The sequence below is a fragment of the Canis lupus genome, chromosome 25 (genome assembly GCF_048164855.1).
Source record: "Canis lupus baileyi chromosome 25, mCanLup2.hap1, whole genome shotgun sequence".
Lineage (NCBI taxonomy): Eukaryota > Metazoa > Chordata > Mammalia > Carnivora > Canidae > Canis > Canis lupus.
In genome coordinates, this window is record NC_132862.1 from 35178488 (window position 1) to 35250576 (window position 72089).

The 72089-nt window shown below is 36.1% G+C and overlaps 5 protein-coding genes across 5 annotated transcripts; 4 read left to right on the forward strand and 1 right to left on the reverse strand.

Annotated features, from left to right (window-relative positions):
• The first annotated feature begins 13382 nt into the window (after positions 1-13382).
• Positions 13383-14354, forward strand: TAS2R10 (taste 2 receptor member 10). Its single transcript, XM_072797566.1, has one exon. The coding sequence runs from the start codon at positions 13383-13385 to the stop codon at positions 14352-14354; it is 972 nt and encodes a 323-aa protein (XP_072653667.1).
• A 13677-nt stretch (positions 14355-28031) lies between these two features.
• TAS2R9 (taste 2 receptor member 9) lies at positions 28032-28974 on the forward strand. Its single transcript, XM_072797567.1, is given in 2 exon segments — positions 28032-28622; positions 28624-28974. Coding segments are annotated over 2 exon segments (942 nt in total).
• Positions 28975-31058: 2084 nt separating this feature from the next.
• Positions 31059-31977, forward strand: TAS2R8 (taste 2 receptor member 8). The gene is given in 2 exon segments (XM_072797427.1): positions 31059-31403; positions 31405-31977. Coding segments are annotated over 2 exon segments (918 nt in total).
• Positions 31978-36260: 4283 nt separating this feature from the next.
• On the forward strand, positions 36261-37199 carry TAS2R7 (taste 2 receptor member 7). Its single transcript, XM_072797568.1, has one exon. It carries the CDS (start codon positions 36261-36263, stop codon positions 37197-37199), a length of 939 nt encoding a protein of 312 aa, XP_072653669.1.
• Positions 37200-46351: 9152 nt separating this feature from the next.
• Positions 46352-53140, reverse strand: PRH2 (proline rich protein HaeIII subfamily 2). The gene is made up of 4 exons (XM_072797569.1): positions 52344-53140; positions 49176-49211; positions 46807-47361; positions 46352-46453 (listed from the first exon to the last, which is right to left on the reverse strand). Exons 1-3 carry the CDS (start codon positions 52420-52422, stop codon positions 46952-46954), a joined length of 525 nt encoding a protein of 174 aa, XP_072653670.1. The 5' UTR covers positions 52423-53140; the 3' UTR covers positions 46352-46453; positions 46807-46951.
• Between the last annotated feature and the right edge of the window lie 18949 nt (positions 53141-72089).

Consider the following 72089-nt stretch of genomic DNA (forward strand, 5'->3'; position numbering starts at 1 on the left):
GTGAGGTAGGGAATTTAAATGGAATGGATGACCAACAAACTGTTTTAAGTAATGTACTTTTATGCAGAGGTAGCAAAGTCCAATGTTAACAGGGACCAGGAACGACTATGAATGTGTGAAGACATTGGTAGTAGAGCTAATTGTGATGAACTTGTGTATATGTTCCTCATAATTATGTTCAACTCTATTTTTTAAATAGTCACTGTCAGATCAGTCTGCCAGTTTGTGACGTCTTGTTCTTCTTTTTCAATTTCTTAGCTTTTCTGCATCTTTTACTCTTCTAGGGGATTTTCAGAATCAACTTCTCAAATCTCATAAAATACATTGTTGGGATTTTGACTGGACTCGCAGTGAACTTACAGAGTTCTCTAAAATATAATGTATTTCTTTCTAAGAATATAACCTACAAATTAGTTTACATAAGACTTCTCTAGGTTGTTCATAACATTTCATAGTTATTTTTTCCTTTCAGGTATTTGCTTTTTTCTACTGATTCTGTTCCTATGTCTGTTTTAGTTTCCTGGCTAATTTTAAATATTATTTTTGGTCTTATACCTGAGATGAGAAAAACAAAAGTTTGGTTTAGAGAGGTGTTGTTAAAAGGCCTGTGCGGCTTGATGAACTTGTACAGAAAATTAAAATAGTCTTTACCTGGTACTAAATTCCTGGTACTAATACCACTTATTGCAACAGCAGAAATTATGGGATAAAAGTTTGTAAGTAAAGAGATATTAAAGATTTTTTTGTCTGGACGGAGAAGAGTATAGTTGTTGATTAATATTTCATTTGGTACAAATTTTAAAATATAAATGAATAACTTCTACTTTAACTTCTAAAGTTAAAAACCAAATAACAACTGAAGTTGATTGATTCAAACAGAAAACAGGGAATGTGCTTATCGCTCCAATACAAGAAGAATTGGTGAAAGTACATAAGGAAACCACTAAAGTTCCTCAAATAAACAAGTTATGAATATGAACAGATATTTCATGATGGAAAATGCCATGTTCTACTTTTCAAATTAAACATTTTTTTATTAACTAATGGTAATACTTTGTATAGGCTGATAACAATTTGGATTGAAAAATATGCATCAGAAAGCCTAAAAATGTATAAACATTTAAATTCATAATCCCATATACTGAAGATACATCTAAATGGAGAAATATTTTCATGTACTTAGATAATTTTTGTCATATTGTATATAATAGAAAAAATAAAGTAGAAAAAGAAAGAGATAAAAGTACCCCCATAATAAGGGATTACTTGATGTAAAAATATTATATGCCTTTGATGTAATTTTATGAAGCTCTTAGATTCATTGTTGTGGTGAGTTTACAAAATTTACAAAAGGCCTTAGCTTCTAAAGGTAGTAATTAAAAATTAGACCTCAGTATTACAAAAATGATATGATTATAACTATGTGTAATAATAAATAACGAATAGCTAAATATTAAAATACTGGAAGAAAATCAGGATAAATATTAACACATTATTGGCATTTTAATCTTTATTTTTATATATTTCTAAAACTTTCTGTGATTGTGCTTTTTCCAATTCAGCAAATATTTATTAAGTGTTTACTATTTGTCAGGTTTTGCATTTACTAACAGGATTTTTACAGGGAAACATTAGAATTTTTTTTTCCTTCCAAAAAATTACAGCCCAGAATGCAGTCATAATAAAGGATTTAAAAATGCTGTAATTAGAGAGACACAGGATGACAAGAAAAAAAGGGCATCAAACCCAAGTTTAAATGATGAGGGACATTTTTCCAGAAGGAATTATACCTAAAATAATGTCTGCAAGAGTCAGAAAAGGGATAAGTGCCAGGAATAAAGCATGAAAACATTGATGCATTTATCCTTAAAATAATGACTGGATTTTCACTAAAGAAGAACCTCTACATACTTAATGGAAAGAATTGCTACAAGAGGATAAGATTGTACGTAGAATTAACAATATAAGGAGACAATTCTCTTAGTTCCCTCACAGATGATGAGGGTCTAAATTTGATGATGAGGGGATAGATTTGAAAGCTATTAAGATCATAAAATTAACTGGGCTTAGTAGGGAGTAAAAGTAAAATCAGGCTGACACAGATTTCTGGTTTCTATGAATAGATGACCTGCAAAGGATTTAGGGCTATAGTTGCAGAACTATAGTTGCTCAAACTGGATTTGTTTGAGAAATTAAGGACTAGCCTTTGTGAATTCTCCCTGGTCCATGGAATGACTAATTCAACACTCGACAATATAAATGAAAGATATTTATTTTGGGTACACCAGGAAGTAGAGGGAATGAAAGAAGTGTAATCAATTCCCTATTCTCTTATTTTATCTCTGGTCCTTAGGGCGTGAATCTGGGTAAGCTCTGTGTATCCCTCCTCTGAATGCATTTTGCTAGCAACAAACACAATGATAAGGCTCTCCTTGGATCACGTCTAGGTTGTTGGTGGGCCCTCATTTATGGTAGATTCGTTTGTTCTGAGAGGCTGAAGTGTCAATGTTCAATTATCCCCAAGCATCATCTAACTAGCAAACTAGCTAACTAACTAGCATTTTCTTTGCAGGACTACCTTTACATGTTCCTACCCCCAGAATGGGATCTTACAGGATCTCCTCCCTTAGGTTGGTTATGTCATTACTTGAATCTTTCTACTATTAATTTTCTTGAAGACCAAGTCAGAAAAGTAGGGTTGGAATGTCATCTAATTACTATTGATTCAACCGCATTTAAAACATTTAGAAATCAAACTATTTTTCTGGTTAATTTCAAATGATCAGAACAGATATCTTTCAGGTATTTTGTATTTTACACAGAAACATGAACAATAGCTAATCCTAAATATAGTTACACTAAAAAAATATTTTGTTTATTTATTTGAGAGAGAGAGAGAGAGAGAGAGGAGGGGCAGAACAAGAAAGAGAAAGAGTCTTAAGCAGACTGCACTCAGCATGGAGCCAAATCAGGGGCTCCATCTCACAACCTTGAGATCATGACCTGAGCTGAAACCAAGAGTTGGAAGTTTAACAGACTGTACCACCCAGGCACCCCCTAGTTATACCTTTTTAAGCAGTGTTTGCCAAGTTACAGTAATCTTAATATTCTGTGGAAAATTTCCATACTTTAGCTAACATTTCTTTTTTCCTTGCCCTTCTACTCTATCAAGAATTAAAAAATTAAAGATTCCTAGATACTCCCAAGAAGGATTTTAAAGAAACAAGAGAATTTCAGTTTTGGCATATATAGTTTGAGGTATTATGTTTCACTTAGTATTTTAAAAAAGAGTTTAAAATGCTACTGACAGGTGACCTGAAAAGCCTATGTCACTACAGAAAAACAAAATACAAAAAACCATTTCCTTGGAAATTATGATACTGAGGTTAGATTCACGTATTGCTTACCAAGTTTTCTGAAAATTTCAAACTCTGTATGTTACTCTGTAGTACAGTGACCTGTACTATGAGTATGTAGTTATCAGTGATGCAGAGGTTGCTAGTTTTACCTACATGTGGAAATATTTTAATGTTGTAAAAATCAGTGCGTGAAGTGTTAAAAAGAAAATCACAAGTTCAAAGTGGTGTCGCCTAGGTAAAGGCCCCAGTCAATAAACCAAGACTTAATCTGTAACCTAATTGAAGTTTTAACCCCCAGAAATGTAACCTTAAATCAATTAACATGGAAATTTTCTGGTCAGCATTAGGAAATTTATTGATAGGCCCCTTCCATTCCCTTTAGGAGGGTGACCTTACCTAAAACAATGGGTACTTTGTGAATAATTTCCTTTTTTAACTCCCTCTCTACCTTTAAAATTTGTTCCTTTTCTGTAGCCCTTTGGAACTCCTTTCTACTTGGTAGATGAAATATTGCTTGATTCATGAATTGATTAATAAAGCCAATGAGATCTTAAAATTTACTCAGTTAAATTTTTGTCATTTAACAAAGGTACTAATTTCAGAATTTAGATTTGCAAATGAAATGAAGCAGTTCCTTGAGAGAAGAGATGAGTTTTTATTCAAAAGAGTGAGAAGTAATCTGTGCCTTTATTTACATATTAGCAAATAAGAATCTGGTCTTTCAACGACCTCTTTACATAGGATATTACAGTTTCTAGCTAACACCTGGAGCAAGACTGGAAATCTTTAGCAGAGCTAGATGGAAATGTCCAATGGCTGTTAAAGAGAGTGATTCCACAATTATATTGCAGATTACTGGGCCTCATAGCTAAAAAGAAGAGACATAATAATAAAAAAAGTAGAATACTATTGCATAACTAAACAAAATCTATATCCTAATCTAGGAATCATCTAGAGATTAGTTAACAAACTGCAGATCAGAGTTTTCTCTTTGCAGCCATGTTGAATACACTGGAGAAAGTTCTCGTGGTTGTATTAAGTGGGAGATTTATAATAGATATTTTAAGGGATGGATTCATTGGATGCACAAATTGCATTGGCTGGATTAAATATCAGAAATTATGTTTGGTTGACTTTATCCTTATTAGTCTGGCCTTTGCCAGAATTAGTCAACTGTGGCTAACAATTGTCAATTTGTTTTCAATGCTGTTGTATCAGAAAATCCCTGTTACTATGGAAAGGAACCATATTCTAGTATCTAGATACTGGCCAACCACTTGAGAGCTTGATTAGGTACTTGTCTCACTGCCTTTTTATTCCCCCGAAGACTGCCGATTTCTCCTATTCACTTGCCCTTTGGATAAAATAGAGAATTAATGAGGTAGTTTTCATGCTTCTGCTGGTATCTGTGACTTCTCTGTTGATAATCTTTCCTTTGTCATATAGTTTTGATGCCTACTATATCATCTCCAAAAACAACAACAAAGAGAGAAAGAGTGTGAGAGAGAGGGAGGGAGGAGGGAGAGAAATATAACTGGGATATTCAAGGTGAATAAAAATAAAAACTTAAATTATACAATTATCTTTACTAGTGGGTCTGCTGGGAGGGAGAAATCTTCTATCCTCAAAGTCTTCTAGTTGGACTGAGAATTAGATTTATGTGGGACAGATTAATAGGAGAAAAAACCCAAACTTTCTTTACATGCTCATGGAAACCCAATAATGAACTTGAAACCGAAACAAATGACCAAGGCAGGCAGTTTTTAAAAATATTTTAGACAAAGAGACAATAAATTTGTGAAGAATTTACAGGACAGGAAAAACAGGTGGGAGTTTTAATTAGCAAGTAATTCTAAGCAGAATTTGGGCTGAAATAGTGAGTAAAAATAAAGTAAAAATGGTTGTTTCTACAGCTTTCTCAGTTTTAAAGTCCTTATCTCTGGTGATAGAGGATGTTTTTTTACTTTAGTGCAGAGGGGATATTTTTTATTTGAGAGAATAGTTTTCTGCTCTCAGGTGAATGGAGGAGTCAGTGTTTTTGCACTGGTTGTTGCTAAAGTGACCTTTATTTAAAATAGTCAGAATGTCAAAGTGGTGCTTCAGGGGGAGTCCTGGTTTTGACTTCTACAGGTTCCTCCCTCCTGTCTCTCCTTCTTTGATTTTCTTTTTTTTCTGTTGCTCCTTTCTTTGTGGAAACACATGAAGCCCATGGTTCCCTGATGAGCATCAGGGATTCCAGAGACCCCAAATATGGAGGCCCATTTCAGAGCGATAAAAACTAATTCTTTCTTTCTTGTGTTATTTGTGCTGCATTAAAAGGTCTTTTTCATGACATTTTGGGGGAGGGGGAGCATTTTTTGCTACAGAACAAGCTGGCTTGGTTTGGATGTTTGGTTGCATAGGAATTCTATATCCTTCAGGTCACACATATGTTGTGATTTTTTGGAAATAGCCAAATGAGGAGAATCTTCTTGGGGATTCTTTGACATTTGAAGCATGCTCTGAAAGGAAACTTTCAGCTACATAGGTAGGCCTATGAGAGAAGTCAACAAGAAGTCTATGCCTGGGTGTCTCAGTCAGTTAAATGTCTGCCTTTGACTCAGGTCAGGATCCCAGGGTCCTGGGATCGAGCCCCACATTAGGCTCCCTGCTCAGGGGGCAGATTTCTTCAGTTGCTCCTCCCTCTCATGCCATCTCTGTTGCTATTTCTGTCTCTCTCTCTGTCTCTCTCTCTCAAGTAAATAAAATCTTTTTTAAAAAGTCTATGTAATCTTCCTTGCTTCATTGGATTCTTCCTTTAGTATATGTACCATCTCTCTGAGTATCATTTAAATTCTTCCTAGACTTAGATAGACCTCTAATCCAGTAATCAGACAAAAAATATATAGAGAGAGAGGAACTATCACCTATCTGAGCTGTTAGAATTTCTGCCTATGTATGTATAAATTACATTCCACTCACACAGACCTATAGAAGAGAGATGCTGGTAAAAATTAAACAGGAGTAATCAAAAATTGAACAGGTGGGTATAAGATATGGCAGAGAAAAAAAGTTAAATAGGGAAAAAAAATTCAAAGACCAACTGAAAATCACTATCATTAACACTAAGTCATTCACAAAGGTCAGAAGAGGCCAGTATAAATCTGGATATAAACTGTCTCCCAGGGATATTAATATCACATTAATGTGCTTTTACTTAACACTATTTAATTCCTCTAGATAACCACCTAGTTTCTGGAATAATTACAGATTTAGCCATTTAATTCATGTTTCGATAATCTTTTGGAATAGACTGTATTTGAGAATATTTTTGCTACTGACATAACTGCAGAAATCAAATTGTCTAGAATTCACTGAAGTTGTTAAAATCCTTTCATATCAAGAGTTACTACTGCTGGAAATATTATTATAATAGCATAGTGTACAATCTGAGGGATGTGGAGCTATCATATCTGGAATGTGTATCAAAGTAATCCACAGGGAGAGGGACGGGTAAAGGTACATTGGTCGCACGTTGGTAACTGCTGAAAGTAGGTGATGTGTACATCAGACTTGTGCTCTCTGCCCTTGTATATGTTTGAAATTTCATGATAAAAAGTTAAATAGAAAATGAAAAAAAAATTCTTTGTTTAGATCTTAGTTTTTTGCTGGCATAAAATGTAGATATGAAAGAGTGAAAATATGATAAGAAGCCAATAAAGCAATTAATTTCTTGAAAATATTTGTTTTACAAGTTATGCCTGGGAAGCTTAAAGTCTGAAAAAGTGTTCAGATTGTTTTTACCATATTTATATATTCACAATCCAGAATAGCTGACCCAGAAAGAGGAGTCCTCCAGTAAAAATCAGAACAATGTTACTACTATAGATAAACCAGTATACTGTACACAAAAATGCAGACTTTGCCATTTTCTTATGTCATCCTCCCAAGAGAAATACATTATAGAAAAATGATAAGATTTCTGATTAATTTCAGATATGCTATAAATCTCAAGAGTCAAGAAGATGGCAGTTGATAGAAATCTTCATTTTTTGTTGAAGATTTTATTCCCCAGGAAGCACCTGCATGTCTCTTGAGAACTAAGAGCTTCTCATACAAAAGGAAACAAAGCACTGGCTTTTTATTATAGAGTTTTTAATAGTCTTTATTATAGATTTTGAGAGCAAAAAAGAGAGAGAGGGGAGGAAGAAGAGATTCTATTTCTTAAAATATACCAGGATCAAGTTGTTTAACAAGTAGTCTTCTAAATATACTGTTAATATACATAAGGGAAACATTATATTTGATGGTCTTCAGACACATACTCTTTAAAAAATTTTCAACTTACATTTTAATTTTTTAAACTAAGGTCTACACCCAACATGGGGCTTGAACTCATGACTCTGAGATCAAGGGTTGCATGCTCTCCACACTGAGCTGGCCAGGTACTCTGACATACACTCTTAATAAACAAGTAGAAGTAAACACTTATTTTGCCTGACAAAGAATACTTACTTGAAGTTACTCATTTATTTACTCATTTTTAAATTTATGTCAGCATCGACATGCAGATTCATATTCTATTCAATGGATTATTATCTATTACTATCATGATTTATTTTAATGCCTACAAGGGTCTAGATTTGTCAAGTAAGAATCACTTCAAGTTGATTCCTGTGTCCTTTTGACATGTCCCCACAATGCTTTTAGCATTTCCTACGTTGTTGCATAACAAAATATTTTAGGCTTGTTTTGTATTTTTTTCTAATCCTGCCCTGGATCCACTATTTCTCCAAGGAGCCCTGATTTTTTTATTGGGGAAGTGTATTTAAAAACCAAGAGTTGCTTATATACACATACACACTTAACTATTATTCTCTGTGTCTATCTTTCTATGTAGATGTATATACATATGATAAATCTACCCTGGTATCTGTAATTCCAATTAAAAACTACAGACTAGTCTTTCCATTTTATAAATCCTATCTTCTTTCCATGTTATAAATCTTATCTTTCACAGTGAAAAACATGGCTCCCATTAAAAAAAAAAAATATATATATATATATATATATACTCATTTGTTCAATCCTAAAATACACTGAAAATAGTTTCAGATTAGTAACACATACCACTTATATATAGAAAAATAGAGGAGGAAAGAAAAAAAAAGAAAGTACTAACTACACTTCAATACTTCTTATAGTTCATATGCGCCTATATGAGGACATATAATAATCAAAATACTGTTCAAAAGTTATTTTGGCTGGTTCTCCTTTTTTCCCTTCAGCATTGGTTATATTATTAATTTGAAAAAATAAGACTATGTTTTAATTGCATTTTGCTTTAGATTTTTTCTTCAGCCCTTCTTTTATTCATTAACATCAAGACTCAAAACTATACAAAAAGCATATGATAATAGTGTCATCTCCTTCCCATAATTTCCATCTCATTTTGAATTGCTCCCTATCGGTAATCAATTTCACTTATTTCTGGTTTCTTCCTCATTATTTGCATTTTTGAAAAAATAAACAAATATGGGGCACCTGGCTATCCCAGTTAGTAGAGCATGTGTCTCTTGATCTCAGGGCTGTGAGTTTAAGCCCTACATGTGGCATGGAGCTTACCTAAAATGAAATTTTTTTAAAAAAAGGAAAAGAAAAAAAAATAATGTACATATTACATTTTTCATAATTCTTATACAAGTGATAATTTAAACTTTCTTTTTTTATTTAATTATATATAAGAAATTGTTTCATCTATTTATAAAATTATTTCTTATAATTTTTCATAGCTTCATAGTACTCCATTGTATGAATGTGTCAGAATGGATTGAACAAAGTTATGTTTATATTTGTTTGGTTCCAATATTTTACAATTATAAACACTGCTGCTATGAATAATCTTGTGCATATGTATTGCTGATTCTAACACCCAATTCCTGTTTGTATGGTGTGGGGAGAGGTTTCCTATACCGCCAACTAATTCATTCGGTTCTGACACTCTCTACTCAGAGACAGCATCAGGTACCATGGATTAAGGGCTCAGTACCATAAGACTGCCAATCAGATGCCAATCTCAGGCCCAGGTTGTTACTTATTCTTTGACTGAATAGGTTATAAATCAGGGGTTCCCACAATCCCCTTTTTAGGGTCTATTAATCTGCTAGAATGGCTCACCAGAACTCAGGAAACCAGTTTACTCACTAGGTTACCAGTTTATTACAAAGGATATTAAAGGATAAAAATAAAAAGTCAGATCGAGAGATATACAGAATGAGTTCCTGAACACAGGAGCTTCCCTCCTTGTGGAATTTGGGACTTGGTACTGTGGCACAGGGAAGCATTCTGGTTCACTAGATGGAAGCTCTCCAAACTCCATCCCTTTGGTGTTTTATGGATGCTTCACTACATAGACATGATTGATTAAATGATTGATCATTGGTGATTGACTCCACCTCCATCTCCAGTCCCCCTTCCCTGGAAATCAGAAAATGGGACTGAAAGTCTGAACTCTCTAATTCTGGTTGATTCTCCTGAAATCAGCCCCTATCCTTCCTTACAGGCTTTCTAAATGTTGCCTCCTTAACATAAACTCAGTTGTGGTTGAAAGGGGCTTGTTATGAATAATAGGACATTCATTTCATCTTTATGGCTCTAAAAAATTTTAGGAACTGAGGACAAGAGACTATGTATTATAATGAAATATGCTTTCACTGTTCTATCACTTGGGAAATTCTGAGGGTTTGGGGAACTGAGAGCCTGGAAACATGGATAGAAGATAAAAATACATATTTATTTTAAATTACAATATTACAGTATTTTTATTTTTTTGGAAGTGCATCTTCAGTATAAATTCAAATAAACCCAAATTGAAATCAATCCAACTCCAGAAATAATTACTTTTGTTTTGCATATCTAGTGTTTCCTTATACAGACTTAAGCAACTATATTTTTATTTTCCAACCTTTTTATAATAAAACTGAATGAAATAATTGTCTTATATGCTCCTCTTCTGACATGCACTTAATAGAAAAAATATATAGTCATAGTAGTATACTACATTTCATATTTTATCAAAGAATTTGAGCATCTAACCAAAGCAAGTATGTCTGAATTCACTTGAATGTAGTAATGTTCTCAATTAGCAATTGAAAAAAAAACCAGTTTAATGTATTACCTAATAAATTTTACCTTTTCAAATAATGTAAGAAGCACTCCCATGTGTTAATCACTATTCTGTATCTGAAAAAGACAGGATTCAGTATTTGGTGCACACCTAAAGGTGTGGGGACAGTGGCACTCTTGGAGAGGTCCCAGAAGCTCTGCACCTTTTCCACATACTTGCCTGATGCCTACCTTCCATCTAGCTGTTTCTGAGTCAAAGCATTTTATAATAAATTGGTAGTATAGTAAATAAAATGTTTCTTTGAGTTCTGTGGGCTTCTCTAGTAAATTAATCATACCCAAGGAGGAGGTTGTGGAAATCTTTCTGACTTATAGTTAGCTCAGAGGCACAGGTAACAGCCGGGACTAGTGACTGGCATCTGAAGTGGGGGTGGAGGAGGGCAGTCATATAAGATTAAGCCCTTACTCTGTGGAATCTGACATCTCCCAGTAAATAGTGTGAGACTGAGTTGAATTGTAGAACTCTTGATGTCTGGAGAGTTTCTTGGTGGTGATATGGAAAACAAACCCTCTCCACACGTTAAAACTGCTCTCAGAATGAGTTTGCCCTGGCACTAAAAGCATCCCCATATAGCAGCTGATAATGTCAGAGCAGTTATAAATATTTGTCGATAGAATAATTGTTCTCATATCAAATGTGTCAAATGAAGATAAGCTGCCTTGGAGATTTTTCCTGGTAGCTCATATTTAATTAAAAAAATATATCTAGGGAATGCCTGGGTGGCTCAGCGGTTGGGCATCTGCCTTCAGGTCAGGGGATGATCCTGGAGTCCCGGGATTGAGTCCCACCTTGGGCTCCCTGCATGGAGCCTGCTTCTCCCTCTGCCTGTGTCTCTGCCTCTCTCTGTGTCTCTCATGAGTAAATAAATAAATCTTTATATTATTAATTAATTATATTATTTTATTATATTATTAATTATTATATATTAATATATATAACAGAATGTGTGTATGAGTTTGAATCTATATGTCTTAACTGCAGGTACTCATTCATATGAAAATCAAATCAGAACTTGTAGCAACGCTAACTAAAAACAAATTCTCTACTCTTCAGATTTGATTTTTATCAAAAATATGGGACTAGGGACGCCTAGGTGCCTCAGCAGTTGAGCGTCTGCCTTCCGCTCAGGGCGTGATCCCAGGGTCCTGGGATCCAGTCCTGCATGGAGCTTCCTGCAGGGAGCCTGCTTCTCCCTCTGCCCGTGTCTCTGCCTCTATCCCTCTCTGTGTCTCTTATGAATAAGTGAATAAAATCTTAAAAAAATATATGGGATTAGTAGTGATGTTCCCTTTCATTTCTGATTTTAGTAATTTGTGTCCTCTTTTTCTTCTTTGTTAACCTAAGAAGCTTATTACTTTTATTGACCTTTCAAAGAAGTAGCATTTCATCTTGATTTTGTCCATTGATTTCCTATTTTCAATTTCATTGTTTTCTGCTCAAATTCTTATTGTTTCCTTTCTTCTGCTTATTGGATTGAATTTGCTCTTCTTATTTCTAGTTTTCTAAGGTGGAGCCTTAGATAATTGATTTTAGATCTTTTTTCTTTTCTAGTACATGCATTCAATGCTATATATTTCCCTCTAAGCACTGCTTTCCCTGCACCCCCCAGATTTTGATAAGTTGTGTTTTCATTTTTCTGTAGTTCAAAGTTTTAAATTTCTCTTGAGATAGTTTCTTTGACCTGCATGTTATTTAGAAATGTGCTATTTGTTTTTTATTTTGTTAAAGATTTTACTTATTTATCTGAGAGAGAGAGGGAGCGCACACATGAGCGAAAGGGGCGGAAGGAGAGGGAGAAGCAGACTCTCCGTGGAGCAGGGAGCCCTACAAAGAGCTCAGTCCCAGGATCTGGGATCCTGACCTGAGCCAGAGGCAGACGCTTAACCGACTGAGCCACCCAGACACCGCTAGAAATGTGTTGTTTAATCTCCCTGTATTTGGGGATTTTCCAGTTTCTTTGTTATTGATTATTAATTTCATTCTGATCTGAAAGAAGATATTGTAGGATTTCTATTCTTTACATTTGTTAAGGTGTCCTCTGTGGCCCAGAAGGTGGTCTATGTTTATAAACGTTCCAGGTGAGCTTGAGAAAAATGTATAATCTGCTGTTATTGGATGAAGCAGTTCATATATGACAATTATATCCTGTTGACTGGTGTTGTTGAGTTCCAACTATGTCCTTACTGATTTTATGCCTACTAGATCAGTACATCTCTAACACAAAGTGGCAATTTTTCTCTGTTTCTATATAATTGAGTCATAATCTATTGTCCTCTTTATATTGAGACTTGAAATGTACTTTGCCCAAATTATCAGGAAAATGGTGAATATGTATTTTTATGCCTTTAATTATTTACAGTAAATGTCTACAATGGCTAAATTCATTTGTCACCTCTTAAACTATTTTTCCTTTATGTATATTTAAACTGTCATAAATACAACATAAATGATGATGTTATAGTTGACATTTAAAAAGATGAAGTCCAATTTTTGTTTCTGTTATGTTTTGTTTCCTTTGCACTCCTACTCCACAAGTCAGGTTAACAAATGCAAAATAGTCTCAGGAGGACAAGTGAAATCCATGAAACAGAAACCTTCATTTGCATCTTAACAAATTGCATGTAGGCATTCAGTCTGGACACACGTTCTCCAGACTAGCTAAGTTTGATAGATGTAACTGAGGTGGTCTCCATGAAGACATTTCAGATCCCATCACAAGGCATTATTAGGGCACTTTTAAGTTTTTATGTATGAAAGAGAAGAAAATAATTCTTCTACCAAGCAGCCAACCTTTGTCTCATTCTGCAGCAGGTAATCTAAAATAGATGTAACAGAACCAGTATTAGGAATTGGCAGATATGCTAAGCATACTGGAAGGCCTCCTCATTTTTATAGCTGTTAGTGAATCAATACTGGGAGTTTTAGGGAATGGATTTATTGGACTTGTCAATTGTATTGACTGTGTGAAGAACAAAAAGTTTTCTATGGTTGGCTTTATTCTCACTGGCTTAGCTACTTCCAGAATTTGTCTGATATTGATAATAATTACAGATGGATTTATAAAGATATTCTCTCCAGATATGTATTCCTCTGGTAACTTAATTGATTATATTAGTTACCTATGGGTAATTATCAATCAATCAAGTATCTGGTTTGCCACCAGCCTCAGCATCTTCTATTTCCTGAAGATAGCAAATTTTTCCCACCACATTTTTCTCTGGCTGAAGGGTAGAATCAATAGCGTTCTTCCCCTTCTGATGGGATCCTTGTTTATTTCATGGTTATTTACTTTTCCACAAATTGTGAAGATTATTAATGATAATAGAATGAAGAGTAGAAATACAACCTGGCAGCTCAACATGCAGAAAAGTGAATTCTTTACTAAGCAGATTTTACTCAACCTAGGAGTCATTCTTCTCTTTACTCTATGCCTGATTACATGTTTTTTGCTAATCGTTTCCCTTTGGAGACACAACAGGCACATGCAATTGAATGTCACTGGACTCCGAGACCCCAGTACAGAAGCACATGTGAAAGCAATGAAAATTTTGGTATCTTTTATCATCCTCTTTATCGTGTATTTTATAGGCATTGCCATAGAAATATCATGTTTCATTCTGCCAGAAAACAAACTGCTGTTTATTTTTGGTATGATGACCACAGCCATCTATCCCTGGGGTCATTCATTTATCCTAATTCTAGGAAACAGCAAGCTAAAGCAAGCTTCTTTGAAGACCCTGCAGCAACTCAAGTGCTGTGAGGCAAGGAGACTGCTCACAGCTGCACAGATCCATGTGGGGGGAAATGGATGTTCCAGGAGAATAATCTAGTGAAGAAGCCCCTGAAGACCTGTTTCACCTTCACCACATACACTTACATTGGTTGTAGCTTTGGTATTGAACATCACTAAAATCTTCCATAATTATCTTGACTACATTTTAGGAAATTTCTCTTTTCAACAAGACAACTCGGTGGCTCAATCAGCTTATCTATCCTGCAAATTCTTTTTCCCACACACCACCCACAGGAAAACAGCTTGGAGAATATTCACTGTAAAGGTTATGATGGTGACAATAAGTACCTAAAACAGAGTTTTCACCATGCTTCATCTGACTTCCCTGAAGCACTGTCAGCCTTTCACCAAGAAGACTCAGAAAAAGAAAGCAAGACAGAGGGAATTGTAATCAGTTTTGACATTTAGAACATGGATGTAAGAGACAGAGACAGAGGTGTGTCTTTGGAGTATGTAATTCTAATTCTTTAAAATTGTATTTTCACTGTTTAAATTAATTTTTTTTTTATTGGCATGGGTTTGATGGAGTAGCAGTAGTGATAGTAGTAGATTTTCTACAGGAAATAGCTCAGGGAGCAGAGTCTAGACTGGGGACAGGAGATCAGAGCACTGATGAAATGAGTCTTTATATTCTTTAAACCAACTGATTTGAGATGAAGTAGAATCATGAACTAACTAGATTTGAGCAAAGCTTCTGCTAGAAGTACAGATCCAAAAGATTCAACATGGTCACTGAGTTATGCCAAGGGAGGTAAGTCTGAACCCAGGGTAGAATTAGTATAAGCATGGAATGTTCTGCTCTAGGCTCTTACACATACTTATGTTCATACACACAAACTCACAGACATATTAGATGCTGATTTTTGAAGTGAATATTTATGTCCAACCCAGAATGTGAACCAAGTAACTTATTTTGGCAACTTGCAATAGTGCATTGATTGATACTATGGCCTGAGGCCTAGAAGATTTCTAAATATAAGGGCTTAATTTATTCAAATAGTTTTTGAACACCAACTCTGGATATAGTAGTGAAGAAGAGACGAATATAATGAATAAGATATTCTAGTAGAAAAACAAATGAATAGAAAATAATAAATGATTATATGTATGGAGTTGAGAGAGAAAAACTAAAGGGTGCTAAGCAAATGACCTGACGTAGTCCTGAGAGTAGAGAAGGTGCCACTGAGGTTGAAAAAAAAATTTTTTTTGAGATCTAAACAATACCTAAGAGTAAGGTGGGCAGAGCAGGAGAGATTTGGGGTGGGGGATATGAGCATATACATAGGTGTTGAAGCCAGAAGAAGTAGAGGGAATTATAGGAACTGAAAGTCCAGTATGACTAGTAGATAGTGTAGTATTTGAAATTATTTTTTCAGAAACATTCTAATATGGAAGAACTTGATATATTCCTTGCAGAATTGATGTTGCCTGCAGAAAGAGCAAACTAATATTTTGATAGTGAAAAAAGTAACCCATCCTATTTCAATCTCAAAATCATTCAAGATTATTACTTTTACAGTTGTTATTTGATCACAAAGCATCTTTTATATTTGCATATATTTGATTACTAATGAGGTTAAGCATTTGTACAGAATTATTAACCAGTGGGATACAATTTTTGGGAATTGTTCATTTGTTTTCTATTTCTTTTCTCATGCCTTATCATGTTTCTTACCAATTTTGACACTTTATATATTAACATTATGCTATATATGTATTACGGCATATATGTATATATATATATTTGCTATTTAGTAAATAACTTAGTTTGTTATTTGGGGAAATAAGTTTGTAATTTATATGAACTCAAATCCATTTGTTTCCCTTTATGATTTCTTCTACTGTCATTTTTACAAAAATTGGGTTTGGTTTCGTTTTATTGGTACATGTTCCTTTGATCAATGAATCCATTTTTTTTTTATTATAAAATAAAAGTTTCACTGCACCTAAAATTAAAAACACAGAGAGAGATGAGGAGAAATTAAGATCGTGCATATTTGTGACACTCAACTAACTGCTGCTTAGCATGTTTCTATGTAGATTTCAAGATAAATTTCAAAATACATATAGATTCATAGATATGTTGCTTAAAAATGTTTTGAGTAGGGCAGCCCGTGTGGCTCAGTGGTTTAGCGCCGCCTTCAGCCCAGGTGTGATACTGGAGACCCAGGATCGAGTCCCACGTCAGGCTCCCTGCATGGAGCCGGCTTCTCCCTCTCTACCTGTGTCTCTGCCTCTCTCTCTCTCTCTCTCTCTGTCTCTCAAGAATAAATAAATAAAATCTTTAAAAAAATAAAAATGTTTTGACTATATTTATATAGGGACTAGATGGATACAATCCTTTATCCATAAATAGTGAAAGTATAGATGATTTTTGTTTTCTTCTTTTAGCCCTCTATAAATTTCTAAATTTCCTATAATTTATGCAATAATTACTGTAATCATGGAAATATAATTAAATAAAAAACAAGATACATGAATAAAATCTGTTTGGTTAACTTTCCTTGAGAAATGATGAAAAGAGCTTTCCCCAGAGTTTTCATTAGCTAAATAAGTACTAACTCTAAATGTCTGCTGCCTTGGCAGTTCTGATAGTTTATCTTCTTCTCCTTTTTTTTTTACTTTCATTAATTCAAAAGTTGTAAAATTTTAAAATTAAAGTATAGTTTATATATAAAATTAGTTTTGGGTATACAACATAGTGATTCAACAATTATATACAACATAAAATGCTTACCACCAAAAGTGTGTTACAGTATTATGGACTGTATTCCCTATGGTATACTTTACATCCCAGTGATTTATTTATTTTATAACTGGGAGTTTGTACATTTCAATTCCCTTCACCCACATCACTCTCCCTTTTGGCAACCACCAGCTGGTTCTCTATATTTATGAGACTCTTTCTTTGTTGTGATTATGACTCTTGGTCGCTGTGTATTTTGGGATTCTATTTTGAACTTAGTTTTATTAGAACTTTATGTGTGGGAATTCTCTGAAGAACATAGTTAAGTGTCCTTATCGTGCACTCTGCCAGAAAGGTTTTACTTTGCTTGCAAGGCTGACTGGCAATACCACCTGCTTCGTACTTCTTTAAATTAAATTTTCAGTTCATAATTTTTTATGCTGCATAGATAGTACAGATTCTGGTCACCAATATACATGTGTGCAAGTCTACTTTTGGAAATTTTCAGAATAATGTATCTTTTACATTCTTCCTTCAATTCAGTATAGTTGAGAGGTAAATACCTCTAATTTTAACTTTTTGCTGGGCATATAGTATTTTTTCATTCATTCTTAAGGAATTGCTTTCCGGGGTCCTGGCTTTTTGATGGTATTCGATCTCATTTCTAACCTTGAAGAGGCCCAAGCTAGACACTTTATCCTACATGCACATGGTCCTTTAAAATGTATGCTTTAGTTTAAAGAAGGTTGAAAATGTGCCTCCCCCTCCCAACTCTACTTTCTGCTTCTTTTTGCTCTCAAAATTTCAATTTCCCACCATTCTGGGCGTCTGAGGGTATTCCTAAATTTTTTCCTGGCAGCTAAGCCATGTACTTAATGTAATTCTGAAGACTTGTTTTTCTCTATTTTTATGTGTTTAGACTGGAGGGATTTCTCTAGACATCTGGTTTGCCACAGTCTTGAAAGCAACAGTTGGTTGTTCTTTTTTTTTCTTTTTTTTTAGTTAAGAAAATTTTAATTTTAATTGTGTGTTTTTGGTTGTTCTTTTTTAGCTTCTTTTCAATTTTTTTTAGTAAGTGCATTCAAAGCTATATATTTCCCCCTAAATATTGATTTAAATACATTCTGCAATGTCAACACATAGTTCTTATATTTTCAATCAACTCAAAGAGTTTCAAAATATTCCTTGTAATTTCCTTTTAATTCAAGTGTTAACAGAATAACTTTCTAGCTATAAAATATTTGTAAAGGTTGCTTTCATATTGATATTTTATTTTATTGAAGTTGGGTCAGGCAATATATTTGTATGATGCTTGGCCTAGGATAAGATTGATTTGGCTTAATATATCATCTGTTTTGGTGAATGGACCATGTTTTCATGAAAGGAGTTTCATGGTGCTAAAGTCAAATTACATACATTAGGTGAACCATATTAATGATATTGCTTCTTTATACCTGTGTTTATTATGTGTTAATTTGAGATAGATAAAATATATTCATTCACAATTACTGATTGATTGATAATTATTTTATTTGTAGCTAGATTTCACTTAAAGTAATATCTTAATAATTGCATTTGTATTCATGATCATTACTTTTATTATTGTTTTGACTTATATTAAAAACTCTGGGGATGCTGGGCGGCTCAGTGGTTAAGCGTCTGCCTTTGGCTCAGGGCAGGATCCCGGAGTTCTGGGATCGAGTCCCATGTCAGGCTCCCTGCATGGAGCCTACTTTTCCTCCCTCTGCCCATGATTTTGCCTCTCTCTGTGTCTCTTGTGAGTAAATAAGTAAAATCTTAAACACACACACACACACACACACACACAACTCTGGCCCTCATGTAGTCTTTTACTCTAATTTTTCTTTTGTCCATGTAAAAAAATCACTAATTTTGTTATTTTGCTTCATGTCTGATTATTATGCTTTCTATCTGTATATTTTATGTGTTTTCTATTTGTATATTTTTAGCATTTCTACATTTTTATTTTATTATCTCTTGTGGGAAACGAGTATCTGATTTTTGATGCTTTTAATATAAGAATCTCAAAATTAGGATCATTAAGTGAACATTTTTACACTTACTATAATTGCAGTTATATTAATTTTTTATGTTCTCATTTCTTTTTTTTAAAATTTTCATGGTTTCTTCTAGTTTTCTTTCCTTCCTTTCCTATATTCTATTGATAATACAGTTTCATGTGCTGATTTTAAAATATCTTTATCTTTCGGTCACTGGGGTGGCTCAGTCTGTTAAGCGTCCAACTCCTGATTTCAGTTCAAGTCATGTTCTCACAGTTGTGAGATCAAACCCTGAGTGAGGATCCATGCTGAGCTTGGATCCCACTTAATAATTTCTCTCTCTGTCTCCCTCTGCTCCTCCCATCCATTCATGCACTCTGTCTCAAAAAAAAATTTTTTTTTAAATCTTCATCCCAAGTAAAATAGAAGTTTAGTTTGTCTTATCTATTTCTAGTCTTTCTTATGCTGATTATTTTTATGGCTTGCAGTTTCAAGTTTTAAAATTTATGTTTTCATTTAAAATGTCTTTTTATTATGGTAAATTACGACAAAAAATATATCATTTTAGTGGTTTTAAGTCTATATTCTGTGTATTTACCTACATTCACAGTGCTGTACAGTCTTAAAAAGACCCTTCTCCTAATGAGTTGTTTTAACATCTTTGTTGAAAATCATTTCACCATATGCATATAGGTTTACTTCAAGACCCTCAATTCTGTTCTAATGGTCCTTGTATCTATCCTTATGACAGTACCATAGAATCTTAACTACCGTAGCTTTGTAGTAAGTCTTAAGATCAGTAAGTGTGAGTCCTCCAACTTTGTTCTTCTTTTTTAAGATTGTTTTGATGTTCACTATCTTTGTAATTCCATATGAACTTGAGAATCAGTTTTTCTGTTTCTGAAAAAGAAAAAAAAAGCCTCTGGGAATATCTGATAGGGATTTCATTGAATCTATATATAACTTTGGGACATAGTGACTGTCATCTTACCAATATTAAGTCTTCTTATCCATGAACATGGAATATCTATTTGTGACTTCTCCTTTTTAAAATTTTTTAAGATCTTACTTATTTGAGAGGGAGAGAGAGAGTGAGTGAGTGCAAACATGAAGGGAAGGAAAGGCAGATAGAGGGGGAGAAGCAGATTTCTCACTGAGCTGGGAGCCCATCATGGGGCCCATCCCAGGACCTTGGGATCATGACTGCATCGAAGGCAGATGCTTATCTGACTACCCAGATGCCCCTATTTGTGTCTTCTTTAATTTCTTTCAGCAATGCTTTATAGTTTTTAGTGTTTAAGTCTTTTGCCTCCTTGGTTAAATTTATTTCTAGGCATTTTATTCTTTTGGATGCTACTGTAAATGGAACTGCTTTCTTTATTTACTTTTAAGATTGTTTATTGGTGGTATGCAGAAACAGACATTTTTTGTGTTGATCTTATATCCTCCAATTGGAGTTTTAAAGTTTTATTTTCATAGTATGTTGATGCTCACTACAACTTTATATAACTTGACATCATAAACTTTATAAAGTTCCTTACTAAACTTAATTCCATATAAGTCATATAGGTTTCTTCTTATTCTGTTCAGTTTTCGCTAATGGATCCTCCAAAAAACTTCTTTGAATAAAGGTCTATGTGTTGTAAACATTCTGAAACCTACATACCTTTAGGATATTTTTGTTTAACTTGCATATTTAAATGTGTCATCAAGGGGTGCCTAGGTAACTCAACTGGTTGGGTGTCTGCCTTTGGCTCAGGCCATCTTCTCAGAGCCCTGGGATTGAGCCCCACATTATGTTCCCTGCTCTGTGGAAAGTCTGCTTCTCCCCCTGCTTGTACTCTCTCTCTCTCTCAAATAAATAAATAAAATCTTAAAAACATGTCATCAAATAGAAATAAACATTCCATTGTATTTAAGTCAATGTACTATAAGAATCATTTTATTTATGCTGTTGTGAAGAGAAACAAAAGAGCTATCTGTTGTATCAATATCAGAAGATATAATTAGCATTAATATTGAATGATTACAAACAAAAAACTACATATGAATAAAACCTACTAACTCCATTGTTAGTTTATACATATTCAGTAAATAATAAAAAATACATTGTTGAACCATCACTATTATATTACCATAATTTATGATTTCATGTAACTATCATGAACCTTGGAATTTATACAAACATAGGCAATTGTAATTAAGATGCATCAAGAAAGGCTCTATAGCAAAACAATTTGATAAAAGTGTCATGATTTTTTTTTGAGCTAGATGCCAGGAAATTCAATAATAGTATCAAATGTGAGACTTCATTAATCACAACAATTCCATGTAATAGGTAGTATTTTTAGCAATGTTTTGCATATGAAAAAAGTTAAACACAAATGTCATCAAAATTTTGATATCAACTAATTGGTACTAGTTGAGCTACTATGCTCAAAAAGTTAGTCATAGAAACCATTTATTGGCACTAATAACTATCCTTTAACAAGTATGCAAAGGACAATAATTCACAATTTTTTTAATTTTAACTTTTATTTTAGTTCATAAACTCTTGGAAAACTTTGACTAGTCAATGCCTTTTATTTTTTTTCCCTTTTTAAAAAAAATTTTTATTGGAGTTCAATTTGCCAACATATAGCATAACACCCAGTGCTCATCCCGCCAAGTGCCCCCCTAAGTGCCCATCACCCAATCACCCCAGAGTCAATGCCTTTTACTGTGAAACAACCATAGATGATTTTCTGATACAACTATTTTGAATAAAAGTGAAACAAATGAGTCCCTTTTGATTTTTTCCCATTCTGTTCTGTTTATGGTCTATTCTTAGAACATACATTCAACTTTTCTATAGAAGAGTTTCTCAATAAATAAAAAGCTATAGTATTTAATTTTAGCTTTCCCCAAATTCTTGGGGTAAAATCTTTGGTAAAATCTACTCTCTGTTCAGCCACTGTATACAAATTTACAGTGTTTTCATAACATCTTATATTTCCTAAAATACTTCTGAAAGACTTTGACTGTTTTACCTGTATTTGATAACGTTTTTTGAGAATTAAAAAAATATATTTGTCTAAGCTTTTCTCCTCCAGATTCCAATTAATGCTATCAACAAAGCACCCTTTTTTCAGTATCTGTGTATGTACTGATCTGAAATAAAAATATTATTTAATAGCCTTCTGTCTTCTCATAGGTCATCAATGTTTCTATTAATAATATTATTTGAAATTTGAATTTCCTTTGCTTCTGTCATCCTAAACATAGTAATGACAACTTCCATGCACACTCATAAAATGAATGTTTCTTTCTTTTTTTTTTTTTTTAATGAATGTTTCTAAAATTATATGTGGCATTTTTCACTTTAGCTATTAATTGTGTAATTTTAAGTAGTGTTTTATAATCAAATTTATTCTTTTGTAGCAATGTTTGTATTTATTTTGTGCTTGCATATTAGTCAACATTTTCAAATATTCTCCACATATAAATATTACTTTTTGTTGCAAATAACTATAAAAAGCTGTCTTGATAAACTTTGTACTAACAGAAATTGCAACAATAACCAATCCAGAACAAAAACACTAGGGCCTCTTAGTTACAGGAAATTGAAAATAAAATCAATTTATATATTTTTTTATTATAGAAATATAGAATAATTAATAAAAGGATTTCGAGAATAACAATAGGATAAATTCTGTGGGAGAAGTAAAATGAAAATAAACATTTAAACAAACAGTAATTATGAAAAATTTCTGACATAAATGGCAGCTTCACATATTTTAACTGGGCAATTGTGTATATTAAATTGTTATTGTATTTTGGTACCTGTTTATAAGAGAGATGTGAGTGTTCTAGTTCTAAGACAATGATGGCTGCTTAGATGTAATCTCTTCATACTTCCTTTTAAGAGCCTCTTTTTAAGGGAAACTGGGTGGCTCAGTCAACTAAGATCTGACTCTTGGTTTCAGCATAGGTCATGATCTCAGGGTTCTGGGATAGAGTCCTACACTGGGCTCCTGCTCAGTGCAGAGTCCGCTTAAGACACACTCTCTCCATCTGCCCCTCCTCCTACTTGCTCTTTCTCTCTCTCTCTCTCTCAAATAAGTAAATAAATCTTAAAAAACAAAACAAAACAAAAACCACTGCTCCTTTTTTAAAAACGTGAAGAAGACCAGGAAAATAAAAATAATCATAACCTAAATCTTTAGCATAACCATGATACATAGAAGACCTACTCATTACAATTTCAATGTAAATGGATGGAGAGCACCTGAAGTGAATAGAGTGAGCAACAGAGCTCATACTGATGTCAGAATTCCAGCTGATTTGTTTCAGAGAAGTAGAGGATTTAGAAGGACTCTAGAAGTGGTAGTGGCCAGATGCCAACCATAAGGTCCACACATAAGAAAAAGATGAATTACACCGTGTGTGAACTGCACTTAGCTACAGAAGAGTAGCAATGAAGTAGCCTGCGAAATGCTTGGGGCAAGAGGTTATAGTTAGGAAGGCAGTGACTCGCAGGGAGAGAGGAGAAAACACAGAAGGCTGAAGCAGTAACTCCTTGAGAGACAAGCCAAGACCAAGAAAGACAGACAGATAAAACTGGAAAATAACATATCATAAAGAAAATGTCCAAACTGTATAATTCAAGAAGATCCCAGAGCTGAGAAATAAAATCACTGAGCTTCAACCTTAGCCTCTTGACTGTCAAAAAAATCATCACACACAACACAAAGGGAAAACCAACTTTTTCATATTCTCAGGATATAAATATACACTAGAAAAGTAACAACCATGAAGCAGAGAAAAATCGACACAACATGGTAAGATGAATTAAAGAGAATTAAACGAGTGAAAAAAATGAAACATAAACGAAACACTCAAACAAGATATGTTCAAAAAACGGAAAGACATGACACAAAAGCTGATAGAAATCAAGAAAAAAATTTAAAGAGATAAAAATCTCCTTAGAAATGAAGAGAAAAGGACCCGTGGGTGGCTCAGCGGTTAAACATCTGCCTTTGGCTCAGGGCATGATCCTGGAGTCTCAGGATTGAGTCCCATGTCAGGCTCCCTGCATGGAGCCTGCTTTTCCCTCTGTCTATGTCTCTGCCTCTCTCTTTCTCTCTGTGTGTCTCTCATGAATAATAATAATAAAAAAAAATCTTAAAGAAAAAGAAATGAAGAGAAATTTTAATGTGCATAAAAGCACTTAGATCAAACAAAGTTACTAGTAAAGGAGATGAAAGAAATGAGAAAGAAGAAAGTAACACAGAAATCACAGAAGACAATAATATTAAAGAGAAAAAGATGAATATAAAAAAGCAGGCCGTGATAAATAATTGGTCTCTGATGAGAAAAAGCAAAGTAAGGAAGTGAACTAATACTTAAAAAGAGGACTCAAGAAAGTTTTTTCAAAATAAATTACTTGAAAAAAAATATCCATTACTTGAAGTCGTATGCTGGAATGACAGCATACATGGGAAAACTGATCCAGAAAGGTCAGCTCAAAGACATATCCTACTAATTACATTAGACTTTAAATGTGAAGATAAATGTCTCTGAATTAAAAGGCAAATAGACAAGTCACTTGAAGAGAAAGTAAAAAGCTGATGTTAGACTTCTCAACAATATGAAAAAGAGCAAAATTAACACTAAGCTCAAGGAAAAAAGTGTGACCCAGTAATTTTTTATCTAGCCACACTGTATTTCAAGTACAAAGGTTGTTGGGGAAGGGAAGATGTTTTTAATATACGAGGACTCAGGAAATGCTGTATCTACTAGCCATTCATGAAAAATAGATTAGAGGTTGACTTCATCTAGTTAAGAGATGGTTGAGGGAACTTCAACAAAAAGAATGGTGGTGAAATTTAATATATTTTACCATACATAGAAGCTTGAAATAAAAGAAGAAAGGCTGGTGATTGATTGACTGCAACATTACATTTCAACAATATATAGACAGGTGACAGGAGATTTTACCGTTTGGGTGTCTTGAGAGGAAGTAGGGAGAATGAGCTGAAAATAACAAAGAAGGGAAACCACTCTGCCAGTTTCACTTCAATCCAGATGATGGAATATGAGAGAGAAAACGATTGCATCTTGAAAGGCTGTAGGGGAAGTAATGTCCATAGAGAAGAGGCAGGATTTAGTTTTGAGTTCATAAAATAAGGGGTCTATGGATAGAATTGAGGGCTTTATGAACTTGTAGGGCCACCAAATTATGTCTTTCTTCCTATTAACCTTTAACTCAACCCTAGCATTCCTTCTAGGTAGGTATAAAGGTAGGTAACAGTCAAGGAAACATCAGCAGTGCCTGTAACTTTTCATTTCTGGAAATCACAAATCACTATTGTTACAGATACCTCAAATTATCATTTACCTTTCTCACTGCTCTTTCTGCCAGATATTATTATTGTGTGAAAAGAGAAGCACAGGGATTGCCAAATCTCATCTAAAATATGCTTTAATTATGGGGCCTACCTAGCTGGCTCAGTTGGAAGAGCATGTGACTTGATCTCAGGATTGTGGATTCAAGCCCCATGTTGAGTGTACAGATTACTTACATAAGTTTTTATAGATATTAAATATATACATATATATCCATGTATGTATACTTTATCTGGATTCCTCTAAGATTCCATGTATTTTAATTATATTCACTTTAAAAAAACATTCTTCTGAGGATGTCCTAGTCTTCACCAGTCTGCCACAGTAGTCTATGGTACAAAAAATTTAAGACCCCCTGAGTTCAAACAAAGAAAATAAAGCAGACTGTCGGAAAAATGGATGAGAACATAAGGTTTTTGCTGATGATTTACTGTGAATTGCAGTGGACATGGTGAAGGATTTGGGGTGGGAGGGAGATGAAATCAGCAAATAATTCAAAATATGAGATGTCTGAAGATAGGACCAGTATGGCAACATTCCATTCTTGATACATGTGGAAAGAATAGTTACTTGCCTGAGTTGACCATAAATAATCTGTAGCATAACTAAAGAGAAAATGTCAAGAGAAAATGTAAGATTCTAAAGAATATATATATATATATATATATATATATGGCCAAAGTACTTTTAAAATTTTCTATTTGCGGGCAGCCCGGGTGGCTCAGTGGATTAGTGCCTGCCTTCAGCCCAGGGTGTTCCTGGAGTCCTGAGATGGAGTCCCACGTCCGGCTCCCTGAGTGGAGCCTGCTTCTCCCTCTGCCTGTGACTCTGCCTCTCTCTCTCTCTCTCTGTGTCTCTCATGAATAAATAGATAAAATCTTTAAAAAATAAAAATAAAATTTTCTATTGTGCAGAAAAGAAAACAAAAACCATAAAAGTAATAGAGGAAAATTTCAATGAGGAAATTTTCTAACAAGAACTTAAACATAACATAGAAAAAAATGCTAATTTTTCTAATATATAAACATCATAGAAATTCATAAAAAAATAAAAAATGAACAAACAGTCCACAAAAAATTCAAATGGCTTTTATTTATATATATATGGGATTCTTTGTGTCTAGTCCTTATCCTCAGTGTCCGTTGTCACCAATATCCTAAAAACACATGTGCAAATGATGTTGGGCATTTGAGATCATCACCTCAAGTCCTTTCCCTCTGACAGAGCAACTCCTTTTTTTTTTTTTTTTAAGATTTTATTTATTTATTCATGAGAGACAGAGAGAGAGGCAGAGACACAGGCAGAGGGAGAAGCAGGCTCCATGCAGGGAGCCCGATGCGGGACTTGATCCCAGGTCTCCAGGATCACACCTCAGGCCGCAGGCAGCACCAAACCGCTGCACCACCAGGGCTGCCCTGACAGAGCAATTCCTGCAGTTACAGCAAAGCCTAAAGCCACCAGCTTACATGTTAAGTTGGTGAAATATTAAAATCAGTGCAGGAAAACATTAATATAGCTTTATTTATTGTTTTATGGATTTAGATGCTATGTGTTTTAAATCATGAAACAATCAATAAAGTATACAAATAGTAAAAATGTGACCCAATATGTTTTGTCTTTGAAATTGGTGTCCATTACTATAAAAATATTGTAAAGAAGATTACACTCAGATTTTAACATAGGCTGCATACAAATACAGATTCTGAGGTCAAATTCTGAGTAATAACAGGCACAACTGGAACATCTTCAGTACTCAGTCTTCCTCATTACAGGGCAGGGAAGCTAGAAAGTCAAATAACTGTCTTTACAAGAAAAGTGAAAACTGCTGCAACCCTACTTGAGTTATCCTAATTAATGAAATGAATACATTGCTATAAGACAAAAATTGTTCATGTTAACTGTCTACACTTTATTTATTTATTTATTTAAAAATATTTTATTTATTTATTCATGAGAGACAGAGAAAGAAGCAGAGACATAGGCTGAGGGAGAAGCGGGCTCCTCACAGGAAGCCCGATGCAGGACTCTATCCCCACACCCGGGATCAGGACTGAGCCAAAGGCAGAGGCTCAACTGCTGAACCACCCAGGCATCCCTTAACTGTCTACATTTTAAATTCAAAATTAATTTTAAGCTCCAAAATATGCATTTGCACAAAATGGAACACGATATGGGGGTACTTAGCAAGTCATTAGCAATGGTAATGCTGCCGCATCTCCAATTTAATTTGGATCCATATTTTCCAAGTAATTAATTTTTTCTTGAAGTCCTTGGTCAATGGCTTAAATTCAATGACTCCAAAATATACAGAGTTTAAGATGAGAAAGATTGTGCAAATCCAAGAAATCAGATCCATTCCTATTTGCATCTTGGAGGCATTCAATCATCACTGTACATGAAAGATATTACTGGTCCAACAGTGAGGTCTTTTAGGCAGTTCTCATGCAGAGCAGAACTCAACTGAGTTAGTATCCCGCTCAGCTGAATTAGAGCTGACAAAGAGGACAGAAAAAGACAAATGCATCATAACCTAAGTGACAGATATGTAAACCATTCTTCACTGGTCAGCTGAAAGCCAGTTCATCATCAGTGATATCCCAAATCAGAACTCTCTGCTGCCATGCTAAGTACAATGGAGGTAATATACATCTTCTTGATTGCCGGAGAAATGACTATAGGAATTTGGGGAAATGGATTTATTGCACTGGTTAACTGCACTAGGTGGCTCAGAAGGAGAGACATCTCCGTGATTGACATCATCCTGGTGATCTTGGCCATCTCCAGAATCTGTTTGCTGTGTGTGGTATCTTTAGATGGCTTTATTTTGCTGCTCTCTCCAGATATATATGCCAATAGCGAGCTAATGAATATTGTGGATGTTGTCTGGACACTTAGCAATCATTCAAGTATCTGTTTTACTTCTTGCCTCAGTATTTTCTATTTACTGAAGATAGCCAATATATCCCATCCGTTTTTTCTCTGGCTGAAGCTAAAGATTAACAGAGTCATTCTGGGGATGTTTCTGATGTCTTTTCTTACCTGTATAATTATTAGTGTTTCATTGAATGAGGACTTCTGGGATCCCTTCAAAGTCAATCATAAGGAAAACATAACTTGGGAATCCAAAGTGAGTAAAATCCCAAGTGCTTTCAAACTGTTTATCCTGAATCTGGGAGCTATAGTTCCCTTTGTTCTTTGCCTAATCTCAGTTCTCTTGTTACTTGTTACTTTTCTCCCTATTTAGACACACTAGGCAGATGAAACTTTATGCCACAGGGTCCAGAGACCCCAGCACAGAGGCCCACATGAGGGCCATAAAGGCAGTGATGATCTTTCTGCTCCTCTTCATTATTTACTATGCAGTCTCTCTTGTAGTAACCTCTAGCTTCCTGATTCCTCACGGAAAATTAGTGGTTATGTTTGGTGGCGTGGTAGTTGGCATTTTCCCATCGAGCCATTCGTTCATACTGATAATGGGCAACAGCAAGCTGAGGGGGGCTTTCCTAAAAGTGCTTAGGATTGTGAAGGGTTTCCACAAAAGAAGGAAACCTTTTGTTCCATAGAGAATCCTGAATACAAGGAGAAAGAAATCAACAAAAGACTCTCCCTTCTCTCAATTGATTACATTCATTGTTTTTACTCCATGCTAATAGCAATTATTAGTATCTAGCATTATTCTTAAATTTTCCTTTTTTCTTTCACCTTTCTGTTCTGTTTAACTTTAAATCAAATGTTATTGGGCAGCCCTGCTGGCCCAGCGGTTTAGTGCCGCTTTCGGCCCTGGGGCTGTAATCCTGGAGACTAGGGATCGAGTCCTATGTTGGGCTCCCTGCATTGGAGCCTGCTTCTCTCTCTGTCTGTGTCTCTACCTCTCTCTCTCTCTCTCTCTCTCTGTCGTAAATAAATAAAAAACCTTAAAAAAAGAAAAATAAATCAAATGTTATCATTGAAACTCATGTATTTCTTTGTCTTTGCAGGAAAAATGACTCCAGATCCCATGCTAACATTTTATATATTTGCCTAATGCAGAAAGGTTCTACGCCTTTAAATAATATTCTGGTAAAGGCCTTGAACTCAAAACATAGAAAAATTTCAGGTAAACAGGCTGTGGGGAAGAGATTTTAAAATCTATCAGCCTTTCCTATAAAATCAATCATGTAAAAAACTGTCTACTTTGTCTAAGCTGGAGGTCAGTCCTTATCTTTTCTGCCCTGTCCCCTCCATTTCTAGAATGGTTTGTCCTCATAAGAGGGAGAAAAAACACTCTGGTGAGTTCCTCACTAGGGTGAAATATAATGTAAGAAAAGAAGTATGATCTTAAGAAAAGGTTTGACCAGGAAAGGGGCTGGGGGATGTACAGTTAGAAATATGTATACCCAAACCACCCTAGCTGGTAATGCCAGTTTTAGGAGTCAGTTCTCAAACTTTGACACTTTTTTTTTCCCTCTTAGCATCATTCTCTTTTCTATTCTGTTTCTGATAACATCTTACAGATAACTAGGTTTTCTTAAATTGTTAATTTCATGCTTTCCTATTACATACTAGGTACACATAAGAAATAGAAAAAATACTATATATGTTGTTCACATTATAAAAGTACTTAAACATAAGAAGAAGAACCCTAATTTATGTGATTTGTATTACCTGGACTTAAATTTATTATGGGTTGGGTTTTCCAAGAAAGAATAAACCAATTTAATGGTAGAATTAGTCCTATTCCTTGGAAATATTATTTAGTAAATCTTTTTTAAAAATATGATTGCCCCATCTACATTACAATGTAGAATGTGAGATTATAAATCTTACAAAAGGAGCTTATTCCAATTTCAAGTGTATTTCCTTAATTATATATGAAAATACCAAGAGACAACATTTCAGGAAGTGAATTGTCATGGATAGCATTTCCCATATTAAATAAAACTAAGCATAGCAAATCCTCATCTAGCATCTTTCACTTCTATTAAAAAGTTTCATGGAGAAAAAATTTTTAGTAAATATTGCCATGTGCCTGCCTAATAATACTATGTTATTTATAATCAGATTTGTATCATATCCTTCTCTAGTTAAGCATTTATATGAAAATGAAAATTATCATCCTCTTAATTTTGTGCAATCTGGTTGTTCTGATCATTTCCAAAATGAAAATTCATTTCCACTAGGAAATCTGACTTTGGATTAATTTATAATTTATAGTGAAGAAAATGGACTTTCATTTATACATTGTGATTTTTATGGAATACATTGTTTTTGTTTGCTTTCTGTAGTTCTGTGTTCAAAACTCAACTTGACAGGTAAAAATGCATAGAACTTAACAGTAAGAAGCCTGGTTGCAAATTCATGAAATACGATCTCTTTTAATTTGTATGAGAGCAGTTTCAACCAAGTGATTTCACTTATCACTAGCTAAACAGTGATGATTATAATTTGCCCAGGCTCAAAGCTAGTCAAACTATTAACCAGTTGGTTTAGTCCTCAATTTTATCTCAAAAGAGAGCTGGGTACTTCTGGAATTATATCAGAGTTAAAATAGTGGATGAAATAAAAACATTATTCTGTGATTTGAAGAACTTACTTAACATGCTTCAACTGAGAGTCTATTAGTCTATCTGCAGTGATATTGGAGATCAGGGGTGTTCTCTCTACCAACATGCTCAGTATGGAAGACATCATCTTCATGATCGTAATAACTGGAGAATTCATAATAGGAATGTTGGGGAATGCATGCATTGGACTAGTAAACTCTATTGACTGGATTAAGAAGAAAAAGATCTCCTCAATTGACTATATCCTCACCAGTCTAGCCAAAATTGGTTTGCTCTGTATAATGATACTAAATGGCACCAAAATCGTATTCTGCCCAGATTTTTATAAAAAGGATAAGCTACAAGCAGTCATTAATATCTTCTGGATACTCACCAACTACTTAAGTATGTGGTTCACCACCTGCCTTAATGTCTTCTATTTACTCAAGATAGCCAATTTCTCCCACCCACCTTTTTCTCTGGCTAAAGAGGAGAATTGACAGAGTGATTCACTGGATTCTGCTGGGTTGTTTGGCTCTTTCTTCCTTAATCAGCCTTATACTAGCAATGACACCAAATTATGATTGTGAGTTTTGTAACATTGCAAAACATAAAGGAAACTGAACTGAAATGCTCTCTGTAAGTAAAAGTCAATACTTCAAGCCATTGACTCTCTTTAACTTGTTGGCAATTGTCCCATGTACTGTGTCATTGGTCTCATTTTTCCTTTTAATTATGTCCCTATGGAGACATATCAAGCAAATGAAACTCAACGTTATAGGCTGTGGAGACCTCAGCACAGAGGCGGGAGCCATGAAAACTGTGACTTCATTTCTTTTCCTCCTTTTTGTGTACTATGGGGCTTCTCTTTTGGTAACTTTTAGCTACCTTATGAAAGAAAGCAAGTTAGCTGTGATGTTTGAAGAAATTATAGCAACACTCTATCCTTCTGGTCATTCACTTATTTTGGTTATTGGAAATAACAAGCTGAGGCAGGCATTTATCAGGATGCTGAGATACGGAAGAACAGTCTGCATGATGTAAAATTTTAGCTTTGTAAGTGGACTTTGCTAATAAAAAAATACATTCTCATTTTTTCCAGTTATCCTATTTATTTTGGATACACATCTTTAAGTGGTCCTGAGACCTATTAGCACATGAGTGTATACATCCCTTTTGTCTGTTTACACCCCAGATTCTCATCTTCACATGCCCTTTCTTCCAAGAATTTCAGAGCTCATGTTTCTTTTTGCCTTCTTGCTGCAGATGCTCAGCATGTGCTGCCTAGTTAAGTTCCTTTAAGATTCTACTTTGGCCCATAGTAAAGAGTACTGAACTGCAGTAACTTTTTTTTTCCATTTTTTTCCCTATCATACATTTTCATTGCTGGCCTTAATTTTGTTTCCTTCATGGCTCTGTTGGGTCACTCCCACTTGGCTTTTTTTTTTTTTTTTTTTTTTTAAGATTTTACTTATTTATTCATAAGAGACAGAGAGAGAGAGAGGCAGAAGGAGAAGCAGGCTCCATGCAGGGAGCCTGATGTGGGACTTGATCCTAGAACTCCAGGATCACGCCCTGGGCTGAAGGCAGTGGCTCAACTGCTGAGCCACCCAGGCATCCTTTCCCATTTAGCTTATTAACTAGGAATTCAGATCTTCCCTGTCCCATCTCTGGTTCAGTTTCCCAGTGATGTATCTGTCTCCTCCCAAGTAGTGATACTTTTAGGTGGTCTCCTAGATAATATTTTATGGTTGACCTTATTTTGTTACCTCCTATTCATTTTCCTTGAAATTAAATTTCCTTACAAACAACTTGCTGTTTAGACAGCAATAGGATGGGAATAGATCCCATTCAAGTATTTCTCTCTAAGGACATTCCTAAGTGCTCCTCACAATTTGGATAAAAGGAGGGCACAACTAATATTGATCAGACTGCTTTACTCAGGTTCCTTTCTTAATAAGACCTGCAGGGGTTCTTTTCACTCAGGACTAGAAAAGCAATTAATTGGGAAGTAATAAACATACATAATGGAATAACTACGTGCTATCACTAAAAAACACAATGTATGCTTATAACATATACAGAGTAAATTACAAAAAAAATAATAAAAAATAACTACTAAAATGTTGTTCTACTATGAACATCAAATTCTTCCTCACTAGAGTAACATTGAAACACTTGGTCTGGCATGTCTAAGTTCATGTCTGTTCTGATATGGTTGTGCATTTTATGTCCCACCATTTGTTTTGTTAAAATCTGGTTTATTTCAATCTACTCATTTGTTTTAACTAAAATATTAATTACCTGAAGATTATTGATTTTTCTGCATATGATGATGTAAAATTCACTCTGGAAAGTCCCAATCTTTATAGTCATACATAAACTTCATCAAATATATTTACAATATCCAACTATTAGGTTGTTATTTATTTGTACAAGACCAGAGAATTGGTATTCTTTTGATGGAGTATATTAGTATAATCTACAAAATACCCGTTAAACCTACACTAGACTGAACTTTACATTCTTCTGCAGGTTCAGATGAAATAAATGTTTTGTTAAGATTAGTACTTCTAAGGCAGCCCAGGTGGCTCAGCGGTTCAGCGCCGCCTTCAGCCCAGGGCCTGATCCTGGAGTCCCAGGATCGAGTCCCGTGTCAGGGTCCCTGCAGGGTGTCTGCTTCTCCTTCTGCCTGTGCCTGTGTCTCTCATGAATAAATTAAAAAAAAAAAAAAAAGATTAGTACTTCTAGGAAGATTTTCCTCCACGAGTGTGAAGTCCTTCCTTCCATATTTAGTTTTCTGTGTCTCCCGTATTTGAAATACCTCCACAGACCATGAAAGTTCAAAGTAGTTCAAAATAGTAAGGGTTTGGAGTAGTAAGCTGGGGACAAAGTACTCTCTGCAAAATTTTTTGTTTTGTTTTCTATTTTTTTTATTGTGGTAAGGCATTTAATATGAGATCTATACTTTTAACAAATTTTTAAGTGTACAGTATAATGTTATTAACTATAAGCACTACATTATTTAGCATATCTCTGGAATTAATCATCTTGCATAACTGAAACTTGATACTTACTGAATAACAACTCTGCATTCTTATCTCCCCTCAGGCCCTGGCAACCACTGTTTTACTCTTTGTTTTTATGATTTGACTATTCTAGATACCTACAGAAGTGTAATCGGGCAATATTTGTCCTTCTGTAACTAGCTTATTTCACTTTGCATAATGTCTTCTAGGTCCACCTACGTCTTTGCATTTTGCAAAATTTTCTTTTTTTTTTAAGATTTTATTTATTCATGAGAGACAGAGAGTGAGAGAGAGGCAGAGGCACAGGCAGAGGGGGAGCCCGATGTGGGATTTAATCCCAGAACCCAGGGATCACAACCTGAGCCAAAGGCAGACACAACCACTGAACTACCCAGGAGCCTAATTTTCTTCTTTTTAAGACTGAATGCTATCCATTGTCTGTATGTAACACATTTTCTTTATTCATTCATATGTCAATGGGCAATTAAGGTGCTTCTGCATTTAGCTATTGTGATTAACACTACTATAAACATGAGTGCCAATATCATTTTGAGATCCTGATTTCAATTCTTTCAGATAAATACCCAGATTTTGGGGATGCTGGATCATCTGGTAGTTGTATTTTTAAACTTTTGAGGACCTATCCTATTTCCATAGTAGCTGCACCATTATCTCTATGTTGTACAATACAGATATGCATAAGGACTATACTGACCTGCAAAAAAACAAAAAACAAACAAAAAAAAACCAAAAAACACACAAACCCCCCAAAAACATATTCTAAAATTTATTTGAGTAAAGGTACTATCATAGTTACTAGGGCCCTTTACTTCCCAGGACATTGTGGAGAAGAAAATGATGTTCTTGGGTCAGGGATCATTTCTAAGATCAGAGGAAAACAGTCATTTGTGATAGTTATAGAATGAGATAGTTTATCCAAAAATTCAGAGCTGTATCTCAGGAATGAAGGTTTGTTCTTTAATGAATGATGGGAAGATATGTGTTCCCCAAGAAAGTATCAGCACCTCAGAATTATTCCATGGAAATACTATGTAGCAAAGTGTTTCTCAATAACTCTAAATTAGAGAAGCTACTTAAAAATAAGAGTAACCTGTAAGAATGAGGTAAACTTAATTATCAGTCTTTTACCTGATAGTCTAGAAGGGCTAAGGATCTAGATTCTCAGATGCAATTTGGCACAGTGGAGAGTGGGGAGTAGATCAAAACACAGGATTTTAATCTCTTCTGTCATAAGTCATAAAAGAAAATATAAAGGTAATCAATACTCCATTATTGCTCCTTCATCTTATTATATATAGCATCACAAACTGAATGACCATTAAATGTCACTTGAATAATAAGACAATGTATTATTTTAAGAGACCTTGTGCATGTAACTGTTCATCTGAACAATGGAGATAAATGGGCTAAGATATTTTTTAGACCCAAATAATCTATATTTAGTGTTAACCTTTTAAATTCTCTGAAAATGTACAGTTCTCAATGTTAACCCAAACTTTGGATTATTAGTGGTAATCAGTGTTATCATCAAAATGAAGATGGCAATCAGCAAAATGAAGATTCCTCTACAAAGTTCAATTTTGACCTGTTTTCTAATTGCTAGAAAATCCTTGGAGTGCAGATTTGCCAGATAAAATATGGGACACCCAATTAATATTGAATTTTAGTACTTCTTGGAAGTACTAATCTCGTGCAATTTGGGATATACACCAAAAAACAAACAAACAAACAAACAAACAAAAACAAACAAAAAAAAACACCACCACCACCAACAACAAAAAACCCAGATCATTCATTGTTTATTTGAAATTCAAGTTTAACTGGGTGTCCTGTTTTGTTTTGTTTTTTAAAATCTAACAGCCCTATTTAAGTTACTGTATGTGTTGCAGATTAATGAATCCAAAACTTGCAAAACATAGCGTTGCAAAAACATTGACAGTGCAGGACCATGAGAGGCAACAGGTCTAATTTGCATCCTAAAATGTAGCTCAGACTAAATTAACCATATGTGGAAAAGTAAAACCTGCTGATACAGGTTTTACATACAGGTGATACATGCAATGGCCAGGCCAGGGATTGCCAACCACATTTGTTTCTCAAGACTAATTAGGATTTAATGATGATAGCTACAGTCTTCATTTATCATTCCAGTCTCCATCACAAGACAGAGTACAATAAAAAAGGCAAAGAAAATTATAGCAAAATCTAAAAAGTAGGTGTGCCTATCAAACTACATCAGTTCAACTAGAAACAAATTGGATATTTTTGTATTTTACCATGCCGGATAAAGTGGAGAGCATCTTAATGCTCGTAGCAGCTGGAGAATTTTCAATGGGGATTTTAGGGAATACATTCATTGGATTGGTAAACTGCATAGGCTGGATCAAGAAGAGGAAGATTGCCTCCATTGATTTAATCCTCACAAGTCTGGCCATATCCAGAATTTGTCTATTATGTATAATACTATTAGATTGTTTTATATTGGTGCTGTATCCAGATGTCTATGCTACCGGTAAACAAATGAGAATAATTGACTTCTTCTGGACACTAACCAACCATTTAAGTGTCTGGTTTGCCACCTGTCTCAGCATTTTCTATTTCCTCAAGATTGCGAATTTCTTCCATCCCCTTTTCCTCTGGATGAAGTGGAGAATTGACAGTGCGATTCCTAGGATCCTGCTGGGATGCTTGGCCCTTTCTGTGTTTATTAGCCTTGTTGTCACTGAGAATTTGAATGATGATTTCAGATGTTGTGTTAGGACAAAGAAGAAAACAAACTTAACTGTGAGATGCAGAGTAAAGAAAGCTAAATATTCTTCCATCAAGATTTGCCTCAACCTGTTAACGCTATTCCCCTTTTCTGTGTCCCTGATCTCATTTCTCCTCTTGATCCTCTCCCTCTGGAGACATACCAGGCAGATGAAGTTCAATGCCACAGGGTGTAGAGACTTCAGCATAGAAGCCCACATGGGAGCCATGAAAGCTGTCATCTCCTTTCTCCTCCTTTTCATCGCCTACTATTTGGCCTTTCTTGTAGCCACCTCTAGCTACTTTATGCCAGAGACTGAATTAGCTGTGATCATTGGTGAGTTGATAGCTCTAATCTATCCCTCGAGCCATTCGTTTATCCTAATTCTGGGGAGCAATAAATTAAGACAGGCATCTCTAAGGGTACTATGGAAAGTAAAATATGTCTTAAAAAGAAGAAACTTCTAACACCATAAACAGATCTGGAGGTAGATCTGTTAGATAGTTAACCTATCATCTACTAGGATGAAGGAAGACAAGATGTTTCTTAGTTGTCTTCAGTTCTTACATTGTTAGTTTCATATGGTTAATTACTCTTAAATGTATTTAGTATATCTATAATTGTAACTTAGAAAGATCTCATGTGAAGCTGATTTTGTCTTTTTCTCTCTGTCTCTCTCTCCCTCCCTTCAGAATTAAAAAAAAATGTTTTGGAGCTTATAAAAGTTAATATCTTAATATTAACTGTCAGAGGAGAGAATATTTTCATAGTTAGTTCTAAATCATTTCTCTAGATGCAAAATTGTATAACTGGTTCAGAACAACTGTAATATAATCTAGTTGTTATTTGCATCCATATGAAAAGCAGCTAACTCATCCCATGGTTTTAGATTCTTTTCTCAGATTATCCAATGGACTCCACCTTTGGAAAAAGTTCAATATGGTGACAGTTCTTAATAAAATGTTATGCAATTCTGTGAATGTGGCAGAAATTAATACTGTTTATTATCACAGTTAAGATATATAAATGGTGATTAAAATAAATCTTGTCACAAGTTCAAAAATCATTTTAGGACTATAGATCAATGAAAGAAAGATACTCTGTAAGTGTGAGAGGAGAGTTTATATTAAGAAAGTAAAACAAAATTGGCTTAAACAGGAACTATTGATTGCTTATTGAAGTACATTTTTCTACGAAAGACACATGTAAGTTTGCCTTTAGCAGACTAGGGTGTAGCAGGCACTGATTGTCAAGATATCCTTATAAAATGAGACATTCAATCAAAAACTTATGTGTTGAGATGTTAAAGTGTCAAAACTGTCAAAGGAAACATTGATTCAATATAGATTATCACTATTTGGACTATACAAATGTTATCTATGAAATATCTCCTTGGGAAATTCCAACAAAAGCACATCATTTATGTTGCAGAAAAGATATTTTGGAATGACTGACTCTGTTATTAATCAGCCTAGATTAGCCATAAACTTTGTGTGTAGAAAAGAAAATGTAAACATTCTCATCAATAAATTTGGCAAAAATAAAAATTAATTCTTCGTTAGTTTCATATCTTAATTTTTCTTCTCTGAATCTAACAGTGCAAGATACACATTGATTAAATTGATAAATTTAAAAAGATTTATATTGAGTACTTTGTAAGTTAAAGAAACAGCAGAAAATTAGATGCATACCCTGAAACTTACATTTTAAAAAATATGGTCTTAAGGAATACCTGTCCCCACCACCCACCTATGCAGAAACCAGTTTATTTGGATTTATTGGGCATAGGACAAAAAAACAGCTGAGGGCTAAGGGAATCCTTGGAAACTCCTTGTGTGATGTCTTCATATTGTGGACCCAAGAAATTTGATCATCTACTTACATTAGAAACATTAACACTTACATTCAATTTCTCTGTGAACAGTAGCCAGGCAAAGGATACTAATGTGGAAACAGAAGCCATATTAGAAATCTCTTACTGTACATAATTCTACTTACTGGCATATGTAGGATGAAAGTGATATAACCAAGGCAAGTGGTTTATCTTCTGAGATCATATTAATTCTGACAAATCAGGCAAAAATGATAATAACTCAGGGTGAAAGATTTGTACTATTTCTTTTACTCCCAGTTTGTGGAATAGTTTTTCAGGCTTACTCTAAGAGAATGTAGCAAATAGTTTACAGAGAATGCAGGCAAGTTCCTTCTTGTTTTTATTCCTTGTTTAATAAGTACATATACACTCACATTTTGAATATCTGACTGTTAATACACGATCCTGGATGCTATAAATACAGATGAAATGTGACAAAGTTCATGCTGTCATGTAATGCACAGTTGTGGAAAACATTATGGAAGACAGATTGTAATCAAGTAAACAAACTCAGAATTACAAGGTCATGATTGATACAGTTGAGAATAATGGGGGAATAGAAATAGCTTTATAGAGTGTAGTCAGGATAGACCTACCTGAGAAACTGATATTTCAAATTAAAACTTGAATCACAAATATAATCCAGCCATGTGCCATCCTGGACAAAATAATATCCCAAAAAGATGACACTGTAAACGCCAGTACCCTGAGGAATAAGTGTTTGAAGAAGAGCAATAAGATCTGAGTGACAAGAGCATGGTGAGCAAGGGGTGACTGGCAAGATCATGAGAAAGCGTTATAGACCATGAGAGGGAATTTAGATTTAAGTGCAATGGGAAGACATTGAAGGGATTGAAACCACAAGTAACATAATTTGATTTATATGTAGATTTAAGTTTACTTTGGTTATAAGAATGAATGTAGTATGTGTTGGAATGAGGAGGAGTACAATTAAGGGGACCAGCCAATAAGTTATAATGTAGTAAGTGGTCCTTATGAGAAATCATAGTGGCTCAGGTTTGGATCATGGTCATAGAGTTAGGACATTTTTAAACGGATGAATTCTATATATTATATAGATAAAGCTGATAGTCTTATTCTTTGATTAAAGAACAGGAATTGAAGAAAAAGAAGATTTTAAAACTTTTAGATTGTTTTTACTTTAGCCATTGAAACTACACTCTTCCCTAAGTTTGAGTGGCAAATATTTATGAGGGACAAGAGAACAAAACTCAAAAATTCTTTTCTTAACATGTATGTTGAGAGATCTATGAAATAACCAAGTGAAAATTTCAAATAGATAACTGATTATGTGAATCTTTAAGGATAGAAAAAACAGATAAACATTTGGAAGTCATCAACATATAAGTAGGATTTCCTAAAAAAGTTATAAAAAAGTGACACCAGATGGGTACTCTAAGATATTCAAATCTTTAGGGGTTAAATCACAGCAAAAGGCCCAGCAAAAGAAAACAAGCAAGAGCTCTTAGGAAGATAAGAAAAAAGCAAGGAACTGCCTGGTGAAATGGAAATAAGAGAGATGTCATTCTGTTAGGCAGAGGGAGAGATCAGCTTTCAAATGGTGCTGAGAAAAACAGTAAAATTGATATAACAACATAACCAATAGATCTAGCAACATGGATGTAATTGATGAGCCAATAAGAGCAATGTTAGTGAGGTATAGGGGCAGACACCAGTTTCAGTGGAAAAGGTTAAGGAGGGAATGAAATAAGACAGAGAGATGGTGAATGTATATCTTTTTAGTCAGTTTTGTTATTAAGAGTAGAGAATGGAGCATGAAAGCAAGACGAAATTTTAGCATTTTCATTGGTTTTGTTTTTAAGTTGGATAATACAGTGAGTACCTGCAAACTGAAACAATATAAAAGAAAGGAGGATAATAACGTAGGAGAAGGGTAGTAATTGCTGAAACAACTATGTGATAATCATTATTTCTGACATTAGAAAGTGGAACCCTCATACTTGAGATAGAGGTACTTAAGTGGATGGATCTGAAAATATGAAACCCCTAGATTCCCTGAAACCTTCTGGGCCACCAGGAGCAAACCCTTACCACTTACAAGGTCAGGAGAGCCTCCCCACTCCTGAAAATTGCTCAATTAACTCATTTTGAGGGAAGGTAACATTTATTCTCTTCAAGATATCCCCTACCATTCTTCATTACTTCAGGACAAAGTTTCCACACAGCCCAATAAGCTAAGTACAATTTCCATTAAAAGAAAAAAAAAAAAAAAGGCTTCAAGCTAATACTAGCACGTATTGCTAACATAGCAGAAATAATAGAACATGCTGGAAATGGGTTTTGAGGGTGATGGATCAAAATGTTCTCTTTATTCAGTCTGAGTATGGAGAATTTATCGACCTGGGGCCCCTCAATAATGACTTAGGGCTCTTATTCTGGCAAGGGCAAATAAATCCAGCCCTAATGTCCCATTGGGACAGCTCCATGAAATTTGGACACAATACTGGCCTCATATATAAGGTAGACTTGCTGCAATTCCCTTGACATAGTATTCAAAAGAATTGGAAAGTTCAGGGAGATGGTAATGTCAGAAAGGATTAACTACAAAAGACCCAAGAAACCATCACCTATATTCCCCCAGGAGATCCTTAAAAATATTTTCTTCACAGAGGCAACAATGAATGCTCTGGTGAGGGAACATTCGCGTTGCTGAGAACTCCATGATGGGATGTTCTCTGTGGGTTAGAATTGGCTGATGGAGAAGCTGCCAGAAACCTGGGCTCCACGTATCTATGAGTACATTGGAATTGTCTGTTGTAGCACTAAACTGTCATTAGCATATTGATCAGCAAGGCCAGTCAGAGTGCTGGAATCTGTGATCAGTACTAAGAAAAATGATATTCCTAGGATTCTGATAGATAGTTAAGTAAGGTGCTTTTTGAATTATGTAATAAAAAATGAATGCTAAGAAATAATGTAATAGAAAAACACTATTTCTTCTCAAGCTTCCAACTCATTTCAATGACTAAAGAGGAGGCTGAGTCCCACTGAGGAAAGACATTACCAAGTTTTCATGGTACAGTTTTCACAGTTTCAATCCTCCCCAAAGGGAATTGCACTCATTTGATAGAATAATTGTGAACTGGGGAAAGAAAGTAATTAGATATTCTGAAAGTTTTAAAATATCAGATATGACTGGACAGTAATACCAGAACAACCAAAATGGCATCATGATCTTCCAGGTAGAATGTAAGTCTAGGCAGAACAAATCCTTCAGCGGCTCCAGTGGATCCACATACCCAACCCTGTGGTTATCTACCTTGTTTTCAAGAATAAAATTCAGATAAATGTGCTTAGCATCTGTCCGAATGAAGTACTGACCTTTCTAGGGTTTGGGTAGATAGAATGTCTCATCTAGTGAATATCAGCAAGCTTTTTTTCTTATTAATACACTGTTTATTTGTCTTCTCTCTGTCAAATCCCAAGCCAACCACTTGCCCCAGGCTTACTGGGGAGATAGAGGAAAAGGAACGAGACATGAGAGAAAGAATTATAGGAGGTGGAGATGGCTCCTTTGCATGGTGGAGAGGATGTGAGAGGCCACCATTAGGCAAGAGAACCACCTACCTCTGAAATGGCAAAGTCCAGAATAGTGTAGGAGAAGAGCTGTTGCTTCAGAGACAAGTTCTTGGCATAACCAGTCATGAAGCTCCCTAACACAGCCCTTATTGTAGCCCCAGAACCAGCCACCCCCACAGTGGCAGCCCTAGCGCTACTGAACTTGGCTGCTATCTCAAGATCCTTTGAAATGGCACTGGTTCAGAAGCTGCATCTGGGAATAAGTGAGGTCAGAAGCTGCATCTGCCAAGCTGCTGAGGCTCTCATCTCTCAGTGTCTCTGGTGGTTTTAGCACCATGGCAGCAGTGATCGCTCAACAGCTGAGAGGCGCTCCTCACCAAGAAGGAGGTACAGGTGAACTTTGCACAGGTCAACATTTTCAGGGGATGAAGGGTAGGAGAGCTGATCCAAATACAGAGAAGACAGAGCTGCAAGCTTTTGTCTTCAGCCCTTCAAAGACAAGTACTAATCGGGTGCCAAAGAGGTAGAACTACACATAGACTTGGCTCTTTTGAAAAGCAGTTCCTGGATAGTGAGGTGTGCATGGTCAAGTTTGGGGTCAGTCTTATTCATCACTCCCAGGGCAGACACTAACGAAGACTGCAGTCTCTCTGCCTGCTTTAGAACCAACCATATAACTTCCTCTCAAAAGACAAAACACATGCAGACAACCAACTGTGAGTCTCATTCAGGCCCATCATCACTGAGTGTGGGGAAAATTCTTCCTCAAATTGAATCAGGATTCCTAAGTTTCTAAGTATCCAGAAAAAAACAAGATAATTTGATGTTTAATGTTGGTATGGTAAAATTTAAAACATGTAATTAAAATTTACATGCAAATACCCACTGCTATCCTTAAAATATGACTGCTTAGCAGAATCCTTTTTGTGACTGGCATTTAAGTGTGCCTAAAAAGAAAAAATCTACCCTCAAATTGCTAGAAATTTTTTCCCTAGAACTCTAAGTCTGGCAGTAGAAATTAGTCTTTAGGGAGCATTTCTCTGTTCAGTTAGAACCGTATAATTAAGACCCCAAGGTCAAAACCGTATAATTTTGACCCCAAGGTCAAAAGTCTGCAAAACAACAGCTTCTGCATTGTCTTTTTCATTGTCCTTAAATAGTACTGGTGACATGAAGGTATATGAAACATTCATTGTTCCTGTCCTTAGAGGATGCAAGATCTCATGGGAGATTTAGCTTTGACATAATGATGATCACTATTGGAAAAGTGGCAAAAGAAGCAATTTTCAAAGTTCAGAGCAGGGGAGAAAGGAAAGTTTCATACAGGAAGGAGATGCCGTGGCAGCTGTACCTTTGGAGAGCAGTGTGGAAGAAGGCAAAGTGAAAAGCATGGCTAACCCTATGTATGTAGTATAGTATTTTCAATGGTCTAGGAACACTGAATGATCCAGTAAGATTGAAGAGAATATAAGAAGATAAAGCTCAGATGTGGGTTAGTTCCAGATTGTGAAGAATGTTGTGAATGTCAAACCGAATTTGTGATCGATTCTATCGGCAACAAAGACATTTTTGGAGAGTAGGAGTAGCCCGATCATTTCTTTGCAAATACTTCAGACTGGGATATAACTTTTAATATAAAGCTGTATTTTAGGAGGAGGAGTACCTTCAGAAGTACTCCCAAGGAGTACTTGATTTTAATGTGAGCAAACAGGAAATTCCTTCCAGTGGGCTGGGAAACAGGTCTTCCAAGTAATGTGAGGGGAGAAGAAATGGGGACTAGAGGTCTGAACTGAAGATAATATTGCTAGGCATGCAGTTTTTAACTAGGAAAGACAATTTTGGGGATCTCTTTCTGAAAACAAAGCATGCCAGGTCATTTGTGAGTGACCTTGCCTGTTCAATACTCTTGCATTATGCAAAACTGTACTGATTTGGATACAAGACTATGAGCTTTGCTGCCCAATATTTGGATTGAAATGATAGAAGCTCATTATTTAGTACGTTATTTTCAATTATCTTTAGTAACTAGTGTTATCATGAGGCTTGTAGGTTTTTATCTTTTATGTTTTTTTTCCTCTGTGCTTTTAGTAAATGATGGTAAATTGAAAAATATTGCAGCTGGGACTCCTACCCTGTTTGCAGAGTAAAGAGAAAGCTGCTCACTTATCCTTGAATCCTCCCTGAAGTTACTTTCAGATGTTTCTACCCTCAGGTTTACATATCTTCACATATGTTGCTTTGTGCAAGGTACCCAACTCCACCTGCAGAATAATCACATTACTTCCAAAATTGTATAGTAAGTCTATCATGATACTGAGAATGCCAGAACGACCAGATATTGATTCTGCTTCCAAAGAGAAGGTCAGTTCTAGGTCTGATTTCAGAACTGAACCTGGCAGGAAGTGTGGGAATAAACAGAATTGAACATTTTTACTTTGTGTCTGTTATCGTAACCTGTAAATTCTTCACTAATACTCATACTGAAGGCAAACTACTTATATTCTTCTTAGCATTGTCCACTACAACCTTCTTTTTTATCCTATCCTGATTTTTATTGTCAGCCTTGTGGGGCAACCTGCATTTCCATGTGTGAGCTGCCACAGGGATTGTCACATTTTGACACTCGAGAAACAAGGACTTCTGGTGCTTCACCTAGGAAGGTGCTTCACCTTCCTAGCCTGTCTCTATGGACCCCCTTCCCAAGTGAGGGATGCTTCTCTGGAAACCCTCTTTCTGTGGCTTTCCACTCAGAGGCTTCAGAGGTAGATGGATTAAGTGTAACAGAGTAGTACAAAGTAAGTGACTTAAATGACAGAAATTTATTTATTAACAGTTCTGGAGACCAGAAGGCCAAGACTAAGGTGTTGGTTCAGTCTGAGGGCTCTCAGGAAGAATCTGTTCCAGGCCTTTCTCACAGCCCCTGGTTGTTTGCTGGCAATCTTTAATGTTCCTTAGCTTCTGCTACATTGCCCTGATCTCTGGCTTTATCTTCGCATGGCCACTTGTGTGGCTTTATCTTCCTGTGTACACTTGTGTGTCCACATTTTCCCTGTTTATTTTTCTTTTTCTTTTCTCCCAGTCACATTTCTCTCTCAAAAAAATTGAAGCATAGTTGACCTACAATATTATATTATTTTCAGATGTACAACATAGTGATTGAACATTTCTATACACTGTGAAGGATCATCAAGAAAAATCTAGCTATCATCTATCAACATACAAAAAAGTTACACATTATTAACTGCATTCCTTATGTGTATGGTGTATCCCTGTATCTTATTTATACACTTATAAATGTATGTCATACCTTTTAATCTGCTTTTTGATCCTATTTTGCCCATCCTCCCTCCCTCTGCCTTCTGGAAAGCACTGGATCATTAGTTCTCTGTATCTGCAAGTCTGTTTTTGTTTTGTTCTGTTGGCTCATTTATTTTGGCTTTTAGATTTCACGTATGTATGAAATCATATGGTGTTTGTCTCTGACTGACTTATTTGACTCAACATTATACTCTCTAGATCCATGTGTTGTCGAAAATAGCAAGATTTCCTTCCTTTTTATGGCTGAGTAATATTCCATTGTGTATACACACCACATCTTCTTTATCCATTCATCTACTCATGGACATGTAGGCTACTTCGATAGCTTGCCTATTGTGAATAATGCTGCCATGAACATTAGGGGTGCATGTCTCTTTACAAAATAGTGTTTTCATTTTCTTTGAATAAATACCCAGAAGTGGAAGTGCTGGATTGTATTGCAGTTCTCTTTGTCATTTTTCGAGGAACCTCCATGCTGTGTTCAATAGCCATGGCACTGGTGTACATTCCCACCAACAATGCACAATGTTTCCCCTTCTACACACCCTCACCTCACAATAGAACACACGTACATCGAAGGACTACCAGAAGTCAATGGAAATTATGAGGTAATTCTCTCTGTGTTTAAGCTAAGAAAAGGGTAGTATTGGTCAACTGAAATTGGCAAACCCCCTTACTGGTCTCAAGAAAAAAATGTTTCTGTTTTGTAATATTGGTGGGAGTTAAGTCCCCACAAAATATTAAAATCAGAGCTGCATAAAGCTGCATAATGCACAACATTTGGAGTCCTTCAGGGCTTGTATCTCCCAACTTGGCCTTCTTATACCCTAAGAATCATGAACTTAGAAGAAAAACAATAGCCAGAACTTTAATGCTAATGACTTTATTGATGATTTGAAGTCAGAGAAAGGAAAGGCCACGTTGACATGACTGAAAACTCCATGGTCACCAGTTCATCTCTCTCAATTTCTAAGACAAAGAGAAGAATTTTAGACAGAAATATTAATTTGACCTGGACATGATCTATGTCAGTATTTCTACTAGTGGGTACTAGAGGACATGACAGGATATCATGTTAAGAGAGAACAGAAGAAGCAGGATGAGAGGAGGAGGCCAGGAGAGAGTAAAGGGAAGGGAACACAGGAGACAAGAGGAAGAGGGGAAGGGAGGTAAAACTTGGGAAGGCTGTAGGCCAATATAAGAATGAGGGAGTCAAAATATAACAAAACAAAAAAACTCTGAGTGGAAGAAACAAGAAGAGATATTAGGAAATATCAAAAGAAATTACTATCTTACTAGATTAGTACGAATAGAATTAATACCTAGAGAATTGAAGGAGGTCTTCTTTAGTTGGTTTTCCTAGTCACTGGCCACCATGTTGACCATGCTAGTCATTTCTTCCCTGCTGGTCTCTTTGGCCACCTGAGCCCTGCTGGCCACCTGGACCCTGTTGGCTTCCTTGACCACCTAGGCTACCTGGGCCATGTTGACCACCAGGACCTTGTTGGCCTTCTGGACTCTGTTGGCTTCCTTGACCACCTTGGCCACCTGGACCCTGTTGGCCACCTGGACCCTGTTGGCTTCCTTAACCACCTTGGCCACCTGGACGGTGTTGGTCACCTGGGCCCTGTTGGCCACCTGGGCTTGTTGACCACCTGAACCCTGTTGGCCTCCTGGGCCCTGTTGGCCACTAGGGTGATGTGGGCCACCTCTGCTAAATAGGCTTCCAAGGACTCCCTGGACACTCTGGTCATGAGGCCTCTGCTTTTGTCCATTGCCTTTGTCTTCCTCTTTGCCTGGCTTGCCATTCTGATCTCCATTTTCTTCTTGAGGTTTTACTTGTGATTCCTCTGAGTTTTCTTCAAATAGTTCATCATCTTCTTAGCCAAGAGAACACAGATTCAGAAAGGAGCAAGTAAAAGGAAAGGTTAGCCACAAACTTCAACGAGGCAAGCATGGAAAGTATGATAGCCTAAATGGAGTTAGAAATAAGATATTACTGGATTCTGTGATATTAGGTAATGACCAAGGCCTAGACCCCAGAAGAGGAGAGGCAGAGAGATCCTGGCTTTGTGACAGTGCATGTACTTGGCTTAACAGGTTTTCTTTGCCCACTCACCATTGAATCTCCTCTTTTGATGCTTCTGCTTCTTCTCTACTGTCATTCATTCTGAACTTGCCATGATAGACATCAAATCATCTATAATTACCAGATATCTCATGATATCTGAGTAAAACCACCACTCATCTTCACTGTGTCTATCTACAGCTATGCGTGATATTTTGACACAGATCTATTGAATGAGGGGAAATGATCAGCCTGCCTGCCCCTCACAATGGTCCAACAATCCTAGAATACCCACTCTGCCCTACCTTGTATCACCTTCTACAAATTGTGGAGTCTAATTCTCTAGTGTTTCCTTTTGCACATTTCTGGTACCTATATCGAGTACAAGCCCTCACCATCTCCCTCTCTTTTTTTAAGATTTGGTTTGTATACCAAATCTTATACCTCACATGGCACTAAAACTCACAACCCTGAGATTCACTGTCACTTGCTCTACCAACTGAGCCACCTAGCCCCTCGCTAGGGAATTTTACTTGTAAGTAATCCCTCACCATCTCATGTATCAACTTTCAATCATATCTTTGTAATCTCCTGGCTCTTACTCTTCACATTCCAATATAGAGTTTATTGAGAGCTCATATAGTATAATTGCACCTTTTGTCAGATGCTAAGATTCCAAGCTGAAAAGACAGTCTGTGCTCTCAGGATGCTTATTCCTCATTGTCGTCAGATCAACAAAGAAATTGGGGTGTCACTTTGTTTTTCAAAAATTTCCGTTGCCCATAGAATAAAATACAAAATCACTTGGCCATTTGTAACATCCTTCACACGATGAAACCAACCCATGTCTCCAGCTCTATCTTCCTAGATTCACTTCAGCCTTACTGGTTATTCAGTGTTTCTAGATTATTGCAAATTAGTATATGGATAGATTTAGCCTTGTATTTCACTCTGCTTTCCCTTCGGTCTCTCCTCTCCATGCTCCAGATCATATGGCATCTCCTGTATAAGGTCTCCTCTTTTTTCCCTTGTTCTGAGCTCTGTAATAACTTCCTTTGTCCCATTTTTGACAGTGATCATTGTTATGTGCAGGATAATCTTCCATTGGATTCTGTGTTCCTTAATGATAGGAACAATATTTTATTTACTCTTCAGCCTTGATACCAAGTACAGGATCCTGTCATGGTTATTATCAAGTATTGCATTTTATTGACTCAGTGATGGGATAGAGCATGTGGATAATGAAAGCATTTCTTTGAGGAATCCTCAAATAGGCATGTTCTTACTAAGACAACCAACACCAGGTAACTGAAGCATGAAAAAATCAGAAGGAGCAAAATGACCACACTATCTAGGTCTGAGAAAACTTTTAAAATGAATGCAAATCATTATCCCAGCCAACTTTTCCCCTCTCATTTGGTCTTCTGTGCTCCTTTTGCAATGTGGAACTAATAAGATTAAACTATAAAGTATGATGGTTGAAAAGGAATTTTTCAAGGTTAAGTATGATTGCTTAATGTAAAAAAGATTAATAGGAATTTTGGATTATTTCTATTTACCTGGGGTTCCTAGAATCCATCTAGAAAAATTCTAAATAAGTTGATTGAATTAAAAATAACTCACCTACTAATTGGGGTGTATCCTCTTCCTTTTGAAGGGCTTCCACAAAGAAAGAACAAAAAAATGACATATGAAATGATCTCATAACCTGAATTGAAGGGTCATTGAGAAACTAGGAACTAGGGAAAATCATTAAACTTCTAAAGGTTTTCATTAAGCACGAAATGTTTGTTTGACATTTGCTTAATTTTGCCACTTCTTTGGTGGCATGAGTTACAATTCATTAGCTCCCCCAAGTACTCTGGTCTTTTCTGATCTTCCCTTTTACACATATTCCTACCACATGATTAAAACTGACTTCAGTTTTTTCTTTCATGAGAAATGTGTGCCATTAATAGTGGCTTCAAATTTCACCTGCTCTGAGAAAATCTATTTAAACAGGTATCAAGACCTCAATAACAAAGGCACAAAGCATTAGTGCTATAAATGAATAAGGTGTAATGGTAAGGTTACTGATTGAACAAATACAGTACTTTAGTGAAATTACATAGTATCTTTATACTTCAAATTAGTTAAATGTCAATAGAGATAATTCTCTTACAAATGTAAGACATTTGTGCTATTCAATAATTAGCCATTGGTTGTAGAAAGATTTAGAGAAAGACATGTACAAGTGGTTGGGGTATCATGTTCTGCTGACCTTCAGGTACTGTTTAGGTCTCCGACATAAGATATTCAAAAGTGAAAAGGAAGGATTGAGCCTTATCTAACAATATGACTGAAGAACCCTGAAACCTAAGGGCTTGTTATTCCTTTTCACCCTTCCCTAGAATCTATTTAGAGAGCTCTCAAGAGACAAAACACTAAGCAAAAATATAGCATAAGATATGTTCTGAGGTGAAAAAGAAAGGAACATGTTCTTGAACAATTTTATCTGGGTCTTCAGAAACAGTATTTGTATTTAAAAAGAAAAAAAAAGAAACAATAAATTTAAAATATGATTTGATAAGACTCCATCTCTACATTTGTAGAAAGAAAAGTAAATTGAGATAGAAGGAGTTAAGAAAATGCCTAAGAGAACCCAACATAAAAATGTTTGGTTACAATGGACCAACATTTCCCAAACTAGAATCCTAGTCCTGATCACTGGTTCTGAAGCAGACATGAGAGAGTCATATAGTTATTCTAATTCCACATGATGCATAATGAAGAGCTGTAATGTTTGTAGATGTATCAGAGATTATGTGACTTCTTAAAACAGAGAAAATTTGAGAAGGGAAACCAACTACAACCATGTAGCTTCCTGGCTACATTAATATGACCTTATTATTCCAGAAAATCTTGCTCAGAAACAGAAATGTTTCTAATACTTATCATTTATTTCCAGAACTTGTCCCAAAGTCACTTAAACAAACATTAATCTATTCAGCTTGTTAATGGCATCAACTGTTTCCTCCAAGACACTTGCCATCGCCTCAGTCCATTTGGCCCCTAAACTGTTAAATCATGGACCTTGTTCATCCCTAAGAAAGCTCTCCTTAAAGTAGACCCTAAAACCTTATCTGTAAAGATCCCAACTTTCTCCTTTTCCCTCAGAGACTCTCTCCCTTACCAAAGGTAGAATAAACTCATGTTAGCCTTAATGACAAAATTTTGGTGGTATATTCTGAGCATCTTCCCTTTAGAATTCTCAAACTGTATTTTACTAGTTAAGTTACTCAACAGTTTGAGAAATCTTTATGCAATACTCAGAGGAACATAGCACTGCAGTTTATTAAGTGTAATGCTGCCCGTGGGAAGTGGGTGAATTCAGGATGGAAGACAAGAAACAAATCTATATGGGAACAGGAAGAGATCTGGGGCAAAGGAATTTACATGTTGAATAGATATATTAAGTTGAAAATAGTGGACATACTTCAGAAAATTCAGTCATTGCAGATGAAGTAAAAGCTAAAACAGAGGTCAGAGGATGAGGTAGAAATATCATGGGCTTTGAAAGCTGACAGGGCTGAGTCTATAACACAGCTTTGTAACTCTCTAATCATGGATGTTCTGCAGAATATTTAAACTCCAAAGGTAGGGTTCAAATGTCGACTGTGAATAATAATGTCTACTTAAATTGGTGCAGTGAATAATTAATGACATAAAATATATACAAGACCAGGCATAAACTAAATTTCCTGTACAGACTATTTAAAAACGACTCTCTCCTCAGAATTTTACTGTTATTTCCCACCTAATATCCAAAATAACACAAAACATAGAGATGGAAGCTCAAAATAAGGTTATAAAAAATAACTAATTATAGATCCTTTTTAAAGTTTCTGTGCCTTTCAGAAAAGTCATTAACTACCATTTTAGAATTTTGAGCATCAAATTTGTCTCAGCAGATGGCAGCAGATTTAAAACTCAAATATTCCATTAGCATTTCATGTCTTTAAGATTCCAAGTTTTTGACTTGGGCTTTTCTGATACGATGACAAAATATTTAATAAGAAAATGTCATTTTCTTTCAACTTGTCATCATTTGTCTTGAAAAAGCCTAATATCTGACTGTTTGCAGTCATGGAAATACTTATCTGGATTTTGACTTTCTATCTGGATATTTGGTATCTTTAAAGTATGCCATCCATGTTTTCTGTTTAAAAGAGCCAAAGATCCATAAATAATTAAACTTTCTTTTTTATTATGTGTACATTCCTCTATCGTTTCCTGAAAGCATCCATTTTTAGGACCTTCTAGATCTCAACATGCCTGCCATATTGCTCCCAAACCCGACATAGAGGTTAAAAAAATAAAAAGTTAATACAATGGAGAGAATTAATAGTGCCTACTTATCTATTTAATGGAATAAAGAAAATTTAATACAAATTCTCAATATTTGTAAATGGCCAATTGTTCAATGACAAGGAAATGAGATATCTAGATGAATTTTAAAATATCCACTCCATCTAGAATTTTTTTTTCACGCAAATAGAGTGAATAAGTGAAAGTCCATATTTCTGAGTATAGCAAAGGTCACCTCATGAAGATACTTAATTGAGACTCAGGTCCCAGATTTCAGAGAGATATTTGCAACCAGTGGAAAATAGAAACTAATGTTTTCTCCTCTTTGATAAACCTATTCTTGGAATATCAAGTACTTGATTTCTGAGAAAGCTCAATTCAACCTTACTCTTTTCTATGAATCTTACCCACATGCTTACATGATCTTCCATTTCCCCAACTTACTGTCATCGATGCCCTGAGCAGAGCCCAAGGCCAGCAAAACTGTTGACAGCAAGAGCAGCAGAATCTTGGTAGAAGTCATGTTGTCTCTCTCCCTCTCCTGATGCTGCAGGAAACTCAGACACACTCCTGGGCAAAATCCAAGAGAATGATATCACTATTCAAAACCATGGATTCTTACCCACGTCCCACCAATATCTGATTTTCCATTTGTGTCTCAGTCAACTTGTTGGGATCAAGATATGGTCAAGCTCTTCACTGGAATACCATCAATTAAGTTTTTAAAAACAGTTGTTTATAATCCTCAATTATTAGTTATAGTTGTAAGTATTCCATTTTGTAATATTCAGTTCAGAATTGGTTCTGTTTTACTACCCTATTCGACATTTTTTAAGCTGTCCAAATGTTGTTTACTTCAGGCATCTTTCCTATAAAATGAGCCAAGAGAATCATCATGAAGTCATCAACTAAAATAACAGAAAAGCAATCTATAGCATGAAAGAACAACAAAGCATCAAGAAAGGCTAATATAAGGTATTGAAAAATGTAAACATCTGTCAGTAAGAGAATAGAACCAACTTCAGACTCAGGAAATTATATATATACTTACTCAGAATACACATGAATTCATGAGTTCAATGGACTGTGAAATCTTAAAACTCGAAATGCCCAGATTAATGAGTGGGTTAGAAAATAATATTATGCAAAGTTTCATTGTTAATTAGGGTGTTCAGCTTGAAAAGATAAGGATATGAGTAAGTATGATAATTTTATTTACATAGAACAAAGAGTAATCTCATATGGACAGTTCTGGTAGAAATAAGAAGAAAGATCTATTGATTGTTAAAAGAGGATATTTTGAAGACAATATAAAATAATTTTTTAGAATGGCTTAAATAATCTTAGATTTAATTAAAATTTATTTTAAAACTATCTCAGAGAAATTTTAAGTATCTTAGATAACATAAAAATAAGATTCTTTGGATTATTGAAATTTGAAACAAGGTTGAGTTCTTAAGGGGAAAATTAATCACTAGCTGTGCTCAGACACTGAGTGATCTATAAGTAGTATGTTAAAAAAGTAGCGATTCAAAGGGGTACAATCCTTTGTATCCAACAAACTCTGCAAAATATCAGGGTAAAAAAGGCTTCTCCTTTCTTTTGGTGAAAATTCAAGAAGTTACAAGATTTTTCTGATCACTCAAATTACCTGGCTCATTATGAACCAATTGGGAAAAAAATTATTCCCTCCTTCCATAAAAATTCAGACCATACTTCTTCTGAAAATTAATGTTTGACTTTGTAAGATGTGAAAGATACCCTCTGTGTACTGGGAGGGAAGAAGACATTCTTATCCCTAAAGACAGGTAATTTTGGACTGATAGGTCCGTATAAACAAATCTTGTTCAACTAGTCTTTATCTTCTAGCTATGGGAAAGTCACTCAATCACATAGACTCCATTTTTGCCCTTTTCTCATTGCCCTCTTAATCTCTTTTTTATTTTATTCTAACAACTTACTACTGCCTTAGTACTACAATCCCATAGGATATATGTCACTTATTTCTATCAGATACTCTAGCAGTAAAATGTTGAACTTAGTACTTCTTTATACACTACTCTACTAAATATATTAAGTCTTACTCTAAGTGAAGATTGTTCCAGAAATAAGCCACATACCACATTTCCTTTGTATCTTCTATAGGAATATATCTTTAATTTAAAACTCATAGTTTGAAGAAGGCTACATTTCTAAAATTATATTTCAATTAACAATTTCATCAAATTAATTACTTATATTTTCAAATTTTATTTTTATTGCCCAAAGTGACAAGTATATCAACATGAACTCTTGTCTTTTCATTGATTAATCCAATTAACTTTCAAGAATACTACTTTAAATAAAACAAATTGCTCCCTAAAATTTCAGTAGCATATAACTAAAGTAATAGGGTACAATTCTCGGGAGATGGTAAGACCAAGTTTAGAAATGTTAATCTGTCCTAGTGATTGGAATAAAAAATTATAAACATTAATTATAAACATTATAAAAAATTGATAAAAGTTTCAAGAGACTTGAACACAGATGAAGTATAACCATGGTTAAACATTTTAGTGGCTGAGGAAATTACTCCTCATCATATCTTTTTGGAATTGAAATGATATATTTAGTTGACTTGAAGTAGAAAAGGCTACAATTTTTTTAATTGATTGGAAGTCAATTGTACTAGTTGTAGTATATATTAATCTAATTCTATCACTTCTTGTTCTCTGATTGCTTTCAGAAAATGGAACCCAAAAATAATGACTGAGAGACAGTAAAGTCACTAAAATATCTGCTCATCAAAATTTTACCATACCTCTTACCATATCAGATTTACCAAGCTTGGTCTTTTGCCTTTTACTGGTCTGTGCTCAATTTCAAAAGAATCGGGAAGAAGCAGAAGCAGAAGCAGAAGAAGAAAAGAAGTAAAGAAGAAGAAGAAGAAGGGAAGAAGAAGGGAAGAAGAAGAAGAAGAAGAAGAAGAAGAAGAAGAAGAAGAAGAAGAAGAAGAAGAAGAAGAAGAAGAAGAAAGAAGAAGAAGGAGAAGAAGAAGGAGAAGAAGAAGAAAAGAAGCAGCAGAGGATGAGAAGAAGAAGTAGCTACTTATCTTTAAATTACAGGTATACTCTTCTTTCTTGTGGAGAAATTCGGAGTTTCTCACTTATATAGCTCCTAAAGAACAATAAGAGTATTGCTGTTATATAGGAAGAACCTCTAGTCTTTCACTGGGTTGCTTCAACCAGAACATTTCCTCTATAGGTTTTATCACTAATCTCATTGTTTTCCATATTATTAAACGGTCAAGTGATAATAGGTCTTCCTTAACTGTGACAAATAATGAAAGGTTAAGAAAATGCAAATGTAATTGCTTGATGACACAGGAACTACACTGGGTGGGAGGGTTTAGGAAGAACATTTTGATTTGTCAATAGAGCCAAAGGAATCACTAAGTAGTGCCAAGGCAAGAGTCTACAAAGGAGACTCACCTCAATATATCTAATTTTAGAATTAATTTAGTACATAGAGAATTAATAAGTGAAGATAATTTTGACATCAAATTCCCTTAGCAAAAATGTTACAACTGAGGAATGGACATTGTAGAGAGTGTCCAGAGAATCATCTGGTGGTGGCTGGTCCTTTCCAGAGCACCTTGGAAGGGAAGTTAAAACAAACTAATCTCCATGGAAGGGACTTATGGGGTTAAAAAAATAAATAGAAGTTGACTTTTTAACTTGCACAAACATGAAAAATCAAGTCCAAGGAATTCTGTAACTTCAGACTCGTTTCCTCCATTTATTGTACCTTTAAATTTGAGCATTAAAACCTAAAGAATTAAAAAAAAAACTAAAGAATTGAAGATAAGGAATGAGAAACAAATGTCAGCATAACAATCCTAATTAAAAATATTTTTTTAAATCTTAAAAAAAAAAGGCTAAAAACCTAAAGAGCTGAATGAAACATTCTCTGAAGAAATGCTTATGTCACATGCTGGGAGTCTGAACAGAGTTTCTAAGGATAGAAATTGCTATTTTATCAATTGTCTATGGAAAATTACAAAAAAAGAACCCACAAAAAACAAAAAACCGAAAAACTCAAATCCAAACTATTTAGCATGTACTAGAAAAATACTTGATTGGAAGAATACACCAAGAAAGGAGGCTCCTTTGGTTCTAAGAAGTAGAATATAGGGGCAGCAATTGTGTCCTGAACACATGTGGTTTCAAAATCTGTCTTCCTCACTTATTAGTTTTGTAATCTGGGCAAAATAGTTCAGCACTCTAAGGCTCATTCTTTTTGTCTATAAAAGAGAAATAGGAGTAATTAGCTTACAATATTTTTTGAGAACTGAGGGAGATGACATGTATAAAGTTTTTATCCTGACCTACCAAAATACAATAAATATGACTGATGAGGACAATGATGATAGTGACATGATCTTCCTTAGTACGTATGAATTCTTTCTTGTGAAGTGAACAGCTGGATGAAAGAGAGGATCATCTCTCATCTACTGAGCATCTAACAGATTATAAGGTATGTGTGGCGTGGGGATGGGTGAGTGGGGAGTGGAGTTGTTAAAAAAGTCATGGAGAAAGTTGAAACAAAGATGTGAACCAAGGCAATAAAGACAATACATTGAGGGTAAAGGGGTATGGACAGAGAAGAATCCGAGTTATCCCCTAAAGGAAGTAACATTGCAGTTGTTTGGGAGGAAGAATTTCCTCTGCTGTTCAGCATCCTTCTAGCTGAACCAAGAATAAAATAAAAGCATGTAGTAATGCAGGTCCAAGAGCACATGGCTGTAGGGGCTCCAAACAGACAGGTTTGGAAACTTGCCACTGACAAAAGCCAAAGGAAGAGAAACAAGTGGTGATGAAATAAGAAAGGAATTTATTTCAATGAAGCTAACACCGGGAAGACACAGGCTAATGTCTCAGAGACTGTCTTCAGGTGCTAAAACTATTTCTTGGTTCATATGAGGCAAATGTGAGACAAAGGTCAGAGGTTGTGCATGTAGGCAGTAAAGGTCAGCTCAGTTGTCTTGGGGTCAATCATGCAGGGTATTACTAGCATCATGGTTGGGGGTAATTTCTATTCTCATCACAGGATGCCTTGCATACATAGTCTTTTGCCTGAATTAAAAGATATGCTGTAAAGAAGAATTAAATCCGTTAGAAAATACAGATTATGGACAAAATTAAGGTAAAGTCCTCCATCAACAAAAGACAGATTTATAGGAGAAAATAAAATTTTATTTTCTATATATGGGGAATCCACACAGACACGAGAATTCGAAAGACAGGCAAAATGAGGTATACATGGGATTCTGAACTAAGAAGTGGGTAGGGGTCTGAGACTTCTAAGGGACAGAGTTCAATTTACAGGAAGATGAAAAAGAGGGTTGGTAAACAATGGGACATAGAGGACTTTGATCAAGCAGGCCTCTGGGGTTCCTTTCTGTCTACCATAGCTAACCTGACCTAACTCAGGTGATAGCTCTCCTGCTGGAGCAAGTCCTCATCTCAATTTTTCTTATGCAGTTGAAGGGAAGGTAAAGAGCTTTTCCTGAATCTGCTGAGTTTTGATTGCTTTTTAACTCAAAGATCATGTTCTTGCCAAAGGTGTTCTCTTGGGGTGTCTGCCCTGGTCCTGCACAGCCAATTGTCTTTCTGTTTCTATTTTTTACGTAAATAAGGGTAGAAATTAGAGAACAGGCTGATCAGGGTCAAGAACTGTGTTCAGGGCAGTCTAGTATTGAGGTGAGGTGGGCAGCTGGTGGTAGGTCACAGGGACAACTGCAGGGGTGACTGGAGAGCTTTAGAGATCAACAACCATATGAACATGTTGATATGTTTCAAGTAACAGAAAAGTAGCCCCAGTAGATAATTGAAGAACAGTTATTAGAAACATAGACCCATTCCACACTGTGGTTTCCCTACCATCTTTCCTTAAATTCTGCATTCTTATATTGATGTGGCCCTTTAGGTGAATTCCTACGACTATCTTAAAGTTTAATACAAATATCTATTTCTACCTTTTCATTTCCTTTGCTGTTTTAAATGGCAACATTTTTTAGTATTACCTGAGCCATGCACTGTGTGAAGGACTTTATAAGCTTGTCTCATTCAATCCCTACCAAAATATCGTAAGTATGTACTACTATTTTTCTTACTTTGCAAATAAGAATACTAAAGCATATGTAACGTCAGGCAGAGAAGAATTAGTGGGACTCAGGCAGTCCATTTCAAGAGCTATAAGCATCTTAGCTCTGTCTTATTCTGGTTATGATGGGCTCCTGATTTACTTAACAATGGATAGAAGATAAGCTGGAAAAACCATAAGGAAAAGAAAACCCACATTTATTAAGCAGCTACTATGTGCAAGGCACTGCTGTCTCACATAGGCCTTGTAAAAACCACAACAGTTCAGTGAAATGATTCCCATTTAATGGGTCAGGGGACTGAAGCTCAGAATCGTCCAAAGATGTGATGTGGTCATCACTACAGTAAAAAGGAAAAAAAGAAAGAATCCAAGATATTTGTGGTTCATTAAACTTTCTTTTCTCTATGTATAAATCCCCAGGGCTTTCCTACTTCCTTCCTTCCTTCCTTCCTTCCTTCCTTCCTTCCTTCCTTTCTTTTTTCTCTTCTTTCTTTCTTTCTTTCTTTCTTTCTTTCTTTCTTTCTTTCTTTCTTTCTTTCTTTCTTTCTTTCTTTCTTTTTCTTTCTTTCTTTCTTTCTTTCTTTCTTTCTTTCTTTCTTTCTTTCTTTCTTTCTTTCTTCTTTCTTTCTTTCTTTCTTTCTTTCTTTCTTTCTTTCTTTCTTTCTTTTCTTTCTTCTTTATTTTCTTCTTTCTTCTTTTTCTTTTCTTCTTTCTGTAATCTCTACCCACTCTGGGGCTCAAACTCACTATCCCCAGGTCAAGAGTCAGCATACTCCCCTACTGAGCCAGCCAGTCATGCCCCACCTCCTGTTTCTGAAAGACTCAGTATTGGTCTGTGAGGGTTTTCTTTGAATCTGACACAATTTGATTAAAAAAATATTTAAAGCTTTCTCTAGAAACTTGTAACTGCTCTTTAGTAACATCCCAATAGTATTAGTAAACCCAGAAATAGATGGAGGAGAAAATCACCAGCCTTGCTTAATACCCTGTTTATCCAAGGCCAATTTAAAAGAGCCCATCACTAAGAAACAGCCTTTTGAGGAGGTAGGATTGGGAACTTTTATGGAAATGGGACTCTTCCATTTCAAACTGAATCCTCAAATTTCCCTCTCCTGAAATGCTGCTGCTCCAAGGACCCCCTCTGGTATGAAAATTTGAGAACAAACTGCAGGCCGTACCCATGGAAAATCAAACACATGTTTTCTAAACTGATTTCTACCACTTGGGGTATGTTTAGAAAATAATACTGTTTCTGATATATGTGAATGAATGTGCCTATAACAAAATAAAACCAGTTATCTCCAACCATATTTGATTCTTTCATTTTCTCCTTTAAAATATAAATGTCTAAGTCAATTTTATAAATCTAAATTTAATCATAATTTGAAGTTACAATGAAGTGAAACTCAGAGTGTATTAATGATTCTTCCACATTCATATTATTCATTATGGGAGAAAACTCAGAAGTCAAAACTGGGTCTTGACTCCCAAGAATGCTTTCTTTCTATGTACTGTATACTATAAGATAATTTGCAGTAGGTGTATGACAGCAGTTTAGGGGTCTTTTGCCCTATCTGAGTGCTTCCTTGAATACAAAGGCAGAACAACAGTGCTCTCTTCACTTAAAAACCTTAAGTGACCATCACAACCCTTTGGGAATTGTATACTGAATTTTGGATTCTGAATATAGTACAAATTTGAGAAAAGTTGCCTAGGAATCATAAAAGATTGATTGACAGAGACAAAAGTGCTAATCAGAAAACAACAACAACAACAAAATGAACATATTGGCAAATCCTTGAGAAAGGCTTCTCTCCAGAAGTTAGAGGAAACTCCTTCAATCAGTTAAGAAAATTGGAAAAAAGAACATATAATAATAAGTAAAGGATCTGAATGGATGCATCAGAAAAGGACACCAAATGACCAATAACATAAGAAAAGATGTTCATCTTTATTAATCATCATGGAAATACAAATGAAATAATTAAGTCAGATATGCTTGAAAAAAATTAGAGGCATATCTAAAAACTAAACAAAATAAAACACAAACAAACAAACAAACAAAAAACTGAAAGGACAAAAAAAAGGAAACAGAACACTGGTAATCCAGTCTAGTTTTTCAAGATAGGAGTTGTAACAGATATATTTCTGCTGCTCCTGGAGGAAAGGGCTTATGGAAGGGATCTCTTGTTTCTCACCTAGTCCTTGAGGAATTGAGTTTGCTCCCCATACATCAAGAGCTTCATTCAAGTATCAACTGACAAGTCCTTTAGCTTCACTGAGGAGGCAGTCACCAAGAATGTTCATATGTACAATGGTATCAAGCTATAGACTTGGATCTGTGCACTAGACTGTGTGTAAGTTACTCCTCAACAGAAAGAGAAGTTGGTTAAAAGCATAAGGTAAGAGTAATTCTCCAGATGAAGTAACCTTGAGCGCAAGAAAGAAGTTTCCTCTAGGGACAGGATTCATGGGCCTAAAGAATTTCACTCTAGGAAATAACAGTGACAGACACAGTAATAATAAAGGGCTGAGACGCTTGAGGCTCCTACTGGGGATGAAGACATACATCGTTCAAAGCAGAAAACCTGACGAAGACTAAAGATGTTTAGACTTCCTTTTGCACATAAGGGAATTGTGTTTAAAACAATCCTGTGGGGGCCCCCGGGGGGTTCAGGCTGTGAAACATCTGACTCCTGATTTCGGCTCAGGGCATGATCTCTTGGTCAAGAGATTCAGGCACCTTGTGGGGCTCTGTGCTCAGCAGCTTGAGGTTCCTCCCTCTCCCTCTACCCCTCCCCCTGGCTCCAGTGCTCTCTCTTTGTCTCTCCCTAAAATAAATAAAGAAATTTTAAAAAATACTGTGGAAGAACTCAGACCCCACTTAATATTGTGATGCTAGGAACATGAGATTCCTAAGGAAATGGAAATTCAGAGGCTTCTCATAAACTAATGGGAAAGAGGTATTTCTGAAGTAAACTGTAGACAATGTTCCTAAAGATTTAAAGTCAGAGGTTTGCACTCCACTCTCTGACAGAGAATCTATAGAGAAAGCATAAGATCTCTGCTAACTTCTTAAAGCAGAGATTTCTTCCAGTTGATTTTTAGCTTAAGATTTCTGGACTGTGTGCTTCTGGTAGAATTTGATAGTTGAAGTTTAAAACAGTATTTTTTCTTTTTCATTTTCCTATGTCTGTGCCTGGTGATAGTAATGAGGGAAGATTGTTTTACTCATTAAATGTTATTGTTCAAGGCTTATCCTAAACTTAAGTCCAGAGACATCTTTGTGAATTTTTATGTTGCAATTATTTTTATTGTATTTAAGGAAATAGAACATATGAGATGCTGGGGTTGGACAATAAGGGGCAATTTTTCAATTTTGGTGATTCAAGGATCTAAAATTATTTAAGTGACAGAGGGCTCAAGCACAGTTACAACAAAAGGAAAGTAGAATCCAACTAAGTATTTGAATGGCTCAGAGAAGATGCACAGAAGTTGACATTGAAGAGGAGACTACTTTGGAATCTAGAGTCATTTTTTTTCTGTTTTTTTTTTCTTATTACGGTAGAAGGTATATGTAGAATGTCTTTTGAAAAAGTAATAATATGAGGCATTTTTTCTTTGGTGATGTTTTTCATTGGAAGCCTTGGGTTCATTATGTCCCTATAGCACAGTTGATTTGTAATGGGGTTTATATATAGAGAAGCTTGTTTACCTGCTAAATACACTTGCGTCCTTCCTCCTATGTCTCCAGTCCTTCCTCTCACCCTCTGCCCACCTCTCTTGCTGCTCCCTCTCAGGAGAGGAAAGGATTTATTAATCTTTTTGTTCAGCAACAAAAATATCATGAGAGTACACTTTCTTGTTCATGCGCTTCCTGGAGTAAATCCTAGCTGGCCTTGTTCCCATAAGGCAGACTGATCATTCTCTCCCCAACATGTATCGAGATCAGTAAGGTCTCAAGGGTCCCCTCTTGGGCTCAGCCTTTGTGTCAGACAGAGAGAGAGATAAAGAGGGCCAGAGGCCTCACTTAAACCTCCAGACTTCCAATCCAGTTTATCCCAAAGAGTCCTGCACTACCTACTGCTCACCCAGATGATTTCTAATGTCACAAAGAAAGTTTTCATACACAAATTTAATTTATTAAAATATTGGATATAAATTGAGCATCATCTAGACTAAGTAAGTCCAGTCAAGCTGAAGAGAGTCAGTGTGTATTAGCAAACCTAAGGACATTGGTGCAATTGATGTGAAGGATTTTTGATATAGAAAGAAAGGAGAAAAGAAATGTGTGGGTCATGTGGCCAGACATGTGAGTGATGCTGGATTTGTTAATATTCCAGAAAGAAAGATTGAAGAGTTGAGTAAGGGCATAAAAAAAAGTGACTAAGGGGGCACTTGGCAGGACGAGCACTGGGTGTTATGCTATATGTTGGCAAATTGAACTCCAATTAAAAAAAGAAAAAGGTGACTAACAAAGGGTGATAGGACCTGACGCAGAGTTGTAAACATGACACATGTGAAGTCCTTTTACTTGAGTCAATTACAAGATGTTCATGGGTATTTGTACCACTCCATGAGTTTCCACCTTGTGTTCAGACTTGGCTTCTGCATTCTGTGTTAGAGGCTGCTCCACAGCAGTGTGCTTTTCTTTTGATCACTCTTCTTTTCATAGAATCTTCTCAGGGAGGACTCCTAAGGCAAAAATCTAATGGAAACATCTCAGGGGACCATTTTAATGACATCTAAGGCCTCAAATCTCACTCTTTTAGCAATGCTTCCTTAACAATCATTCCCTTCTGCATCCCTTGTACTGGCTTCAACTCCCATTAGTCTGTCGCATGACTCTGGAAAGGTCACCATCCTCTCCACGTGCCCTGAACGCTCTGCCTGCAGATAGAGAGGCCCTGTGATGCTTGGCATGGTACGTGACCACTGAGAGAACATCCGTGGCTGCCAGTGAACCCACAGTGCACACCCTATGGAGGATGTCCTGTGAAAATACCTCAGGCCAGCAAACCTCATCAAGACCAACAAGAGGAACATTTCAGTGGTTCCTTGCCTTGATTGGAGCTCAGGTGTCTTTATTCTTACCTCACTTCTGTCATCAGTAGCAGGGTCCTGCCCCTTCCTCATCTCTCCCCAGAGACAGTGGGTAGAGAACAGGGGGTATTTTCTGTTGCCTACTTACAGTGGCAAAGTCAGATATCATGACACGTTTTTCTCACTAATATGTCCCCAAATGCCTCGATATGTGCCTAGGACATTGTGAGGAGTCAGCCTATATCTGAAATGGTAAATATTAATTATGTATTAATTGCTAATTATTTTGATTGCACACATATCAATACTTATACTCTCCTTCTTTGAATTTTAAATATTTTTTATAATATATACATATATTTATATACTATTTATATATAAAAATATAAAACTGTTTATATATTAATATGTTATTTATATATATTTATATATTAACAAATACTTAAAACCTGAAGGATATTTCTTATTGAGTCACCTGGGAATAAAACACAAAGGAACCAACACAAGTAATGAAAGAAATATTAAGTCAGTGATCTCTGATCAATACACAGCAAGTATTAATTTTTTATTTCCATAGACCATTCATGCTGCCCATGACAAAATACCATAGACAGGGCAACTTAAGAACAACAGAAATCTATTTCTCACAATTCTGGAGGCTGGAAGTCTAGTAGCAGAGTGCCAGTGTGATTGGGCAAAGGCCTTCTTGTGATTGCACACTGCCAACCTCTCCCTGTGTGCTCACATGGTGAAAGAAGGGGGGAGGGGGTAACCTGTGAAGGGTCTCTCAGAAGAACAAGGATCCCATTCGCAAAGGCACCATCCTCATGACATTAGCATCTCCTTGAGGCCTTCCTCCTAATAGCATCATCTTTGGGATTAGGATTTCAAGATAGGAATTTGAAGGGACACAGCACTCAAAACACAGCCGTTTGGTAACATCCTACCTGTAATCCATGAACACAAAGATGCATATTTGTTCCGCTCAAGCATCTCCCTCTGGAACCTTGCATCAACAAAAACAGAAGACCTGTTCTTCTTTTCACAATTGAGAACATGTGTCCAAAGAGATGACCTTTTGCCTGTCAGATGCTCTGTTTCCCTTACTGGAATAGTAAAAGAAAAAAATGATAAAGTTTTGTTTTTGACTCTCTTAATAGAAGCCATTGAATTGATATTCCACATTTTTTCAACATTTTCAAAGGCACTTATTAGGGCGCCTGGGTGGCTCAGTTGGTGAAAATCTGACTCTTGATTTCAGCTCTCGTCATGTTCTCAGAACAATGGCATCCAGCACAATGTTGGGCTGTGTGCTCAGTGGGGAGACTGCTTGGGATTCCTTCCCTCCCTCTCCCTCAGCCAGTCCCAACACTCATTCACACTCTCACTCAAATAAATAAATACATAAATCTTTAAAAATAAAGGCAGTTATTTTCTAAATATGCCTTTGGGAAAATAAAATTCTAGTCACTGCAATTGACTTTGAGTATCTAATTTTTATAAGTAGTACATTGTGAAATTATATCATACATTGAGGCTCTTAGTACAACTCTAATGACTTTGTTTAGTATAATAGTTTTGTTAAAGATTTTATTTGTAAGTAAACACTACACCCAATGTGGGGCTTGTACTCACAACCCTGAAATCATGAGCTGAACAAAATCAAGAGTCAGATGCTCAAGAGCTGTATGCTTTTCCAATTGAGCCAGGCAGGGGCTCCTAGTATAACTATATTTTTTATCAGTTGCCTCCTTTTCTGGTATGTAAGCTCCATGAGAGATAGCAGAATCTTTCTTCTTCAACACTGCTTCCTTGCCACATTTTATACATTGTCTAGAATATAGGTTAAGCTAGCACTGCAAATGCTTAGACAATACTTATGTACTGTGTGCGTATTTGCACTTTTGGAAGGTTCTCGCTTTTCATTTGATCTTATGCCTAAATTCAAAAGGACCTTTATAATTAGTCTAGGGTACGTGGGTGGTTCAGTGAGTTGAGTGTGTGACTCTTGATTTCGGTTCAGGTCACAATCTCAGGGTTTTGGATGGAGACCTACAGTGAGCTCAGTGCTGCCCATGGATCCTGCTAAGGCTTCTCTCTCCTTTTCTCCTTCTGCCCCTCCTCCCACTACAGCCCATGTCCCACATGTTTACTCTTTGTCTCTCAAAAACAATTACCCTTACATATAATGATACAATGTAGTAAAAGATGCTGGATATGTGGTGGCTGTGAGGCTCAGGCTCCCAGTGGCTACCTTCCACTGAGGTCAGGAACCAGGGTCCTGTGATGAAGCCCCACATTGAGTTCCCAGTTTATGGGGGTTCTGCTTCTCTCTTGTTCTTTTCGCCTCCCTTGATAATTACTCAGTTTTACTCAGTCCAATGATTTCCTAGTCTATATATTCATTGGAAATTGCTGGAAACAAATATCCTTCACTATTGCTATTGTTAGTGTGGTTTCCTAACAATTGAGCCAATAACAAATAGCTAGGAATGAGAAAAATGATTAATAAGTGGTATTAATAATTAGTAGGTGGGTATTAGTAATAGAATAAAAAAACAACAAAATTCATTTCATGACGAATATTGAAATATGAACAAAAAATAAGGAATAAATTCGTAACGGTACTGGAAAAAAAACGAATGTCATAAGGAAAGCAGAATTGTTTATCTACGTCTAAAGGATAGAAATCAGACAGGATTGAATTGAGGAAGGAAATTGGGGACAAAGAGACACCACATAAAATGGCTGATATGGGTGACTTGTATTACTTATAAAGACTTCTCTAACTCATAACTAATGAAATGAAAGAGGAAAAGGGACCCAAGGACATTCAGGAGAGTGACTGCATAGAGAAGGAATGTAAGCAGTCAAGCAGGCTTGCCCTGATACCATGCCTCCTGCACACACATGTGCACACACACACACACACACACACACACACACACAGGGAGTCAAGCAGTCCACAGTTCAGCAAGTGCTTCCAGACTGAAGAAACCAGTATGAATTACTGGGTCTCGGAGTCATTATACGTTCCAGGTGGCTGACAACACTCAAAAGGAAATGAACAGCCTGGTAGGAATAACAGGAAGGTTCTTTGCTGGTAGATTCCAAGCACCTCTACTCCAACATTAGCAGTAGGCGATATGAAATTTAAAAGTGTCTACAGTCAGGAAAAGGCAAATTCTCAAAAGCAAAGATAAGCTTACCATAAAGTTAGTGAAACACACAGGGAAAAACAATTTCCTTAAATGGAGGCACCAAATAAGACACAATGAAAAAAAGATTAAACAAAAAATATGCACAGATATTGAAAAAGAAAGCAAGGAAGCAAATAACTAAGGTGATATAATTGTACTTACTGATGTGCAAAAGAAATCCAGTGACAGGAAACTTCCAGGTAGTAAACAGACTCACCAGGTAAAAAATTATGAAAGGATATGAAGTTCCTTAAAGACATACCAAGAAGTAAAAATAGAAAGATAAACAATGCAGTTCCACCAACTAGAATTCCACATATGATATGAAAAAAAATTTTTTTCAGTGCATTCCCAAGCTGGACAATATCAAAGGAAATGCTCATAGATGTAACAAAATTAAACAAAAGGAACAATCCACAGAGGGAAGTAAAGCCTCAAATGTGACCTACCCTTAGGGAATCTGCCCAACCAGGTAACAGCCCACGTGGAAAAAGAAAGACACAAAACTGAGTACTCACTCAAGATCCCTAATAACGAACAATCATTATTCAGCTGGATGATAATTCATGGGCATGAACCCCTCCACACACACATGCACGTGAAACAAATAAAGCTACACTCTCATTGTGAGCGGAACTAAACAGAAACAAACATATTAAAGCAACAACAAAAAACCACTCCTCTCCTCAGGTAAAGAAGTAGTAAACTATAGGTTTCACCCTTGGAAATGAAGGGAGAAAGGGAAGGAATCTCCACTGAGGATTCATACCCACAAATCAGTCTTCAAACATGTCACATTTAGTTCTCCAAACCTCCACCTGAGAGTTTAAAGTGATACCAGCAGTTGCCTGACAGAAGGAAATAAGAAACCCTTAATGGGGAAAGCACTTGAATATAGATCCCAATTCATGGAAACTTGCTGGGAACTGGAAGTTATAGGAGAAGTCAAGCTCTCTACCTCTGTCTTCGGCTCACTTGTCTGCTTATAAAGCAATGTGCACAAATGAGGACCCAGGTGACACGAAACCAGTGGAAACAAAAAGCATTCATCTTAAACAGATCAGAGGATTTTCCGGCTTGCCTAGAAAGATGGCAATATGAATGAAAAGGGAAATGACAGCTGGGACACACCAATGAATCAGGCAATACGTGTTAATCATCTATAGGCTGGGTATTCAAGTGCTCATAGGAACACAATTAAGACCCAGATTTTGCTTTCAAAGAGGGCACAGCGAACCTAAAGGAGTGATAATATCCATGTTTCAATAACATGTCAGTATTATGAGTCCCCAAAGGAAATAGCACGAGCCATGGTGGCCTGAAAGTCTCAAAAGAAGTAGCAGATCTTGAAATGTGCCTTAAAAAAATAGCATTTGCATACATGAGAGATGGGGAGGGATATTTCAGAAAGCAGGAGGAATCCACAGAAGTCGAAATTTGCAAAGAATCTTCAGCCGACTTGGACAGGGCATTAAACCTTTACCCAAAATTATACACTCAAGCACACACACATACATACACACAAACACACACACAAATGACAAGAAAATGATTAGAAACATAAGGAATTGGCAGCACCCAAAAAATAACTAGAAGAGAGCATGTAAATACAGTGCCATAATGCAAATTAATTAACTGATGAACAAACTGCAGCCCATAAAATAATATATAAAGGAAAAATAACCATCAGCTAACTGCAGCTCTAAGCTTCTCCTATCCAATTGTGTAAGTGGGAAGTGTGTTCAATTGGAAGTCAGGAGGCCTAAAATTCCCTTTCTGGGTTGACTCCTGCCAGCTTTGACATTCAGATTCCTTAGGATTGAGCATTTGAGTCTAAACTGAGGAAGAGCCAGGTCTACAGAGGAGGATGGATGCTTTAAGGATTTCATTCCCTGACCCTGCTCTACAGACATCCCACCTCACAGACCACACTGGAAGGCTGCCTGTGCTCAGTCCTCCGATGCTCACAAGGGGACTCTCAGGAAGATTACAGGGACAGCAGTCCCCCTTTTAGTTTCTCAGACTGTTTCACTACCCAAGACATCCACAGGGCGGCAGGAGCCCTGAACTAAAACTAAATTCAAAGCTGAATTCTAAGAAGCAGGTTTCTTCAATGGCTCATGTGTCCAGATTTCTCTTCCCCGGTTCTGATGACGTCACCCAGGCCAGAGGAGCTGAGAGAAGGAGGCTGCACACACAGCAGGATGGGGAGGACTCGCACCGTGGGACCAACTGCCCTCCAGACTTTCTGCCTTCCTCACAGTCCAGCAAAAGAGACTTCACCATCCTCACCCTTATTTTGCAAAAGAAAGTAGGCAGGGAGAAACTAAGTAAATTCTCAAGGGGATGGAGAGGAAGTGATGGAGCCAGAATTCAAAAGTTAGTGGCTCTGGTCAAAGTCCATGGTCCTTCCACCACACTTGAGACCTCGGGGGAAAAAAAACAGAAACAAAAAGAAAAAAAACCCAACCTATTAGAATAACACAGATTTACCCTTCTTCCTCCTAACCAATTTATCATTGCTTTAGAAATGAAATGTTGGCTATTTTCTTTATAACAGAAGGGACACTTAAAAGATTATATTCATTTTTAGGATAAGAAAATACAAATAACTTTCACAACCACTATTAAATAATAGTTTCATTTCTATAGAAATTTCACTTTAGGGATTATATCAGGATCATTCACAATTCTTTCCAGCTTCTTAAATGGAACAGGAAATTTCATTTGTTTTTATTTAAGATTTTATTTATTTATTTATTTGAGAGAGAGAGAGAGGGAGAGAAAGTGAACTGATTTGGCTTGTGACAGAGTGAGAGGGAGTCTACTTCTCACCCCCACCCCAGTCCTGAGCAGGGAGCCCCACTCAAGAAGCCAGGATCATGACCTGAGCCAAAGGCAGATGCTTAATCAACTGAGCCATCCAGCTGTCTCAGGAACATTTCTTCATTGGCTGTCATCTTGAGGCACTTTGAGTTTAAAATAACAGAATTTCATTCAAACTTAAAGGATGTGTTTTTGGAGCATGTGTGTGACTGAGTTGGTTAAGCATCTGTGTTCAGATCTGTTCCAGGTCGTTGGGTCCTGACATGGAGCCCCAGGATAGACTCTTGCTCAGTGAGGAGTCTGCTTCTCCCTCTCCTGCTTCCCCTGTGTGCCCACTCTCTCTGTCAAATAACTAAATAAAAATTTTAAAAGGGTGTATTTTAAATGGAATAAAGATGCATTAGCTCCCCGTGTTCTATATTGGACCCTAAGATTTTATTCATGTGTAGCTGAAAGTTTGTGCCCCTTTACCAACCTTTCCCTATTTCTTCTACCCTCCAGTCCCTGGTAACCACTTTCTACTTTTTTCTCCCATCCTGGGGGTTGCCTTTTCATTTTCTTAATGGCTTCCTTGGTTGTGCAGAAACGTTTTAGTTTGACATAGTCTCACTTGTTTATTTGGACTTACCCTTTTGTTGTCAAATTTAAATATGTCCTCATCAAGTCTAATGTCAAGGAACTTTGAGAACTTTAAGAACTACAAACAGGGCAGCCCGGGTGGCTCAGTGGTTTAGCGCCGCCTTCAGCCCAGGGTGTGATCCTGGAGATCCCAGATCGAGTCCCACGTCGGGCTCCCTGCATGGAGCCTGCTTCTCCCTCTGCCTGTGTCTCTGCCTCTCTCTCTCTCTCTGTGTCTCTCATGAATAAATAAAATCTTAAAATAAAAAAAAAAAACTCTTACACACAGCTCAGCACAGAAGAATCATTTCTAATAGATATTTTCCTGGGCTCATACAGTTATACCAAACACAACCAAAGGCACTCAAAACTCTAAGTAAACAACAAATAGTAAAATAAGTTACTGCCTTCCATCTCAAGATCCTGGTTGACACAAATTGGACATAGGGATCACGGTGGTCAGCAGAGTTAAATACATATACACACATTCACAGATAACATCCCAAATCCTCTCAGTGATGAATGAAAGCTCAAAAGATGGCAACAGGGCTAGTACTAGACAAAATGAAAAGCCAAGTTCTATGTATTCCTATTGTCACGTGTCTCTGAAGGATGCTGGTATAATGGAATTGTTACATATTTGTCAGGCCAGCCAGGGTTATAGCCTACGTCTACTACTTCCTAAGTTTGTAAATGTATGTACTGGGTTTCATCATACCGAGTAAAAGTGACTGTTGAGAACACTATCAGGTAACGTTAAAATGTTGTTGGGCACATAGTACGAATTCACAGGTAAAAGCCACCATATAGGGAGTCCTACTACGTGGGTAGCAACCCACTGGCATGTTAGCATGTGTCGTACTCATGAAATCCCCTCCAGTATGGTCATCATCATCGTAACCGTCATCATTCCCATTTTGTAAACATGAAAACAGAATCCCCAGAGCACATGGGGCAATATGTAAGGTCAAAGCCCCAGCAGATCCTGACCTGAACAGAGGGCACAGGCGTCACCAACTGAGGCACCCAGGCACTCCAAGATTATGACTTTTCTTGAGACTAATAATTTATTTACTCATCTCACATTTGATTCTTGCCTCTAGTTAGTCACTCTGCTGCTCCTGCAGAGTCTGTATGGTGAGGGAGACCAATAATCAGATTTCCAAGGGCACACAACATGCTCATCTCGGAAGATCCTTGGAGAAGCCAGGGGACACTTCAGAAAGATAGAAAAGTTTGAGCTCAGTCTTGAAGGAATAATGAAAACTCTCAGAAGTGCAGAAGGGGAAAGTGGATTGTAGACAGATGAACGGATTTGTAAAGCACATGGAGATGTGACAGCATGTGAATAAAATGGATGCCTAAAGGTGCAATCCATTCACCTAGAAACACTCAGAAATGCCCCTGGTAGTCTCTTTTCCCACTGTTCTTGACATCACTGACCAGCAGGGTTCTCTTCCTTCATGCTGAGCTCAGCCATCTCAGATTCTTTCCTAGCAAGTTGGTCCAGGTAGCCACTGCCATCAACTGAAGTTGGCAGAGACTATGAAATTTCTGCTAAAACTTCCCTAACTGAAGTGTATAAACCTCTATTTGGTAGAATTTCAGTCTAGGGAGACTGACATTTTACAGTAGGAGAAGCTTCTAGAGTAATTACCTCAGATGAATTCTCATTGTTTGATAGAGCAGATAAGAGCAAAGAGATGTTAGTTTGTTGAAGGTGGATTAGGGGCCAGGAGAGAGGAAGAGCAGTTAAAGGAGCCAGGGTAGGATGTGCTGAGTCACGCTCTGAGGCTTCTGTTCCATTATTTCTTCCTCTTACCACTGAAGGGTGTGAGAGCAAACAGACTGTTTGCCAGGTAGGTAGGGGAGCACCTCCCTGGCCTTCTGAGTGCTTAGATTTTAGTGGCTGCTTTGAAATTTTGTTTCATCCCTCCTCTAATTCCTTGTAGGTATATTGTACATAGCTCCTGCCATAAGACTGCAAATAAATGGTAACTTTGATCTTTCCTGTCCCAAAGGTCACATACAATATTCTATAAAGTTCTCTACTGACCCCACGAGGTGAATTGTTAGAACTTCCTCTCCTTCCACGCTTGATAGAGACTGCAGTGTTGTACGGGGTGGAAATATCCTGTCATTGTTAGCTTATTTTTATGAGACATTCATAAATGATTCAAGTCTTTAACACCTTTTTACAAGCTACTCCTCAGAGTGATACTGAGAACTTGGTCAGCATTGTCATAATCCTTTATGCTTAGGAAAAACTCCCAACTTAGGAGGTGGATGGTTGTCTGAAAGGCACCATCAAAAACAGGGTCTTTTGTCTAACTGGGTTTTATTTTATAGTTTGGTCATG

Excerpts from the sequence above, each read along its gene's own strand:
- TAS2R10 (XM_072797566.1), top strand. The coding sequence starts at position 13,383 with ATGCTAAGCATACTGGAAGGCCTCCTCATTTTTATAGCTGTTAGTGAA.
- TAS2R7 (XM_072797568.1), top strand. The coding sequence starts at position 36,261 with ATGCCGGATAAAGTGGAGAGCATCTTAATGCTCGTAGCAGCTGGAGAA.
- PRH2 (XM_072797569.1), bottom strand. The coding sequence starts at position 52,422 with ATGACTTCTACCAAGATTCTGCTGCTCTTGCTGTCAACAGTTTTGCTG. Across the intron at positions 49,212-52,343 it reads TGCTCAGGGCATCGATGACA|CCCTTCAAAAGGAAGAGGAT; the intron begins GTAAGTTGGGGA and ends TCTTTGTGGAAG. Across the intron at positions 47,362-49,175 it reads GGATACACCCCAATTAGTAG|ATGATGAACTATTTGAAGAA; the intron begins GTGAGTTATTTT and ends TTGGCTAAGAAG.